The sequence below is a fragment of the Gasterosteus aculeatus genome, chromosome 2 (assembly GCF_964276395.1).
Source record: "Gasterosteus aculeatus chromosome 2, fGasAcu3.hap1.1, whole genome shotgun sequence".
Taxonomy (NCBI): Eukaryota; Metazoa; Chordata; class Actinopteri; order Perciformes; family Gasterosteidae; genus Gasterosteus; species Gasterosteus aculeatus.
The window spans coordinates 17,649,343-17,719,136 of NC_135689.1; the positions used below are offsets into that span (position 1 = coordinate 17,649,343).

General features: G+C 44.2%; 4 protein-coding genes and 1 pseudogene across 7 annotated transcripts; 3 read left to right on the forward strand and 2 right to left on the reverse strand.

Annotated features, from left to right (window-relative positions):
- The first annotated feature begins 1,216 nt into the window (after positions 1-1,216).
- itchb (itchy E3 ubiquitin protein ligase b) lies at positions 1,217-20,460 on the forward strand. Of its 2 annotated transcripts, none has more exons than XM_040192396.2 (24): positions 1,217-1,401; positions 4,234-4,335; positions 5,067-5,208; positions 6,507-6,631; positions 8,172-8,306; positions 8,426-8,471; positions 8,576-8,748; positions 8,848-9,142; positions 10,593-10,688; positions 11,832-12,006; positions 12,486-12,552; positions 12,964-13,048; positions 13,188-13,316; positions 14,192-14,264; positions 15,064-15,135; positions 15,292-15,380; positions 15,611-15,770; positions 15,874-16,007; positions 16,494-16,634; positions 16,746-16,866; positions 17,021-17,125; positions 17,539-17,635; positions 17,917-17,989; positions 18,235-20,460. In XM_040192396.2, exons 2-24 carry the CDS (start codon positions 4,266-4,268, stop codon positions 18,332-18,334), a joined length of 2,703 nt encoding a protein of 900 aa, XP_040048330.2. In that variant the 5' UTR covers positions 1,217-1,401; positions 4,234-4,265; the 3' UTR covers positions 18,335-20,460. The 2 variants fall into 2 exon arrangements, with proteins under 2 accessions (XP_040048330.2, XP_077941695.1); XM_078085569.1 differs by having other exon boundaries at positions 1,247-1,401; positions 8,833-9,142.
- Positions 20,461-21,333: 873 nt separating this feature from the next.
- On the reverse strand, positions 21,334-28,146 carry znf341 (zinc finger protein 341). Of its 2 annotated transcripts, none has more exons than XM_040192395.2 (16): positions 28,002-28,146; positions 27,199-27,309; positions 26,842-27,032; positions 26,428-26,577; positions 25,933-26,274; positions 25,665-25,848; positions 25,377-25,467; positions 25,176-25,266; positions 24,407-24,599; positions 23,961-24,211; positions 23,664-23,872; positions 23,476-23,572; positions 23,237-23,369; positions 22,805-22,916; positions 22,520-22,590; positions 21,334-22,229 (listed from the first exon to the last, which is right to left on the reverse strand). In XM_040192395.2, the coding sequence occupies exons 1-16, from the start codon at positions 28,030-28,032 to the stop codon at positions 21,610-21,612; spliced, it is 2,877 nt and encodes a 958-aa protein (XP_040048329.2). In that variant the 5' UTR covers positions 28,033-28,146; the 3' UTR covers positions 21,334-21,609. The 2 variants fall into 2 exon arrangements, with proteins under 2 accessions (XP_040048329.2, XP_040048328.2); XM_040192394.2 differs by having other exon boundaries at positions 25,377-25,470.
- A 291-nt stretch (positions 28,147-28,437) lies between these two features.
- Positions 28,438-35,603, forward strand: e2f1 (E2F transcription factor 1). Its single transcript, XM_040192397.2, has 7 exons — positions 28,438-30,007; positions 30,191-30,290; positions 30,623-30,842; positions 30,960-31,112; positions 31,228-31,342; positions 31,508-31,793; positions 32,140-35,603. The coding sequence occupies exons 1-7, from the start codon at positions 29,756-29,758 to the stop codon at positions 32,379-32,381; spliced, it is 1,368 nt and encodes a 455-aa protein (XP_040048331.2). The 5' UTR covers positions 28,438-29,755; the 3' UTR covers positions 32,382-35,603.
- Positions 35,604-35,786: 183 nt separating this feature from the next.
- LOC120828969 (protein-glutamine gamma-glutamyltransferase 5-like) lies at positions 35,787-43,001 on the forward strand. The gene is made up of 15 exons (XM_078085574.1): positions 35,787-36,282; positions 37,012-37,203; positions 37,825-38,061; positions 38,160-38,278; positions 38,365-38,493; positions 38,636-38,813; positions 39,571-39,706; positions 39,837-39,940; positions 40,048-40,287; positions 40,419-40,460; positions 40,568-40,600; positions 40,911-41,126; positions 41,235-41,395; positions 41,750-41,889; positions 42,700-43,001. The coding sequence occupies exons 1-15, from the start codon at positions 36,249-36,251 to the stop codon at positions 42,854-42,856; spliced, it is 2,118 nt and encodes a 705-aa protein (XP_077941700.1). The 5' UTR covers positions 35,787-36,248; the 3' UTR covers positions 42,857-43,001.
- A 1,234-nt stretch (positions 43,002-44,235) lies between these two features.
- LOC120828795 (NACHT, LRR and PYD domains-containing protein 3-like) lies at positions 44,236-60,125 on the reverse strand (annotated as a pseudogene). Its single transcript, XR_013451596.1, has 14 exons — positions 60,032-60,125; positions 59,794-59,915; positions 56,483-56,570; positions 56,061-56,336; positions 55,627-55,662; positions 53,625-55,407; positions 53,355-53,528; positions 52,888-53,061; positions 51,013-51,183; positions 50,530-50,571; positions 50,262-50,433; positions 47,607-47,780; positions 45,258-45,304; positions 44,236-45,144 (listed from the first exon to the last, which is right to left on the reverse strand). The product of XR_013451596.1 is annotated as an NACHT, LRR and PYD domains-containing protein 3-like (transcript).
- Between the last annotated feature and the right edge of the window lie 9,669 nt (positions 60,126-69,794).

Below are 69,794 nucleotides of genomic sequence, written 5' to 3' on the forward strand. Positions count from 1 at the left end.
TATGTTGTAAGATGTAAGAATGTCAAATATTATCAAAAACAAATACAAAATTCCAGAAGTTATAATAAGAATACAAGAAAAAAAGGAGGAGAAAGAAGAAGAACAACAACAACAATAGATGACGAGTATGAAGGACAATAGTATTTAAGAATAACAACAACTATAATATTACAAATATGAATACAAATATGAATAGTACAATCAGTATTATTATTATAATAACAACAACAACATGGGAAAGCAGCCGCTGTACTTTAAACCGAAAAGCTAAACAAAGTTATATCACTTGATCGTGGTGTCTAATGGGACTTTGATGTCTTTGTTTTGATGTTCTTGAACTTTTTTTGTTGATCTGATATTACTCTTATTGATCTTTTTTATTGATTGTAGCTGTCAAACTCCCAATTGAAAAAAGAACCACGATTGATGTGTTTATCTGCAGCAGTAACCAGCAAGGTGTGGTGACCCACAAGTAACGCTGGAACACATTCACCACGGGACTGTACATTTAAGGGAAAGTGTTTTGCTGTGAGGTTTTAACGTGCGTGTCCGCGGTTGTTCTCACGTGTTGATATGTTTTATTGAAGTGGAGAGTAAAGCTGACTCAACGCATCTCCGTCTCCTGTCTTGTCACTTTTCACCCTCCACAAAGGGTTATTTTGCTGTGAAGTACAACCATGCCATCTACTGTTAGTTGGGGGCAGTTGGACAGCATTGTCCAACAATAATATAATAAGAAAAATACCGAATAAAAATGCCATTCGCATCATCCATGTGTTTTAACACGTTTGATAGAAAATCATGTCATTCGAGGATTATAGTATTTACTTTTTCTAAAATATAAATCAGCAATAATTTATTTACATCCGTATATATTATATGCATTATTTATGATAGTATATTTCTAAAGATAGTAGACTCATAGGAATGATTGACGATCTTTTATTCTCCATAAATTACAAATTATATTTTCCCTTATACGGCAAATATTTATTTTATGTTTTAGTCTGGCTAAAACCAAAATAAATATTCTGCTGTGTTGCTCGTTCACTTAAAGACTACAACGACGTCAATGCGTCCATTGCACTTGAATTAAATACCTTACACGTGAGATCCATCAAGATTCTCAGCATACTTCGACGGGGAGCCCCAAATGCGTCATCTCGTTTACCGACCGACCATTTGTCCATACTGTCCCAACTCTGGTCCAATCACCGCACACAGGGTTAGTAGCACGCGCCCCACCTTGTTTCGATCACGTGACGCGAGTTTATGAAGATGGTGGAAGTTTATTCTTCCTTGAAGTGAAGCGCCGACTGGAGCTAAACATCCCGCAGACCGAAGGCTAGGAGTTCCCCGCGGCTTTCCCAGTTTGGTTTTATAACCTTCTTTCGGATTTGGGTAAGCGATTACATGGCTCTCCGCTGGTATTTATCCTTAGTTTCCATAGCCGTTAGACTTTGGGATTTGAAGCCAGCCATGATGATGACACCAGCTAGCAGGCTAGCAGCTAGCCCGGCTGGGATGGCAGTAGCCTGTCCAAACAGGTGACAGGCTGACATTCAACATGTAAAACTCCCGGGAACCCACCGCGGCCCTAAATATAACGTTACACACCGTTTGCCGTCCGCGGCGCTCGCTGACCTGGACACACCGCCCCTCGCTGTACGGCTAGCCGAATTAGCGTTAGCTCGCTATCCACTCCTAGTTGGATTATGTTCACGTTATGTCATTTGTACCAAATTTCTGGTAGTTTATCAAACCAGAAAGGGAAGTTTTGCGGCTCAACGTTGATGATTACGGAGGGTAAATGGGTAAATGGTGTCAATGACTAATGAACATCCCCGGCGACGACTAAGTTATTCCACTTGCATTGAGGTGTGTTGGAGTAGTTTCGGTTAATACGTGTTCCAGTATGGAGAGAAGAGCTCTGCCGTGTTTGTACTGGTGTCGCACTCGTTGAGGTTACACTCTACACTAAGCGCACACACACAAAACGTAATGGAAGGACATTACAGCAGCCACACCTCCGTTTAGTACATTCTAGACGAAAACACCTGCGAACAGAAGCAGGAACAGAAACCAGACGCGTCTTCGCTCGCGCCGAGTGAACCAGGTGAAAGCGACGCGCTGCTGATACGATCACGACAAGTCAACCAGGAAAGAAGTAGAACAGACGATTCTGTTGTCGCCGTTATTAGGCGTCAGAAACTCGTCTGCCGCTGCTCTTGTTGTTAACATGCTAAATGTTTAGTGATCTAGTTACTGCTGTTTTGCTGGTCCGCCCTGTTGTTTAAAATTATTTTATCGTTATTAATCCATGACAACATCTACAGCATCTCTTGCCCTGCTGCTGGATGAAAGGGGGGGCCCTTTCATCCAAAAGCTATTTTGTGATCAAATCAGGCTTAATTCATGACGTAATATGCTGTTGTTTTGGTGACCTTAATTGGAAAAGTGTTCTTGTACTTCTGTATGTGTGCAGAATATTAACTACCGTTTCCTTGTGGTATCATAAACATGGACCTGTTATTATCTTGTGTATAGCAGGTCATCGTCAAGGTCTGTTTGGGGTAATTTAGCCAAGACCAGTTTGAGATATTTCCAGGAAGTGATATTGCTCAAAGTGCACAGTTTACGTGCACAACATCCAATTAGCAACAATGCCCAGTGCCCTACATAAAAGGACATTTTGCAATTTCAACTCAAATTCAATTTTAAGATGACATCAATATCCTTACTATTATCCTTACTATTCAATGGTCTGTGGATGACATTATTCAGCTGGCTAAAAAAAATAAATCCAAGCCGGGCCATTGTACGGTTTAATATTCAACAAATACACATGTCTTCAAAATGCAGCCGGCCAGCTCGCGAGGCAGCCAAGTCCGCAGTTGCAATGAATTATTGACGGGGCCTGAAGCAGTAGCCCGAGTGAAAGTTTACCAAGGAGCTGCTCTCTTTCTGCTGCTCTGCCACATGCGTACTGGATTAACTGAGGAACATGCAATATTCAGTGACGCAGTGACCACATCCGGGGGAAAGATCACAGGACCTGATTCCCTTTTAGGGCTCAAGGCTTTTCTCTGCATTTTTAAAAGAATGTTTCTAAAACATTAATAGCACAGCATAACGCTATAACTAACCATGCATTCGCTTCACAATTGTATACTTTTTGTTTGCAGCCATGTGTGTTTTGGCTTTCCGGTTCATAGACACAAGATGCATGTTGGAGTCCTTCTGAAAGTCTAAATTTCCCTGCTGGGTGGTTTATACAGGCAGTATTTCACAGGTTGCTTCCTTGACCTTTGTCTCCTTTTATTACCTTCTGCAATGATGCAGCGGCTCGTGTGTTTCAATGGCTTTTCATCTGAAAGGAAACTCTAATAGTGTGGCCGGCTTGTTCCACTTCTTATTTTGAGTGCTGCCTGTTCTTATCTTGTCGTACTCATTGCAAATGTAAACAGTTGATGTGAAAACTGTTATAGTGTTGGGAATGGATTCCAGGAGGGGAATTTGCAAATGTAGCCTCCACATATATTACGTTAGCTGCTCCAGGTGAAGACATCACTTGGAGGGAACTCTTGTGCGCCGTACAGCATTTGTCCTCCAAAGGAATACAACTCATTTCCTGTAGCTGAGGGCTCCATGCGATGTCATTGCGGTCCTGTGAGCTTTGTTTGCAATATACTTGCACGTATATGTGGTCATTCATATGCAACAAAAAACGGAAGAGGGCTTTTTGTTGGCTGGTTCCTCTGTGTGGAATTTAGGTAAAACGTGCAGTTGAGCTATTTCATGGTACTGTTAGACCACTGTGTTAGTACAGATATCTGCTCCCTTTGTGTGTGAAGGATAAATACATATTTTTGACTTCCTTTTAAGGGCTTAAGTAGACTATTTGTTTGGATCAAAACATGTTTGGATTTTTGTAAATGATGTCGTCCAACTTCAAAAGTCAAGATACATTTTGACTCTTGTACCGTGTAATGCTACGGATAAGTGGTATAGAGGACTGACAGAGTTTCCAATGCTATGAACTCTGCTATACTGTATTTATATGAAAAAATAGCATTTGAATGCTGATTTAAAATGCAAATGTCAGCATTAGGAAAGAAGCTTCAAAATATTTGGTGCAGCTGTTTCAGTCTTTGCAAGTCCTTTACAATGCAGGGTAACAGTACAGATCTCATCTGCGTGCCCCATTCTAATGATGTGTTGTCTGTGCTGCAGCCCCCCCCCCCCCCTCCCACTAGCCCTATGTCATGGCAAGTGGAGTCACCAAGACGAGCACTCCCAACGGTTACCCCATGAAGGCTCAGCTACAAATCGTCGGTAAGTGTTCAAAGCTCTTCCCCTTTTCTCACTTTACCGTTGTTACCAACGCTATTTTAGTTGAAAGATAGCAATCAGAGGTATTTCTTTTAACAGAAAACTTGGAAAAGCACATGTGCAAATCATGTAATTAATGATGGCCAAAATTCTATTTACCCAGTTCAGTTTCAGTGTCCTGCGATTGTGTACTTGTGTACTCACACTGCCATGAATGAGTAGGACGGAGATATTATGTTATGTTATGTCACCTGGCCCTATTCTACTCGGCCGCGATAAAGGCAGTGTGGTTCCATGAAGTACCACCACCTACTAAGGAACCATTTCATCTATTTGATGGTTGTACATGTTTGTCGTCAGGTTCTTGGGTTCTGGGATATTAAAGGGTCCTTAATCCATGTTTGAGGTATTGGACACGGTGGCATGGTATAAATTAGAAGAAAAAAAAACACCTGCCATGCTCTGGGTGTGAGCTATTGGCTAATATATTATACATATTAAACGTTAAAAACATCCGTAAATTCAAGTTCATTAGAGATAAAGAATGTTTTTTCTTTAGATTCCTCAAAGAAGCAGAAATTGTGCCTACAGGAACCATTTTTTGAAGGTTATTTGAGGCACCTTTGTGGGTTATTTAAAGAACCACTTATGGAAAGTTGCCGAGTTATTGTTTTTCCATTTGTCCCCTTCTTCCTCCACCAACATGCCGTCACTGACCGCTTGCCCTGTTCCAGTGCTCTCAGCAAAACTCAAAGAGAACAGGAAGAACTGGTTCGGTCCCAGTCCCTACGTTGAAGTGACCGTCGACGGCCAGTCCAAGAAGACAGAGAAGTGCAACAACACCCACAGCCCCAAATGGAAGCAGCCGCTCACTGTGTAAGTCAAACTCTTGCTTGGATTTCCAGCCGCAACTTTCACGTGATCGTGTTCATGATGTTTGCAATTTTGTTTTTTCTGTCGCAACTCATCAAAAGAGTTTTTTACGGCCAGCCAGACTCGTGTAGAAAATGAGACTGTTGTGCTGTCTGCATGCTGGGATGTGCCAAATAGGACACCCGGAGGGAATGGCAATATTTGATGGTTTACAGTCAACATCTCAGCGGCCATTTAGTCAGCTTGGATAGACATCTTACTCTACTTATTGTTTTAGCCTATTGTGTTAAATGGTGTTCCAAACAACTGTTCAAACAAAATCGTCATTTGTTTTGTTTGGTTCCTGACATTTCACTTGTTGAGTTATATAACCACTGTCCTTTCGTTGAGCCGTCGTTGACTCCTCACAAGCAGCACATCGGGTTCCGATGGAAAATCTATTTTATTAGTTGTAAGAACTTTCACTTGCTCATCAGCAGGAATTTGCTTAGAATCTCGTAAAGGAAACATAAAGGCCAACAGGGCATCTCCAACACTTACTGGGAAAATGTCCCACAGTGGTGAGAGCGCGTGCCCTGACTCCTTTCTAAACGTGTGCTGCACATTTAGCACCCCGTGTGACTCCCTGCAGTCCAGCATATTCTCCTGCACACACACACACACACACACACACACACACACCATATATACTCTTGCTTTGAGCCTGTCTTGGATCTTCCGCTGAGCGCAGTGACCTTCTTGATATTGAGCTCTGTCTCTTGCACCAACAGGAGGGGGTTATTATGTAACAGGTGATTACTATGGGATTTCATCGGACTTGTGGCCGCAGGTGTGTGTGTGTGTGTGTGTGTGTGTGTGTGTGTGTGTGTGTGTTATTTTTCCTGCTGTTGCGAGCTGACCTGTCACAGTGATGGTTATGGACACTCGTTGTCCCTGAATAGCCTGTGGACGTCATTGTCTGTGGGCTGCTTTCACAACGCTGCTCACACAGCCACGGTGGCTCACGGCTGGTCGACTCCTCGCCACTTTCACTTCTTTTTTTTCATCCGCTGAAGGACTGAGAAATCTGAAAGGGCCTTCTTTTTTTCTTCGTGTGGCTACGAATGTCAGTTTCAGTTTCGCGGGACATGTCATCTAAGTGAAACGCTTGTAAAACACACACACGTCAGGCGGCTGGAGCTGGGACACGAATTCTGCCGGGAACACTGAGGAAACGCCGGGGAAGCCGGGGGCCCGCGGACATCTGATCCTCAGTGGAATCCCGTCATCCGAGTGTATCAATGCTTCCTTTGTTTCGACAGGATTGTGACTCCGTTCAGCAAGCTGGTGTTTCGCGTGTGGAGCCACCAGACCCTGAAGTCCGACGTGCTGCTCGGCATGGCCACGCTGGACGTCAGTGACACGCTCAAGTCCAACGACATGAAAAGTGGGTGTATGATGTGTACACACACACACACACACACACACACACACAGCTGTTCTACTTGTTTTCCTTCCTGGCCTTTCATTGTTGTGTTTAAAGGTGAGTCATTCATTGGTCAGAGTTTCCGCAGACAACAATCATTCAGTTGAAAGCATTTCCAACGGCGTGTATTTTGTAATGTGCTTCTGCAGTATAATCCGGGTGTCATGTATCTAACAAATACATACCTTAGTTAAATGCTTAGTTATAAGGCTTTGGACTGTCTCAGAAGAGAGTGCGTTCGCAAGACTTGAGTATAATGAATATTTTGGGTGTGAAGAATTTTTTTTAAGATTCATTTGTATAAAATCAAGGTTAAAAAGTGTTCTACCATGCTAGCTGACTCCTGGGTGAGCTTGGCCCAGTGTCAAACCCACTCACAAGATCGATGTCACAGACCAAAGCTGGACTGCAGGCGAGCTCTGTTGGGGCGCAGAGGAAGGGACGTGGTCAAGACGTCACCATGAAATGGAGAATGTGGATCAGGATTCCAAACCATAGTCCCTAGTCAGGGTTTCCCCAAGGTTTACAACTGTGGGGGGACACTGACACAGACACATTTTTCACCACGCTCTCTCTCTGCAGGCGGAACTTAGTATAATAATATAAGGCTTTTTTTTATAGGATACGTCACCTTAATGACTTCGGTTGTGATTTGGTGCTGTATAGGAAATGAAACAACATTAACTTGACTTAAAGGGGGGTGGGGTGCCCCCTGATATAATGGTAGGGGAAACACTGCATGTGAAACATTTAGACTGTAATCCAAGCAATCTTCATTGGCTTGTGACGTAGCGTGTAGGGTCTTTTTTTAAGTTGAATGAAGCTGTTGGACTCCACTTAACATTCCTCAGAGGCCGCTACTATTAGTCGTCCCGTTTTGGCTCTGGTAGATTTGTAAATATTAAATGTTGTTACTTTGGTTTGACTGTAATGAATCCCAAATAACATGTTGAACATGTTTTATACTAACCCATAGCCTTAGCCTTATTCTACTAACCCATTGCATTAGCATTTCATTCCACTTTATTTTATTATTTTATTACTTGTGCACTGTTGTCTTGTCTGTCTACTGTCGTGCACTAACCGCCAAGACAAATTCCTTGTATGTTTGACATATTTTGGCTAATAAATGTTTCCTCATTCCAAATAAGCACTGATCACCATATCTGTAGTTTATGAACCACTTCTAGGTGTGAACGAGCATGAACGGGACCAGCTGATCTAACGCTGTTGTCTTGTTCCTCACATTTAATCACAGCATTGATCAGAATTCTAACAGATCTCTTTCCACACAAGCACGAGACCACTGGTATTATTACTGAAAATATACAATAATTATCTTTTCTCTGATTCTTAAGTGAGGAGCACAGAAGAAAGACAACTGATCCTTTGAAGATACTGTTTTATGAGAGTAAACACATTATTTTAGACGTGCCAGTTCGACAAGTTCAAACGCAGAGTTCCTCCTAACAGCGCTGGAACATTTCTGTTGTCAATGCAGTCGCTGAGGTGGTGCAGACCTTACAGCTGTGTGCGGACAGAGACCAGTCGGACGTGGTGGGAGACCTCTCCGTCTGCCTGGATGGCATGACCGTCGACTCTGAGGCGTTCGCCGCGGCCGCGGCCGACCATCACAGTGAGTCGCCGGAGGGCCACGAGGCGGGGGGGGGGGGTTAGTCGGTGGCCTGTTTGATGTGTCATTTCAATAGACGGCAAATACAGCGTTATTTTATTTCTGCGTGTTTTTTGTTTCAGGTACATCAAATGGGAATTCACAACCCAACGGGGATCCTGCTGTAAGGTACAGCGGCCATGCTCATCCTCAGTCCAGTTCATCTAGCTTTTCGTATTTCTGTTTTTTCCACTTGCCCGATCTTCTTTTCTTCTCCATCTTCTTGTTCACAGGCGGAGTCGAGACAGCTCCCCGGCGGTGGACGGCGTAGAGCAGAGGTCTTCTCCCAGCGGCCGGAGGTCGGTGAGCAGCTCGGGGTCGCCCTCGGTGTCATCGAGGCCTCTCCGGCCACCCAGGCCCTCCAGACCTCCACCTCCGACCCCACGCAGACCCGCCTCTTCGCCAGGTCAGACATTTGCTGAAGCCGTGATAAAGAGTAGCGTTTTGCCGTGTCTCCCCTTAGTCTGAGGATGTGCGGTTTAATTTTCAGCGATTCTTTCTTTAGCGTCTTCCAGCAACAGCTCCGCGCCGGCTGACGGCAGCGATGGCCAGTCGGGTTCTGACACACCGGTGCGAACGAGGGCCACGGCAGCCCCGGAATCGAGTCCATCGGCAGGCTCCGACAGGACCTCCACGCCGCCCTCCGGGGCCGCGGCAAACAGACCGCCAGCGAGCAGACCGCCGCCCAGCAGCGCCCCCACGGCCACTGCGGCTCCCGCCGCCCCAGCTGCCCCAGCCGCCCCCGCCGCCCCAGCAGCTCCAAGGGTTCCTGCCGTCAACGCAGGGCCGCTGCCCCCCGGGTTAGCTCTTTTTTTGCAACCCTTGCAGAAGAACGGAGGTTTTGTTTTACTTAGCGGTATTCTCTGATCTCCCAATGCCATAGTAATATTCTAGTACGCAATCCAAACAACATATGTTGTGCGATGTGTTATGAGTTCAGACAAAAAACAGAACATAGGTAGAAGAGCAAGTTACAAAAACAGAAAGAAATAAGCTCGATGAAACTCAGGATCAGCGTGTCAAGGTTGACACCACCATTTACACCACCCCAACAGTTCTACTGCAATGAGGCAAAGTTAGATCCTACAGCCCCGTTTGGCTGAATGGAGCTATGTGTACATTAAAGGTTGGCAGCTGGTGTTTGGCATCATCAGGCCAGTATTCCACAATAACCCCTTTTTCTAAATTCAAGTGCTGTGAGAGAGAACTAGACTTCTGCACCTCCTCTCGCCTCATATTTCAGCCTTCAGAAAACTAACCCACGACGTGAACCGGAGCGCACCTCCTGTCTGATGGTGGAATTCTGAGCCAACGGCAAAATATAGAGCAGGAAAGGTGGTTATTCCAGCATTGTTAACTACTGACAATACTGGAAAGCCACTTACAAACGTACAAAAGTGAAGACCGACTTTACAAAAGAAGAGATTCCAATATTATCGACAAAGCGTCTCGGATATGGAGGCAATGTGTTTTCCCAATGGTTAAGACCCCAGCGGGTTGTGTGCGGCTAGGTCAGCAGCTCAAGGTCAACCATCACGTTCTCTCTTTCTCTGAAGCGCTTCTTTTCTAAAGAAAACAGGAAGCTGCCAGAGAAGCGTTGCCAATTGTTCAGCCTTTCTCCAGGAATCTGCCAACCCACTTACACTCAAATATTCTGCTGGGATATTATAGAACTTTTGCGGCACCTAAAATAAAAGAGCCTCCCGGGGAAGTTCACTAGAAAGACATTAAAGTACGCTAGCTCAAGCAGGTTGTTGCACAGCCAGCAATGAAACAATCGGCACACAAGTTACGCTGCGGTTGGACGGTGAGGATTGTGGCGTTTCTGGTTGGTTTGGTTTTAGATGTTTAAGATCCATCTATCTTCACCGAAAAGAACAGATACCAAAAGAAAAAAACTGTATATGGGACCAAGCACAAGAGACAAATGTGAGGTGGAGAAATGTTTTGAAACATGTGACCTTGTTTTTCTGTAGAAAACCACACAGGTGAGTCAGAACTTGATGTGGTTTGAATGACTCACAGGGACGTCGTCGCGGTCCTTTTCTTTCTGTCTCTTTATTTCCATTCCGACTGTAATGCCTTGAATACTCCTTGAGCCTGACACCCTGACCCTCACCGGCTATTCTTCTGCCTTTTGTAGAAGGGTGACTCACGCTGTTTTGAATCCCCACATCCCCTAAATGGCCTAAATGGGGGAGGTGCACCATCACCCAACTTTCTCAATGTCATCGTCGTTGTTTCACCTAGATGGGAGCAGCGGGTGGATCCGAACGGAAGGTTGTATTTTGTCGATCACGTGGAAAAGAGAACATCGTGGGAGCGCCCTGAACCACTGCCCCCTGGGTAAAAAATCCCTCCCCCTTTAAATTATATATATATATATATATATATATATATATATATATATATATTACTTGTTTTCAGTTTATTGAAATTCCATTTCCAGTACAAGGTTATTTAAATGTACTGTTGCAGTAGCAGCTCTCCACTGCACCTGTATTCCACCAACTCAGACATTTTCCACGTAACTCGTCTAACGAGTAGATCGTGTTAGCCAAACATCAGCATCAGGATGATGATGATGGACCCAAGCTTGCTAGTTTATGAACAGGAGCAGTTTTTCCACATCACGCATCTTTCTACTTTGTACTTTGAGAATGTACTGCGGTTGCCCTTACAAAGTATGCAACTTACCACCTTCGCATAACGTGGCACTTTGAGCTTTGACCTCTTGCTGATGTGTCTGAATTGTGGGTCGTAATACTTGATGGGATTTGACATTCTGTGTGAGGAAGTACTAAATCTTTTTCTGTCATACTTAGAAGTACGGTAGTATGTGTATGAAACGCTGCCTTCAAATACCCAAACTTCCATAAAGAATACTAGGATGTTCTCTTCAATCTGGTCACATTTTGAGAATGAAAGCGAGCCGGTTTCTCTGACTATTCTGACCCACAGTACTTTGAGCAGCAGATGTATTATTAGCAAAGGGTCAAAGTTCAATACGGCACGTTATAAATAAGGAACTTCTCTTGGTTGAATGCAACAGTAGGCACCATGTAAAGACAGCTGCTGTAGGTACTTACCAGTAAAAAGAAAGTATGACACCTTTCAAATTCTGCACTTTTTCCAAGGACAACCTTTTTGTTTAAAAATGACATTGAAGGCCAACATAGTGGTTTACACGAGAATGACTATATCTGTTCTCTAGTGATATTTACTTGAGATTGAGGTACAAACCCTGCTGACTGTGTTGGTTTCAAAAGACCCATCACCACCGCCATTTCATTAGAAATATAAAATGACTCATTTACACAAACTTTATTTACGTAAATTTAACCAAACTATTTTGATTTGCCCCCTCCACTAGTACATTAATGTGGATCCATAGCGGCCAAATTCAACCCGTCCACAAAAACAAGCCCCTATTTAGTGTCCCTGAGATAGAATATATTGACCGTCTTCCCTCTCTTAATTTGCCCTTAGCTGGGAGCGCCGCGTCGACCAGGTGGGGCGGGTCTACTTTGTTGATCACATGACGCGAACCACCACGTGGCAGCGCCCCACAATGGAGACGGTGCGTAACTACGAGCAGTGGCAGCACCAGCGCAGCCAGCTACAGGGAGCCATGCAGCAGTTCAACCAGAGGTTCATATTTGGGGTGAGACTTCCTCTTTGTTTATTTTCTAAACATATATCAGAGCACAGTTTCATCCCCCCACTACACATTTGTATGAGACCTTCTGTCTTAGAAGTGTTCACTGGGAAACCTGATTAACTTGAACTTGGTAGCAGCCTGGAGACGGCAATGCGTCGCCTTCATGGGTGCACAGGATTTAGTGTTTGCAAGTTACAACTCTTTGCATAATGCTGATGTTTCTGTACTCTGGTACTGTTCTCAATGCACAAAACACGGTTAAGACGGAGTTAAAGTAGTGACATGTCTGTTTCAACTTGTTTGTGACATTACCGTCTTAAAGATTTAAAAAAAGTTGTATTGTTCAAGGCAATATTTGTCTTTAAATCTGATCCTTTGTTAAAAGTAACTCCACACTTCCCTCACATCACACAACACTGTCGATGTCCGTTTTGATCTGTTTTTGTGATCAATACTAATTTCTCTGATTCTCTGCTGTGTAGCAAGACCCGGTGTCTGCCACTCAGAATAAGGAGTTTGATCCTCTTGGGCCTCTGCCACATGGATGGGGTAAGATCTTCCACAAGGTTCTGAGACTGAATAGTGTAGATTTGGATTGTCAAAGTACTTTGACATCGTTCAATTATTTTAAGAACTTCAGATGCTTGTTTAAGCGAAGTATGTTTGAAATATGAACCCAAACGCTGGATTCCCTTTACACCGGTTGGCCCACTAATTATGAAAACATCGTACACAACTCCACGTAAACCAGAGTGTGATGTCATGTAAAAAGTTTTAATATAACACCTTTAATAATCTAATAAATTGGGAAATTGTTGTATATTGTTTAAGGCCACTGCAGGTGGTCTGTGGGAAACCCAGTATCCCTCCCACCCCTCAAATGAACACGTTAAATACATTTCAAAGGAAGTTCTTGTGTCAAAATGAGTGCAAGTTAAATATTCTCTCTTGTCTTTTCAGAGAAGAGAACGGACTCGACTGGAAGAGTTTATTTTGTACATCACCCAACGCGAGCAACACAGTGGGAGGACCCCCGAACGCAGGGGTCAGTTTGCCACATCGGCTCTTTCAGATAACCGCGGATGCAGCACCACGCGCTCGGCTGACGTGGCTTCGTTTGCCGTATCATTTGAGCTTCTCCTGACGCAATTTCATCACTAAGCGTTGATCCACTGTCTTCTCAGTTTGCTGAATGACAAGCCACTCCCAGAGGGCTGGGAGATGAGGTTCACCGTGGACGGTATTCCGTACTTTGTGGACCACAACAGGAGAGCGACCACCTACATCGACCCTCGCACTGGGAAGTCCTCACTGTACGTCCACCATTTAGTTTTCTACCTCCTCAAAGAGCTCAGCGCTTGAGAATCGCATAACGCTGTTGATGGATCTCTCGACCCAATTGGATCGATCACTGAAAGCACAACTCCTCTTAGTACCTTAATGTTTTTGCAACCGTAACTACGATGGATCTTAGATGGAATTTTCTCTTGGTGGTTAAAAAAAAACTAAAGTTTAATACTTGTAGTTTACCAGAAGCTTATTTCATTTTATCTTCACTACATTTTAACTGTCGGTAACTTTCCCGCTGCATGCCAGAAATACTTCACTGATGAGACAAGGGAGCCTGGTATGCAGCTGGTGTTAAGAAACAAGAAGGTTTTACGTTATGCTAATTGGGTGTCATTTCTTTCATATTTCCATCATGTATTTGACACTTGATAAATAGACATAAACGAGCTCGCTCTGTTTACCCAGATCCCTAAATGAGTCACTGAACACGTCCCGCCTCTGTTGAGTCATGATAATTGCTGTTGAGAATAATTTAACTCCCGAGTGAGGCCTTTGCTCAGGTGCAGGGAAAACCAGTTTGGCGAATGGGAATGATAATGTGACCATACAGACCGACAGGAGCTTAAAGGAGACGTCGGCTCATTTTCAAGTGCATACTTGTTTTACGTGTTTTTCTGGAAAGAAAAACGTTTACATGCTTCAATGTTTAAAAATCCCTTGAATATATGTTTTTTCACCCTCTGTCTGAAAAGCTTCATCATTTGTCCCCCTGTTTTTACTCTTAATTTTTCAAATATATTTTTGTCCATTTGAGTGGCATAAACAAAGTAAGATTACAGTAGATACTGCTTAAAGGTGTTGAAACACATTAAGAGTCTCTGCTTCTTTACCATTCCAGGGAAAACGGACCCCAGATCACCTACGTTCGAGACTTCAAAGCCAAAGTACAGTACTTCAGATTCTGGTGCCAGGTAAGAGAACGTAGCGACGGTCTCCTTGAGTGCATGCCTGTCTTCCAGCGTTATCAATCGGATCGAGTTCCACGAGCATAAGCAAAGTGCAGATTTAAGTTCAGTTCCTACTGGACGTAGTGAAGCGGCCACGCGGGTACTACAAAATGAGGTAATCTCAGCACCTCTGGGTTTGTGTAACTGTGCGCGACTGCGTAACTGTTCGCTGAGGAAAGCACCGTTTAAATATCTCGGGATTCTACAAAGAAGGCCAACATGTTTCAAAAATCTACACTTCCGTGAATATTTGGCAGCCATGTCGAATTGTTTCCAGGATGTTTAACCTCCCTCTCTTTAAAACTTATTGAACACCTGCCTTTTCTTTAACGGGGCTTGGGCTCTACTGCCGTACAGTAATCTTATCATGAATATGAGATGTGATGGTACAGATCGTTACAATCCCTTCTCTGCATGTGAAATAGTGTATTTTTACGGAGTATCTCTGGGAAACACCTTTTGATCCTTCACCGCTCATTTAGTTTGTGCTCCCGCTGGTGTTCCGTATAGTAAAAACTCCACCGTTCATACTCTGAGCTTCTTGCTGCGCAGGCTCACACGGCGGCACCGAGCTCGAGTACAAACAGCAGCTATTATTTGCCGTTATATGTTTCATTGAAGGTTGACGTTGTTTCATTCAATGCCTCGATGCAGTCACATCATGGTGCGTGTAAACTGTGCAGTAACATCGGTCGCATGTCATGTCACAGCTGAAAGCACACACAATGACTAAATGCCTCTGGCGCTTTCCCCTTATATTCAGCAACTGGCAATGCCTCAACACATCAAGATCACGGTAACCAGGAAAACCCTGTTTGAGGACTCCTTCCAGCAGGTACAGCCGCCCTCACACAACACCGATATTTACCTACCTTGTTCTTTCATTTTTTCTCGACCGTTCCACTTAAGCAATGATAAACCGATGTGATTCTAAAATTTGCTTCAGTGATGAAGCTTCGATGTATCTACCGACACAATGTTTCCAATTTAGATAATGAGCTTCAATGCTCAAGACCTGCGAAGGAGGCTATGGATCATCTTCCCAGGAGAAGAAGGTCTCGACTACGGAGGCGTTGCCAGGTAAGTTAAAAGAAATGTATAAAACCATTTTTCATACATTTTGTGTTTTATTTGCTTTGGTTCCTCGTCAATTATTATTTGGATCCTCCATAACTTTGTAAATCAACCGGCAATGTTTCTCTTACCAACAGCAAAAGTCTCCTTGGGCGGATTATTTGTTTCCTTTTTTTTAACAGGATGTCTCTGAAACGTGTCTCATTTCCTCATTTCTGTGGTGCGCTGTCTTGCAGGGAGTGGTTCTTCCTGTTGTCTCATGAAGTTTTGAACCCCATGTACTGCCTGTTTGAATACGCCGGGAAAGATAACTACTGTCTCCAGATCAACCCTGCATCCTACATCAACCCCGACCACCTCAAGTACTTCAAGTTCATAGGACGCTTCATTGCCATGGTTCGTCTTAAACTCTCTCTTTTTTATGTCCCGTGTTATTAGCTGGCATGCTTTGCGCTGTGCAACCAGTGAGCGGTCCTTGTGTGTGTTTCTGTCCCTTCAGGCTCTTTTCCACGGAAAGTTTATCGACACTGGCTTCTCACTCCCATTTTACAAGCGCATCCTGAACAAGCCGCTGGCCCTCAAAGACCTGGAGTCAATAGACCCTGAGTTCTACAACTCCCTCATGTGGATCAAGTGAGTCCAGAGAGCCACGCGGACAGCACGGTGTTGCTGTGTGTCTCGGGTTTCCAAATTGAGCAGATAATCCTTTATTAGTTCCATTGCAGTGGAAATTGCAATATTCTGTTAAAAATACTGACTTTCAGTAAGTGCTTAAAATAAATCTGATAACTTGGATGGGAGAAGGATGCATATTTTGTTTGGGCAAATTGTCCCCATTTTTTAGACATCTGCCTTTCATTGATGCTTGGCAGATTATTTTGCCACAGGGGTCACTTTGAGAATCACTGCATTAGAGAGAGGTTAAAAAAAACACACATTTTTAATTCAATCGGACTCACCAACAAAACTTGAGTTGCGAGTGTGGTGAAAGTATTCTTTAAGCCCCGAGTCTCTGACTGCTCGAGCAGATCTTCAAAGTCGGGCAGCTTGTTTAATTTTTTGGTGTCAAGCGGGCGCTGTCGTAGCGGTTGTGTCCTAATCCTCCGTGCCGCTCTTCAGGGACAACAACATCGAGGAGTGTGGGCTGGAGCTGTTCTTCTCCGTTGATAAAGAGATCCTGGGAGAAGTGTCCACCCATGAGCTGAAACCTGATGGAGGAGAGCTCCAGGTCACCGAGGAGAACAAGGAGGAGTACATCAGGTGCGTTGTTGATAGGGTTTTCATTCACTCTCCGGCCAGACTGCAGCACGTGGTGTTACTGTACTATTGCGCTGTGAGTTTGATGAGCTTTGCCTGCGTCTGCCCCTGCAGACTGGTAGCGGAGTGGAGGATGTCCAGAGGAGTGGAGGAGCAGACACAGGCTTTCTTTGAAGGCTTCAACGAGGTCCTCCCTCAGCAGTACCTGCAGTACTTTGATGCTAAAGAGCTTGAGGTACGGATGACGCGTTTTAGGACAGGGATCTGTCTGACATCTGCACATCTCATGCTGTTAAATGATCTCAATCTGATTGAGAGCTGGTGAAATATGTATATGTGTATATAATAAGCTGAATCCTTGGATATTAATATCTTTTTCCCTGTCGCAGGTGATGCTGTGTGGGATGCAGGAGATCGACCTTGTAGACTGGCAGAGAAGCACCATCTACAGACACTACGCTCGAAACAGCAAACAGATTGTCTGGTTCTGGCAGGTCTGTGTCCGTCTGAAGCCGTCACCTATTAAACCCTTTACTGTAACGGACAGAGACATTAAGGAAATGAGATTACTTAAAAGGTCCAACATAATTTACTATGTTGTGTGCCTAAATACATATAGATAAAGACTCATAACTATCACTATCGGCTTATGTATTTTTACGTTGACAGTGTAAAGCCGTTGTCGTGGTACTTGTTTGTGGATCTCGACCAAGCGAGAAGTAACCCAATGAACCTGTTGAATTCACATTTAGTTTTTTGCATGTAACTCCATAAAGAACTACCTGCCCCCACCTTTTGTCAATTTAATGACTATTTATTATTGATGTATAAAAAGGGAAAAAAACCTCCAAATCCTATTCATGATGCTCTTGAAAGAAATTAAAAAATGACAACCTTTGTTCTGCAGTTCATCAAGGAGATGGACAATGAGAAGAGGATGAGGCTGCTGCAGTTTGTCACTGGTACCTGTCGTCTGCCCGTCGGAGGCTTTGCCGACCTTATGGGTAATTTTTATCTATTTATAACCATAACCGGTTTAAGTCCACATTTAACTGAAATGTGCATCTAGACCAGAGTGTCAATAAAGCTTCAAGGAGACACACACACACACACACACACACGTGTCTTTCGTTGCTGTCTTCTGTTTTTAATTACTAGAAGAGAACATTTTTGACAGAAGTTTTTAACCGGGTTTAAGCTGTGTATTTGTGCGATCCGATGGATTTTCTTCCAGCCTCTTGTAACTGTTGAATCCCTCCGACTGACCCTGTGCTCCACTTTGCAGGAAGCAACGGCCCCCAGAAGTTCTGTATTGAGAAGGTGGGAAAAGAAAACTGGCTCCCCAGAAGTCACACGTGGTGAGTTCACGCAAGCTACACCTAAACATGAACATGAAACCGAGCTGCTAAAGTGTTCATTGCTACTCGGCTAAGCTTCGGTCTGACCAGCATGTTCCTACAGGCAGCAAGGGTTTATGGGTATTGGGAGAATGTAGTTCTTTGTAGGACATACTGTATATAATGACACCCCCCCCCCCCCCCCCCCCCCCCCCCCCCCCCGCCTTAAAGACGTTGTGCTGTGATTGACCGGTTCTATTTCACAGCTTCAACAGACTGGACTTGCCGCCCTACAAGAGCTACGAGCAAATGAAGGAGAAGCTGATGTTTGCCATAGAGGAGACCGAGGGCTTCGGACAGGAGTGAGCGGAACCAGCAGAGTTTTGGAAAGCGGGTACAGGAGCGCGAAAGAAGAAAGGCCACCAGTGCTCAACGGGAAGGGTCACGTTAGTGTCTTTGACCTGATTTCCTTCTCATGGAGTTACTCTGCAGGGATTATGGGATTAAAAAAAAAAACATTTTCGACCATTCACCATTCTCGCTCTAAGATTTTAGATTCATCAGCTTTTTAGCATCATCCACATCACCCCCCCCCCCTCCTCCTCCCTCAAATCTCTTTCATCGGCTTCTCTACTCTTGGCTGAAGATGACTTTATTTTTATTCTTTGGTAAACGATTGCTGCGCAGTAGTAATTTACAGTGGGCCCCCCAAATAAATGCTTAAATAACAGACAATCTTGGATATATATAAGATATTTGGGCAACATGCCTGATGTATACATAGAGAGACAAGCCCTTCTTCTGTTTCTGGATCTGAAGTGTTTGAAATGTGCATCTCTCGTTGATTTTCAAAGTATATTGTCTCCATTATTTATAGTGGCGGGGACTTAAACAGACCCTAGTTTTATAGGGACAGAGTTCATAAACTGTGATGGAACCAGACTTCTTGAATTGGGGTATTCTGGGAGTAAAGTTATTCCTCTTTATATAAGCTTCAAATACTCTTTCATGGGTGGTCTTGTAAAAAAAAACAAGTATTTTTAAGATGTCTTCAGTGTATTGAGTAGTTAAAAAGAAAAAGGAAACACCAAAATGCAATTCAAACCAAAAAAACACTTTAAATACATACTTTGCAGAACTCTCAAAGAAATGGCAAGTAGCAAATGTAGCATTTAAAGGAAGGCGATAGTTTAACCTGATTTTTAACAACGAAACGAATGAAGAAAAATAACATTTTTAGAAAGCCCTTTTTTATACTTAAAGCAGCAGTGTTTAGGATTTAGCAGCATCTAGTGGTGAGGTTTGCAGACTCCCCTCTCGCCCCTTACTCCCCTGAAACGTGCATTGTCATATGTAGAGCCTGTGATTGGTGGTTCCCTCATGGGCCGCTGAGGATGTCCCTGAATCCTACACACTGGACATTTTTTAAAGGAACGGTTTTGGAGTATTTTCTCTCCATGACCGTTCTCAATCTCTTCTGATTCATTCATTTCCTTTTTACAAAGATTCTGCTTCAAAATAATGTCTGAAACGCAGTGAAAATATGCACATGGCTATCTTTTCAATTTTGAGCATGTGTTCATGATTCAAGATTCATCCTGATGGAAGCCAAAAACACCCGCTGGCGTGGTTGCTCACTTTGAAGAATCCTTTTAAGTTGGATAATTACACACCGAAGCGACCGGTGTGGTTACTGAGGAACATGCAGGAGTTGTTGACCTGACAAAGCACAGCACTTTAAAAACAACAACTATCCCTCCACTGTCTTTTCCTCAGCTTGTGGGGCAACTAGTCCTAGTTGTTGGTAACTCTCGGCTCTTTGTTTTCCACATGCGGGGTGACACTTTGGTCATTAGCCCTCAGGTTGCCTTATTTTCCTCCTCCTGACTAACCATGAGATTTTTGACCATGTGGGCTTCATGGTCAAATAGAATCCCGTGGACTCTGGTCCTGCTCAGTCCTTCTCGGCGCCGCTGTGGAGAAGTAAGACCAAGACGAGTTCGATAAGTTGTTTTTAAGAAACTGCACCGCTGTGTGAAAGCTGAAAGACTTTAGCCGATGACACGCGGCCTTTTTTGATGGTTAATTGTGACTTCAGCTTGGAAAGCAACTACTGAGACAACATTAGTGTAACATAATGAATGTATCTTGATTAAAAGTTCATAGGTAAAGTTGCCTATTTACCTTTTCCGAGGCGTATTGTTTTAATCTTTGTTCTGGGTCAATCACAAATTTAAACTCCCTGGAACATAGAAGAAATGTGTGAATGTCATAACTCACCGCTTGTTTCCCAGAATACAAATAAACCACTGTCACTCTCCTGTATATGAAAACAACTTGTAAATGGTGTCAATAACACATTTTCTTTTGTAAAAGAAAGTTTTAAGAGGTTTATGGTAACACTATATTTTCTTTTTCCTGTTTAATGACTGATGTACATGAAAGATATGTAATATAGAAATTGTCATCTTAATAAATTAAATCAAAACTGTTTGTCTTGAGTTAATACAATAGTCATTTATTTCTCATCCAGTATGTTTAAATTATTTAGGTGTTTCTTTAAGTTATTTCTTTTGAAAATGTAATTAAAAGGAATTTCTTTTTTTTTAATCTCTTATCAACAATCATAAGCCAGAAACTGGTTGAAAACCCAAAAGCAATTCCGTGAGCGCTAGAGAACACATAAGTATCCAGAAATTAGTATTCGCCTCCAATAACTAGAGATAATATTGGCTGAATAGGACAAATCCCAACGTGTATTGTGTTGATGTTGAGCTAAAGGCAGTTGTATACAACTTGGGTCAATCGACTGAATCAAGCCAATAGGCTGAGTGAGAGGGCTCATAGACGTCAGTTATGTGTGTTGGGTAAAATAAAAGTGTGATCCAACCCCACTATGTTATTTTTATCCAAAAGTAGGCTGGTGGTACGCCCCGTCGACATAAAGGACACGTGAAGTTAGACAATCGCAGTTAGTCTGATTAGTGGGTGCTGGAAGCTTATTATAACTAAAGTGGAAAAGAAGAATTCCCTCAGGCCTACGTAAAGACACGTGGAAAACAGCTGGAGATAAAACAACTTCAAAAGGTCAGTCGGTCGTCTCTGAGCCTTCAGTTATTACCAAATGTCGCTTTTTCCAGCAGCTTGAAATAGTCTGGTGAGATCTCTCACGTGATGGATGGGTGAAGCACGTGTCCCCGTCTGTTACTAAATGTACTTTGGGACATGGTCCTTTTCATTGTGCCTCCACCATGTGGTCCTGGATCTATAAGAAAAGTAAAGAAAGCTGAGCAAAAGTGGGTCTAACAACAAACTGAAAGTTAAAGAGAGAGTACTTAAAATAATGTACTTTTTGCTCGGTAGAATAAGAGAAAATGTTTCTATTTTATTGAAATGACTTTATTTGAAACCACAGTGGCTTAAATTGCACAATAATTGGACACGTGTACATGGAAAAGTTCCACTGGTTCATTTGGCAATATAGATATACCAAGTAACCAACCGGCCTGCGTACTTTACAGTAAAGTGGAGAAGTGCATTTTAATTTAACGTTTCAATATAAAACAAATAAGAATAATTTCCCAGACTTTAAAAAGAATGGATAGCTTAGTTTGTTTGGTCCACGTCCAACATGCGTCCATCTACAAACACTGCTGCTGCAAACAGTGTTGGTCATTGCTCTGAATCTGATCCAGTGCCATGGCACCATGTTCCACCCTGTCAACCTCTTCTTCCTCCTCCTCCTCGTCTTCATCATCATCATCATCATCATCCTCCTCCTCGTCTTCATCTTCCTCTTCCTCCTCCTCCTGTCCTTCAATGCCGCTGATAGTCATCGCAGCCCGACAACCCTCGTCGTTCCTCCTCTCCTCTTCTTCCTCTTCCTCCTCCTGCTCGCGTCTTTGCGCCGACTCGTGGCCGTCCTTTGAGCCGCCGCCGTTCGCTCCGTCATCACCGCCCGCCATGCTCTCCGTTCTCAGGAACCCGCTTCTTCTCCCGCCGTCCTCTCCATCCTTCTCCGCGGCCACTGGCATTCCCGTGGCCTCGTCTCCCTCCGACTCTGCGGCGCCTCCTTCGCCCGCCGTGCCGCTTCCCGCTGCGGGGCATTTGTGGTCTCTGTAGTAGCTCTGCCTGGTGAAGCCCTTGTTGCAGGTGGAGCATCTGAAGCGGTAGTTGTCCGTGTGGGACTGCTGATGCTCGAGCATGTGGGCCCTGCGGCTGAACGCCTTCTGACAAAAGAGACACTTGTAGGGTTTGATACCTGGAGGGAAGAGAATCAATGATGTCATTCTGATAATCAGGAAGGGTTTACGTGGCGTCACTTTGTTCTTCATGTATGAAACTGCAAACAGAAGATTCATTGATGCAAACGATTCACTCTCATTAATGCTGCTCTAGATTTCTACGCCTTTTAACCCGATCTAGTAGCCTCGCAAACGAGCCTTTAGGATTTAAAGTTCCACTTTCTTTACACATACATCGTGTGGTAAAAGATGTTTTTAGTATTATTCCGTCATCTTTGTTTCGTGATGACTGGTAACGTTCACTCACCAGAATGGGACAGAATGTGGGCCTTGAGTTTGTCTGGCCTGTTGAACTCTTTGTTGCAGCCCACATGCGTCCTGATGACAAAGGTGTACAGACAAACAGCCTTAAACGAAATGAAATAACTTCGAAGAAGAGTTAAGACAGTTTGAAAGACAAGAATCAAAAGACAAGAACGACAGCAAAAAGCAGAATGAGCATAAAAAAAAAGCTTGAATGATGAAAAGAAAGAATCAAGTACGATTAAGAGAAATGAAATAATAGTTTTTGTTTCCCATCAGAGAGCCTCACCTAAAGGGACACTTGTATTTCTTGAAGGGCTCGTGGATGAGCATATGTCGCTTCACTTTGTCCTTCCTGTTGAACATCGCCTCACACAGCGAGCACTTGTATGGCTTTTCACCTAGGAGACGAGATCGCCATCAAACTCACACCTTTACTCATATTGATGACTTCTAAACGATGGGGTATGTATGCGGGCACCGACGTAACTGAACTGTTGAAGTGCTGAAACGTCTCATTTTTAGCCAGATGCATCAACTCGTTTTATCAGTAATTCGAGTAGAACTGGGTTGTTGAAGTAAAAGTAGGGCTACTCTAAGTACCTCAAACTTCAACGGCTTATTACAGCAGGAATATCAACCCATCAGCCCAATGGCTTAATGTTCCCATGCTAATAATTGTCAGGAGGGACAAAGAATGCTTTCTGAAGGTCTCCCAGACCTGAGTGGATGCGTGTGTGCAGTTTGAGGTAGTGCTCGGTCTTGAAGGCTTTCTTGCAGATCTGACACTTGAACCTCCCTCCCACGCCGTGAGTGGGGAGGTGGCGTCGAAAGTACCTCTCGCACGGGAAAACCTGGCGGCCAGCGGGAGAACAGGTCAGGCGCTGCGCGGAGGACTCGCGATGCCACATGAAATATGAAAAGCCCTGCAGGTGCACGTTAAGCGCCGGAGGCTGCTACCTTTTGACAGTGTGGGCAGGGGAAGCTGTGCGAGGCCGTCAGAAGATGCTGTTCCAGTGCCTCCTGGGTAGAATATCTGCTTTGGCACTTGACGCACCTGAGGCGAAACGCGACAGAGGAAAAAGGATTACATTGCTTCTATTCTGCTATAATGAATAATGAACGAAGCTGCGAGTGATCCAACCCACCTGTAGATGCTGGTTTCCTTGCGTGCGCTCTGTTGCGGGCAGAAGCAGTGGGAGTACTGGTGGACTCCCAGTTCGAACAGCGAGGGGAACACCTTGCTGCAGAGGTGGCAGCGGTAGGTCAGCTGCTCCTGGTGCGTCCTGATGTGCTCCAGGAACTGATCCAGCTTCTGGAAGGTCTGCGAGCAGGACTTCAACACACACTTGTAGACCTGCGGGGGAAGTGAGCGTCACGGAAGGAAGGAAATCCTCAAAACCCAGACGAAAAAAGGTAAGCAGACATGAGGAGTCTGCACTCACCTGCTCCCCTTTGTGCTGGGTCAGGTGAGACTTGAGCTGGAAGTAGGTCTTAAACTTGCTGGCACAGAACTGGCACTGGTAGGAGCTGTCTATCACCACGATTTGTTTGGTTTGAGTCTGGCACTGCTGGTCCTGGTTGGACGGCACCTGCGCGTGTGCCTGGGGTGGCCCGTCCTGCGTGGCCTCCTCTCGGCCGTGCTCCGGGTGGGCCGGAACCTCAGCCGCACTCTCCTCCAACTGCGCCGGAGCTTCTGTAATCAGGCATCGTAACTCGCCGTCAGCTGCTGGTCGGATGCTACATAGGTGGCTGTCATCGCTTTTATAATTAGATCCAGCAATCACATGGGGCCTGAAGGCAGCATTTATTTTAGGCTGGTGTACCTAATAATCCCACATCTGGGTGTAAGTGTTCATGCAGTCATATCAATATTGTAAACAGACGTTACCTGTGTGAACCACCTCTTCCTCTGTTTGTGTTTGACAGTTCTGCTGCTGTGACGCCTCCTCCACCTCGGCTTCACCTCGCTGCTGCTGCTGCTGCTCCCCGACCCCCCCCTCCTCCTCATTGGACGACACTGGTATCACCTTTACTGTGATTGGCAATCTGGACACGGTGCTGGCCGCACCCATAGGCCACACCTTGGAGATAAAGAGTTCTTACTATGCATCATCATCTGCATTCTGCATCATCAATACATTTTACCCTCATGATAATCAACTATTTTATACCGCATCTTTCATCCAGAACGTCTCTGTCCAATCATAGATTGGCAACCGTAACTAGCTAGGACTTTACAGCCTTTGTGTTTATCCATGTGTACATGTGAGTTCGGAGAGCGGCCTTTCCTTTTTTCAGCTTTCAAAAAAGAAAAGATAATCCATAAATTGTAGAGCCTTACTTTCAAAACTAAGGAGCATGTCATGTGATGCTAAAAGGAAAGCAACATTTTAATGGCATTTCCACTCTGTACTATTTTCCAACGTGATGTCCTGGATGCCACTGTGTAGGAGATTGTGCTAAAACTCTTACATACAACTTTGGAGTTTACGCACCACAATGTGTTGCCACAAGATCATTCATGGTGCCATCAAGTGCATTTAGAGCACATTTGTCCTTTTTAATCATGCGGCTTGTGTGCTTTGCTGTGTTATAAATGAACTCTTGGAGCTATTGTTAGCTTGATCAGAAAGCCTGAGCCTGAGTTTGTTCAGTACCTTGTGTGTTTGCATGTGTTTCTTCACGTTGGACTTCTGGGCAAAAGCTCGGCCACAGACGATGCACTGAAACGGTTTCTCTCCTGTGTGACTGTAAGAAATAAAGAATGAGTTAGTGGAAGGGAAGCGAGCGCCTTGTTTCCTGGGTGATAATCTTTACTTTGGGTGTGACTGGTCTACTCATGCTGACCGGTAGCTCACCTTCTAATGTGCTGCTGAAGATCAAAGTTTTTTGAGAAGATTTTATCACAGAAATTACACTTGAGCTTTGGAACTTTTCCTTTCAGCTGCTCTGCTGAGAAATTGAGTAAATGAATAGTTGTCATACAATCACCTTTGTACATTTCATATCCAGGGTCAGTATGCCGCCACGAGCGCTTTCATTAATCAATTATTACTTAAACTGACACACTATGCATAGATGTGTTTGATTTAGTGGTGCACGCTGCGACAGCAGCAGTGTCTCTGTCATTTGTACCCCTCACACACCTGTGGCTCCATCACAGCTCTTTTTGCTGCTCCTGGATCGCTTGGGGATGATGACCTTTTCGAAGTCGGCCAGCTCAGTCAGGTTGGCGGTGATGCTGCAAGTCTTCGTTTTGGCGCCCTGCTTCCCGGGGCTGTAGACGGGAGGGGTCGTGTATGACTGGCTCTCCACGCACTGACTAGGCACCTGAGGGACACACAGCGGGCTCAGGACTCCGTCTTGGGACCGCAAAGTTTGGAATTAAGTGGCGCGTCACGTTTTTTCACTCACATGTACGGGATGGAAAGGCTGGAGCCCCAGGGCATGGATCTCTCCGCCACCGCCTCCGCCCATATGGGGCATAGCGCTGTACACCTGGACCACTGAGTTGCTGTGGCTCGTTGGGACCTGTGAGGAGAGCGGCTGCTGCGAGGGCTGCCCGTCAGGCAGGGGGTGGGCCGGCGTTTGGCTGGAGGGGAGGGGGTGGGAGGACTGTTGCTGCTGCTGCTGTTGTTGCTGCTGCTGTTGTTGCTGCTGCTGCTGCTGCTGCTGCTGGTGATGATGATGGTGGTGATGGTGGTGGTGGTGCTGGTGCAGGTATGATACACCAGCTGTGTGCATGCTCAGGTTACTCTGCAATCCAGAACAGGAAGCAAATAGATTTGATAACAGTGCAGCGATAGTATCTGCACATATTGACATTTTTAGTTGTTTGCTCTGCATCTTCTCCCATATTTGGTGAATTTGGTGACTTCAAATCAAATGCGTCCCGTTGCACCATATTACCTGTATAGGCGTCTGCATGGCGGCCATAGGCTGGTCGATGGAGGTGAGCGCTGAGATAGCCGACATGAGGACGTCGTCGCTGACCAGCACGTTGCCCTGGACCAGAGTGTGTGTCAGAGGCGACGGGGGTACTGTGATGTAGGTGGATACCTGGAAAGTAAGCGTGGAGTGTCATGCAAACATGGTGGTGACACAAACGTGAGAAAACGCATGTCGTTGTGAAAATATATGATTCTCACCCTTTGCTGAATACCGTGGGAAATGAAAAACCAAATAAATGTATGTATGGTTGTAGTCCTCACTGGTAATGAATTTTACGTGCATTCAAATGAATTTATAAGATGTCTTTATTCAGCATGTGACCTACTAACTGATTCCCCACTAAGTTGACATTGCTGGACCCCCAGCGCCCACCTGTCTGTTAGTGGGGGTCTGTGGTCCAGAGCTGATGGAGGGGACCGGTGTGTAGGCGTTGGTGGAGGCCAGGGACACTGTGGACAGGGAGGGGATGCTGGACTGGCACTGCTCCCTCTTGTGTGTCATGAAGGCAGGCAGAGAGTTGAACTGTTTCTTACACTTCCCACACAGGAACACGTCCTCGTCGTCTGTCACCAAGGACAAACACAACACGTTTGAGGCATGACGTAATATACGCAGGAGAAAGGCAAGCGCGGCTACTGTGTACAACCACATGTGATGAATAAATGAATTCATCTAAATATAAATCTTCGATGGTTTGGTTGTAACTCAGCGGTCATTTGCTGTACCTACCCATCGACTGTATGGTAGACGTGCCGGAGACGTTCTGATTGGTGGGGTCAGGAACTCCACCTTGGCCGTCTAGCAGAGACTGGACCGCCAACACCGTCTGGTTGTCCATGCCTGAGGAGGAAGAGGAAGAAGAGGAGGGTGGAGAATCATGCAGTAATTCTCATGCTGCAAACATCCCCATTGTATTCAGGCTGCGTAACGCTAGTTCACTAAAGCGGTGAAAATATGAAGATGGAAGGGAACGTTTTATTGTTAAAGAACTGGAAGGTGAGCAGCTTTATAGCGTGTTCACTCCAGATATTGCAGCTTTACTTATCCTCTAATGACCTTCTGATGTATTTAGGGAATAATGTCCAACAATCTCATAATAATAATGATAAATATTACCTCCGGATAATAATATGGGTCGCTGTAAATGAAATGGCAACAAACACAGACACACTCATAGTAGGTCCACCATAGTAAGATTACAGTGTTCTCATCCCAAAGGGCCTCCTGCAAAAATGTCAAATGCAGTCCGAACAGCAAGAGGGGAACACGTCATCGTGTCGTCTGGCTACAGTGGGACCACATTCGTAAGCGGCCCATGAGGTCTGAGCAATAAGCAATATGTGTGTTTGTTTACAGGCTGTTACTCCTCCCTCTGGGATGTTTTCATTGTTAAATCTAAATTAAACGCTTTGTTATCACAGTATGGTCACTTGTATTGACAATCAAACGACCCTGGTGTGTCGGGGTTGTTTAAAATGCACTCGCACTTTATTGTAGTTGTAATTACGTGGTTAATAACAAATAATGCCTACCTTCAAGTACTTCAAATATTGCTTGCGCCATCTTGCAGCTCCTCTTTCTGCGCAATAGGCGCTCGACTAGCAGGGTCTGTCTGTTGAGGTGCGCCTCGTGCGTTCACAGGAAATACTGAAACTGAATATTTGTTTATTAATTAAATGCTCCATGTGGACTGATGGGGGTAAGTAACGCTTACTGATGGGTGGTTGAGCCATTTCGTGTTTCTAAAAATGTACGAAAAAAAGTATTTTTATCACTACAATATATAATGTATCGCTGAATCAGAATAGGTCATGACACGTTTGAGTTTTGAGTGACGTCAGGCATATTATCTTTAATGGGTAAGATTGTGCGCGACGTGGAGTGTAAGCGATGGTACGTAACGATGAAAAAAAATTAAAGTCCGGTAATATGTTTTTTATTTGTGGCACCTGAATGCACCTTCGTATCGATGAATATGCCCTCGATACAACGACAGACAGCAGTTTGCACCAATCAGCGACCGTCTGTCCCGCCCAACGGAAAGTGCTGCTTTTTGACCAATGGAGCTCTTCGCATTGAACCACGTGCCGGTTTCGCGGCAAAAAAGATTTCGCGCGAAAACTGTCCCAGTCTTGTTTAGATGTAGATCAGCTGGGGACAATAACAACAATAACAGCCGTTAACGGGGTCGCAACTGCGCTTTTATAAATGGACCGCGCCCGTCGCGAGGAACCGACGGACCGGCCGCTGCTTCTTTAGAGGATGAGTTTATATTTCGCCGGTTTATTTGTTACATTTCCAGTTTTGTCAAGACTGCTTCCTGCGTGCCGCAACTAAACAAGGGGGTTGAAGAACTGCAGCTAATAATTCAGCTAGCATGCTAATCCGCCTTTTATGTCCATATGCTATGATATCGGGTAATATTCCGCCGAGCTCACTGCCGCATCATCACGTGGACTCTTAAGAAACGCGTTTGGACTTATTGATGATGTATTTTGCATCGTGGACGTTTGAGTCCGGTAGCTCCTGGAATGCTGCTAAAAAGTTGTAATAGCCATTTACCAGACCCCCGCCTGACGTGTGGTGATAAATAACAATGCTTTAATGACTTTGTTCTTAATGAACAGCTAGTTTGTCGGCCGCGCGTGTTTGTTTGTTAACTTGTGTCGGTCGCGGGACACGAGCTAGCCGCGCTAGCAGGCTCGGCGCGGCCAGGCCTCGCGGATCTACTGTATCGTCACTGACAGGACAGATGAAAACAAAAGATTAGCCTGCTAGCTCGCTAACTGCCCCCCGCCCCCCCACACTCTCCCCCCACTCCTCCCCCCCGGGGCGTTTATAGCAGCCACGGCTCTTTCTCTGCTAACATGTCAGCTGCTGGTCCCCGGAGGTCGTAGCCGGAATGTTTAGATGTTCAACAACAATCGTTTATTTGCCAAATTTGCCGTCTGGCAGAACCTCCCGTGTGGCCTTTTCCCCACCAGCCCCATATTGGTTTTTCAGCAGTTAGCTTACCCGAGGTTATTACTTATGTTTAACTAAACGTAGTAATAAGTAGCTTGAAACAAAAAGGAATAAGACGCAAAATAAGGCAAGGAGAACTTTAATAGAAAGAAATGTTCGGCCTGCCTGTAATCGCCTTGGAACAAACTTTCAAAAGGTTCCATCGCTGCTCGTTAAATCCCCGGACCACAGCCAATCCAAGTGGGTGTTGAAAAACCAAACTGCAGCCTCCTCGCTCGCCCCTGAAGCCCAGTGGAGCGGTGACCCCCGGCGACCCTGCACCATGTCAGAGACTCTGATAACGGGCCAGACATCGGAGGATCTGTTGGTCGACTTTGAGACTTTGCTGAACTCCGGCAGCATCGACCTGAGCCAGAACCACCAGATAGTGATCATCACCAGCCCCGGCAGTGAGGGGCTCCACCCGGCCTCCGCCCCCACCAGCACGGGGGAGATCCTGCTGTTTGCCACGCCGCAGGGCTCCGTCGACGTGGGGGTCCAGGACAAGAGACGGCCGGCTCTGGGGAGACCTCCGGTGAGGAGGAGGGGGGGGGGGGGGGGGGGTCAGATGGCCGTGGGTATATTATGTTGAATTGTTTCCACGAGCACACTAATATCCACGTGACAAAGCGCTTTAAGCGCGTCCACCTGTTGCCTTTTCTTCTTCAGCTGTTCTTAGTGCTTAATAAGTGCGTCATTACAACCATTTGTCATTCAGGTAAAGAGGAAGTTGGACCTGGACAGCGACCATCAGTACGTCAGCACAACTCGACCGTCCATAGGCCAAGCACCACCCTCCACGCCTGCTCCTCCCAGAGGTACACACACACACACACACACACACACACACACACACACACACACACACTCTCTCTCTCACTATTATATCTGTTGGGCCGTTCGAGTTCGAGTACAGATTTATAGCTTCACTACATGTTAAAAGCTGGACCGGGTCCAGTGGTTTAAACACTGTTGTGTTTTCACTAGAATCTATAAATTCATGTCTTGTGTGTGCGCGTTTTTCAATTGGATAATTACTAGATTTGTTAAAAGATAACTCATTAAAGGCTTATAATGTTGATTCTTTATCTAGATAAAAACGAGCGCGAAGAAAATGTTTTTGTTTTTTTTGAAACCCCTTTCTTTCCAGTTCCCCGAACTGCGACGGAAAAGTCCCGCTACGACACCTCCTTGAACCTGACCACCAAGCGCTTTCTCAACCTGCTTTCCCAGTCGGCCGACGGCGTGGTGGATCTCAACTGGGCCTCGCAGGTCTTGGATGTCCAGAAGAGACGCATCTACGACATAACCAACGTCCTGGAGGGAATTCAGCTCATCTCCAAGAAGTCCAAGAACAACATCCAGTGGCTGTGAGTGTGCTACCTCAGTTTGCTGCATGAACCAGTAACACCAAATCACTTCCATTGTAACAACATGGCCGCTACATTGTGCACGTCTTCATTTTTACACGCTGTCTTCCCCTGCAGGGGGAATCGAGTTGATGCGGCGTTGGTTTCCCGCCAAAAGGACTTGCACGGAGAGGTGTGTGACCTCAAGGACGCCGAAGAGCAGCTGGACCAGCTCATTTCCAAATGCAACCTGCAGCTCCGACTGCTCACAGAGGACACGCAGAACAAGAAATATCCTTTTCACACACTTTAAGTGGTGATTTTAATTTATATTTAGACCCTGTTGCGGTCTTGGAATAATCCCGCATGCTGCTGTGTTGTGTTCCTTCACCGGTGCGTTCATCACATTGGGATACGTGCGCTGCCAGGACTTAAAGAAGTCCTTTGATTCCCCGGACCAGCTGGTCATGGTGATCAGGGCGCCACCGGAGACCCAGATGCAGGTTTCAGAGCCCAGCAAGGTAACGGGCCAACATTTCGCCTATTGGTCATCCAAAAAGCACTTTGGCAGTAACTGGACTTTGTTTAAAACCTTTTTGAATAAAAAACAAAATTGTACAATGTCGTGTTATGCTAAAGTTCATTAACGTGCAGTAAATGTTTCAAAATGTTCCTTCGTCTCCCAGAGTTACCAGGTGTCGCTGAAGAGCACCCGGGGTCCCATCGACGTCTTCCTCTGCCCAGAGGAAAGCTCCGGCGTCTGCAGCCCAGTGACCGGCGGTAGTCCCTCCAAACCCGACCCATTGCTGGTCCCGCCTCCTGCGCGACCCACGGACCAATCGCAAGCCAGAAACTCTACAGCAGCGCAAGACGAGACTTTGTTGTCACCGGCGTCACCGGCGTCCACGTCGTCCACGGCGACGGCGGCCTCGCAGCACGACCCCTCGTCACTGGTGTTAGGCGGCGACGCAGGTGAGCGTCTCTACACAAATTTGGGTTGTGCGATTATTGCATCAACAATATTTGCGATAAACAATATTATTTTCAATTTTTAAAAATGTTACTTCTTTTTTTTATGCCACTGATTACATAATGACAATATAATAGCATAGCAATACAGGTATGCTCTTTCAAAGAACAAAGAGCGTTTCATTTGTCAGAATAGTTAAATTTAAGAAAAAATACCGAAATAAGTGCGAGGGACACGGAGCGAGAAGTTGGGTTCAAGAAAATGTGTGTTTTTCTACACAGCTGATTTGGATTTAGGTATTGATCAAAAGAATGTTACTACTTTTTTTTTTTTACTCTCTTGCCACAGAATCGCTGCTGGGAGGCGACCCCTTCTCCGGCCTCGGCGAAATGCCCGATTTCAACCTCTCGCCCATCTCCTCCTCGGACTTCCTGAACGCCGACGGAATTCCTCTCCCACTGGACGGTTTCATCAACCTGTCCCCCCCCCACAGTCACGACTACCACTTTGGACTAGAGGACCACGAAGGCATCAGTGAACTGTTCAACTGCGACTTTGACGACCTGTCGCAAGTACTGGGCGACGCTTAGATGGAGGGGGGGCTCTCAATCTAACACTCGTCCTGTTACCTGGGGCGTCTAGAAGGGGGCTCGACGTCCACATTTCTTTGGCAAAATATCTGTCAAAACTCCAAACCTGATGTTTTAGTTGTGCGGCGTGGGGGGAAAAATGATTTGTGGGTAAATTCCTGTTCTCCCCCAAATACGACCCTGATTCCAAAATCTCTATATTCTAACTTATCTTTGGCCATCTGACTAGACAAATAATTTAGCTTCAGTACTGCTATTTAAATTATTTATGTGAATGTTATTTTGATCATTTGTTTGTGTGTTTATTGCTAATGTTGAATCCAGGTAGGACTCGTAGGCTGGTTTTCTTCCCACACAATAGTTTACATGCGACATCCGGTCGACGCGTCTCTGTCCGAAGGCGAAGAGGTTTGGATCCCGCGGGACGCTTCAGAGCGGCGGCCTTGAAAGCACAGACGTTTCTCCGTGGATAAATACCAGAGGTGTCAAGTAACGAAGTACAAATGCTTCGTTGCCTTACTTAAGTAGAAAATTGGGGTATCTATACTTTACTGGAGTATTTATTTTTCAGACGACTTTTACTTCTTCTCGTTACATTTTTTACGCAAATATCAGTACTTTCTACTCCTTACATTTTAAAAATAGCGTCATTACTTCCGTTTCATTTTGGCTTGCTTTCATTCCGGCTTTCGTCGTCGCTCAAAAACACACAAAAAAAAACCCTGTCCAGATAAATTGCGCCATCCGGATAGAAATATTGTGATTGTGGTTGGATGAGAAGTATAAACATTTACCATTCAGACACCCTATTGGTGTTGCAGATCAGAGTGACGGCGGGTGTAAAAAGTGGCGGGTTCCGGGTTCCCCCGGTGGTCGGTGGTAGGATCCTTTTTCATCTTAGTTGGGTATTTAGTGACATGGACCCGCCTCCTTCTCCTCATGCAGATTCCATGTAATGTTAAATGAGTGTCTTCATGACCAGGGGTTTGCCGTAAATGTTTTTTTCTAACTTTATTGAGAATTTGGGACAACACAGCGAAGCAGCGCAGCTTGTACTGGTTTTTGAAACCAGTAGTTTTATACTGAAGTCAAACGCTTGAGTTGATACTTCTACAGAAGTCTTTTTAAACCCTTGTATCTATACTTCTACTTGAGTAATGAATGTGAAGACTTTTGACACCTCTGATAATTACGGACGGAGGCGGGGACTCGAGGTGTCCCGCCTCGTCCTAAGGACTGGTCTCCAGGAACGAATTAACGAGGTAGTGATGAAACAGCTTAATGTTCATCTATAATTTTCCAAACTCACTGATAACTGCTTTTACGGGGTTATATACATATATTTATCTGATTTGCATTATTCTTCAAATAAGCGGTAACCCAAAGGGCTACTGTGACTTTTTCAACGCGTGTGTGATTTATTTTTAAAAGAAGCGCGTTTGAAAGAAGGGTTTGAAGCAAAGGGTCCAGATGAGGTTTCGTTGGCGTGGAGGAGAGCAGGTGGCGATGGTTGTTAGTGACTAACAGCTAACAGGAACGCGTCCTTCTTTATTAGTTAGCTCAGGTGTCCAGAGAGGAGGCGAGTCTTAAATCAGAGTGTAGCTGTGTTCGATGCGTTTGGTTGCGTAGGTTGATGATAGTTTTCGTGCAGGTTTAGATGAGTGTGTTGAAGACACAGCGTGCTTTTAGGAGTTTTTTGTTGTACTTTTAGGGGTCAAAGCAGGAGAAGTTCACCATATGCCTGTAATCTTACTACCCCCCTCCGGCGTGTTCTAAATTATGTACGTTAACATGTGTGTTTGGGTTTTCATTGTTGGAGCGTCAGGGCTTGATGTGTGTGCGTTGTTTGTTGAATTTCCTATTTATATTTTTTTAAAAGCGTTTGTGGTTCATAGAAAAGAATTGTACAGAATTTTGCATTCATTTTGTGGGAGGGAGTGACTCGCACCGATGCGTTTCTGTGGGGAATCCAAACAAATCATGAATTGATAATATGTGTCCTTCAGTGGCGAAAATAACTGTCCTGTAAATACCAGTAGCACCTTTTTTTTAATGTTTTGCCATGTTTGTTTGTTTTCTTTCCTTAGAGAACGTACTCCTACTTCGTTGCACGTGCAACCTTTTCATTGGCCAATGATTCATACAAATAATCAGGAATATATTTAGTCGTTTTGACCGGTCCGACCTACGTGAAACATGATAATTTCAGACTGTCTCTGGTCGGTTTAATGACAGACATCTCCCCGTGTCGCTGATCTGAGGTTGTACGTGTGTTGTCGTGTCATCTTTTTGTGCGTCAAACTGTCGTGAGAATGTGGGAACAACTTATTGCTCCATTTCTCTTGCTCCCTTTCCCATTCGCTGGTCAGATCCAGTGCATAATAAGAGAAGAAATGTTCACCCGGCAGGTGATACGAGCCTCTAAACTGTCAGTTTGTGACCCTCGGATCGTATCATATTTGTGCTCTCTCTCTCTGCGTTTAACTTAATCGAGGTTGAACGGAAGCAGTTCTGTTCTATTTCTCTGCAGCACTTATGCGTCGCCGTGAAACTTAAATTATTAATGAAAACTCAAATCGGGATTTTGTTTGTGCGCAGAAGTGGTGAAAGAATGCACTGTTTTGTTTGTGTGTGTGTGTGTGCGTGCATGTGTGCGTACGGACGCTGTGGAAATAACATTACAGAAAAAACCCTAAAAACTGGGAATCGGGCTGCTTAGAGTTCCTCATTAAATATATACGCCATTTGATCTTTGTGTGTTTTCCCACTTAACTGCTTCAGTGGGCCCCTTTTGTTTCAGATGCAGTCTTTTCAAACTAGAGAAATGTCTTTAGACAACAAATGATCTAAAAGTAACAAATAAATCACCGTTGGCTTCTGGTTTCACTCGCGACACGAACAGGTGTCTCCCTCTGCAGTCTTTGCGTACTTCCTGGTTGATGGTTGAAGGGGTTACATGCGTCCATAACTGACCTTCTTTATGTGTCACTGCTGGATGCAAAAAAGTAAGTGCAATCAATTCTTGAGTGTTTCAGTCGCTGTTCCAAGTGCTTTTAAGGGAAATTAGGTTCTCCTGCAATTTAAAAATCAAAGTTATTTTGTGGTTTATTTTGGAGATTTTATATGACTACATATTGGGTAAAAAAATGTTTTTACTTAATTAATTGTCCCTGATATGCCCTTTTTGTATAACAATTTTTTGGAATAAAAATTAAAAATGAACTATTTGGATTTGTTCCATTTGAGCCCCTTTTGTCCCTGTATTGCACAAAACTGAATCCAACCCCCAAAACACAGCATAAGATAATCTGTGTAGTTTTCACTTTTATAATATGGGAAGTTTTTTAAATATAATTAAGAATTTTCCAATGCGACCGGCCAGTAATTGCACTGCGTCACACATTCTTCTAGAGAAAGGTGTGTTTGGCCTCTTTGCTCAGAACAGGTGCGGCACGACAACAGCTATTTAGGTTGTTTTTTACAGATGTGCACATAATGTTTTAAGTGAGCACGATTGGACAATGAATTGAAACAACTAAAGAGACACAATCCACTACGCTCGCACGCAAAATATAAGGTGGTGCACATTATAAACATTATGTAGCGCTTCAGTCAGTAAGTATTACCGGTCTGGACTGACGGTTGTTTATTCATGGTTGTTTTCTGTTCACTTCGGATTAGCAGAAGTAAACACATGACACCAATCACGAGTGTTGATAATTGGTTTAAAGCACTTTCTCCCCCCCCCCTACTGTCGGACAATGGTGGGTGGCCACGTAGAAGAAGGGACTGGGCGATGTGTTTTAGTGGAAAGGTGGAGCCTGCTGGTTCTAACTTCGGCTGCTTGCCACTCCTCGCTGTCAGACCATGGATTGCATTCAACAGACTACACACGCTTGGGGTGAGTTCACTCTGCAAAGGATGCTTACCGCAAGGAAGAAACACTTTGGAGTTTCTTTAACGTGCTTGTTTGGTTGTTTTGCTGCCATTTCTTGGGAATATAAAATGCTACTTGTATGTATCTTAACTTTGCAAGACTCTGATCAATCCCAATCAAGTATTATTTCAACAGAAGTCCTTTATCTTTCTGACAATCTATTGTACAGTCATCTGTATGTTTGTTTTCAATACTTTGTCAAAACAAGTGGCTGACATCACACATATTTTAGTCACTGAGGTGCAACTAGATGTTGAAAGACGGGCTGCAATGCAGAGTACGTGAAGACAGACTATGTGGACAGTCTCACAAAGGTATGCGTCTGGTCCAAATAGTTTGAACAACAATGTAAAAGAAAAGAGATGCCTGCTGGCTACTTTTATGACTTCATTTCCAAAACTGCCTGCCTGGAACTGCTAGTTCCAAAAGAACTAAGAAAAGGGATCATATAATAGCTTCTCTGCACTGTCTCCTTGTTAAAAAAATCAATAGAACAGAAGATAGTGCATGTGTACACACTGAAGCGAGGCACATTTTTGAGCGATTTTGAGCTATAAAAAATTAAATGAATTGAAATTATTTCTTCAGCGCCCCCTCCACTTCTCCATTTCTAACCCATCCTAGGAGTGAACGAGGGTCTTTATTCTTAAGATTAATTTGGTATTTGTAACCGGTCATCTCGTCTTTTCACAGGCTTTAAGAGCAACTGCCAACTGGGGTTTGTCAACTTCGAGACTCATGAGAACCATATTTCCCATGAGACAGAGGGCCTCAGCAACAAGCACCTGGTGGTGCGCAGAGGGAAACCTTTCAAACTGACTCTGCTGTTTCGCAGCCAGATGTGGAATCCTCGCAACGAGAACCTGGTCCTGGAGGTTTGCCTCGGTACATGATTGAAGATTAAAGATGTGATTGTGTTCTCATTTAAAGCGAAACCCTGAAAGCAGCCTCTCTCAATTCCACACGGCTTAAATATATGTACTCAGCGGGCTCGGGGCCGGCGCCAACCGTTTGGTCTCCCATGTGTAAGTGGTCCTGCATCTGACCTGCAGGGTCTGACTGAACGTGAGTTACCACAGCTAACTAACCGAAGGTCTGTATCCGAGCAATCTCCCAGCGGCCAGGAGGAGGAGGATGAATAGGAGGCTTTCTCTCGTTTCTGCCACTTTGGATTCAATAAACAAACAATTACGGAAGCGGACCCGAGACAAATAAACAGAGTTTACCTTCTCGAGATGGTATTTTGCCGCAGTAGCGAACTGTAAATGGGAGTTTAAATAAATGCCGTCTCCCTTGGTTTTTCCATAGAAAACAGCCCACGAGCTGTTAAAGGAGAAAGGCAGGGGTTAAAGGAACGCTAAAACCTGCTCTCTGATGAATGAGGAAGATTGCCAGAAGCTAGCAGAGTCATCTTTCTAGGAATGAACACGGTGCAACCTTTCACACAGTGTCCGGTTCTCTTCATAGATCCGTGATCACACCAACTCTTTTGTTGTCCCCACACAGGTAATCTGTCTGCGAGGATCCCGGTCCAGTTCTCTAAGGAGAAATACAACCCCGACAGCTGGTCAGCCAAAATATACCCAGGCGGCTTGCACCCTGAGTCGGTTGAGGTCCACGTCTGCTCCCCTGTTCTGTCCTCCGTGGCTCTGCATCGCCTCCTGTTGCACCTGGAGACCCGACAGACTAGAAGGAGCTACTCAGTTGGAGATTTTGTGCTGCTCTGCAACCCTTGGCTGAAAGGTGGGTCAAACCGGAGAGATGCCGCCTGATCAATACTCCTCCCAGGTCTCTTTATTGCGGTTGCCCTGTTCATTCCCACCGCTGATATTGCCTTTCAGATGATCCAGTGTACATGCCAATGGATGTCCAAATACAAGAGTACATCAGGAGCGATTACGGGCTGCTGTACATGGGCACCTGTGGAAACATTGGTCGGCGGCCCTGGTCGTTTGGTCAGGTACGCAAGGCTCGGAGTGCGGTATCTATAGTCGCAGTGTTGTCTTGCAGGTAAACTGACACGTGACTCTGTTTCCACGTGTGCAGTATGAGCCTGGGGTACTTGAGGCGTGTCTGAAGCTCCTGGAGGTCAGTCCGCAGCACTTCATGGACAAAGACGAGGACTACATGCGCCGAGCGGACCCCGTCTACCTCAGCAGAGTGATATGCGCCATGGTGAGAGACATCACTTGCTTTGTTGCCTCTCGTGCCAACTATTATCAACGACACGGCTGTGGAAAACGTTTAAGAGCACCTTCCCCTTTCACAGTGAGGACAGAGAGAAAGCTCGCGTGATGTGTCTCCTCCCCTCTCCAAGGTGAACCGAAATGATGACATGGGTATTTTGGATGGGAAGTGGCAGGGCGGCTACAGCGGTGGGGTCAATCCCACGGAGTGGAGCGGCAGCGCCGACATCCTGCACCAATGGGTCTCGTCTAACTGCCAAGCCGTGCGCTACGGACAGTGCTGGGTCTTTGCAGGCGTCCTCTGCACAGGTACGTTGGATCATTAGGGAAAGTCCACGGGGGACGTTTGAGTGTGACTGAGCTGTCTCCGACGGCTCATCGACGTTGAATCGGGTCACAATGCTATGAGAGGTTTTTACAGTATCCCCGATGGGATAATAGTGATTGTGCATTGGTTTGTTTATTGATCGGTTTCATCCCATTCATTATTTTCTCATTCTTTCAATCATTTCTGTTAATTAGTTCCAAAGGGCAATGTTTGGGCTTTAGAGGTGGAGGGATTTAACCCCCGTCTGCTGTTGTTCTGTGAGCAGCTGTCAGCCGATAGATGGACACTGTAAAAACACTCGTCCATAACCTCCTCTACGAAAACAGATGGAAACACACGTTAAATTCTGTATCTATTTTGGACCACATCCTGAGTGAATCTACCAAGGACATAAGAGACTATTTCATTCATATTAACTAATATTAATCCCGTCCAAATCCAATCTCGCTTGTTGAGTAATATTTGCCTGATTTTGTCAGTGATCCCTTCAGCTCAATTTTTTCTGTGTGTGTGATTCTTATTAAGCTGAATATTGTTTTATGAACGAATGAACTCTCAATTCTACGGTAAAATGCATGAAAAGCCAACTAAAACTTAAACGACTAGATACAATTAGAGCGGAACTGACCTTTGAAATATTATCATCAAGTAGTTTCATCAACACTATTCTGCCAATAAAGCTGATTTCAGAATCCTGGTCCGTCTGCAGGTAAAGACTGACTCTCTTTTTGTTCACAGTGATGCGAGTGTTGGGGATTCCCTGCAGGGTGGTCACAGTGTTCAACGCAGCCCACGACGGCGACGCCAACCTCACAATAGAAGAATTTTACTCGACCACAGGGGAAAAGCTCAACCTGTCAAAGGACAGCATTTGGTGGGTGTCTGTTACCCCCAAACCAGAAACATACCAGTCGGTCAGGAGGACAGTTTCCATTGAAACAAATAGTATTTCCACAAATGATGTCCATGTTGTGTAAATGTCAACGTGTGTGTGCTCCTCGCAGGAACTTCCACGTGTGGGTGGAGTGCTGGATGACGAGAGGGGACCTCGGCGCGGAGTTCGACGGCTGGCAGGTGGTGGACCCGACCCCCCAAGAGAGGAGTGCAGGTGGGTCGCTGTACCTTCAGACGACGTGTCACATCCACCCCCGGGACTGACTCACAGGCTGACGGGATTCCTTTGTGATTGGCAAACGCTCTCTCCCTCTCTCTCAGGGGTCTTCTGCTGTGGCCCTTGCCCGGTGGCCGCCGTTCGGGAGCGCCGCTACGACGCGCGCTACGACGCGCCGTTCATCTACGCCTCCGTCGACGCGGACGTCGTGCGGGTGATCCTGCGCGAGGGCAGGGAGGTGGGCAGGGAGGTGGACACGGAGTCAGTGGGACAGCTGATCTACACCAAGAGCCTCTATTCAGACGCGCCGGAGAATCTGACCGGGACGTATAAGGGCAGGAGGAGTAAGAGCAGAAGCAGCGTTGTGTGTGTGTGTGTGTGTGTGTGTGTGATGCTCGTAGAAGTCGTGCGTTTACAGTTTGCGTTCTCTACATATTTAAGACAGCTTTCCTCCACATTTTCTTTCCTATTGCAGGGAAGCAACCAGGAGTCAGTATGACGCGCTACAGTGCCGGAGGTCAGTGGTTGTGATAAAGTGTCCCCCTCCACCCTGTGGAGGGCATTTGTTTCCACCCTAAAGCTTTGATGCCGTCATCACTAATTCCCTCTCCTCCCCCCATACAGTGAGGTGTTCCGCCCGATCCCTGCAAACAGACCGTAAGCATTCACCTCTACTCCCACTGTTACAAATGCAACACGCCACAGGTACTGCAGCAGTTTGCCACCAACATAAGCAGGGCTTTGTGTTCACATATGTTCAACACTAGTGTGTCGCAGTAGAAGATGCATGGAAATGGATAAATCCAGCAAAACTTCCTCAATCGTGCAGAAGTTGTTGTTCTGTTTTGCCTCGATGGAGAAATGATGGATTTAGCGGATTGTGTCGCCCTGTTGTACTAAAAACGCACCTGCCGATAAGTCATAATATGCTGAGTTAATGTTCAGTTTGTGCTGATCTTGTCTGCAGAATCACAGCAGTCATCGGAGTTGGCGGTGTCCCTGAGCGTCGATGGGCTGCCGTCAGCGGGTGAGAACATCTCATTGTGTGTGACTGTCACCAACCAGTCGAGCAGACCGAGGCTCCTGACGGAGCACCTCAACGCTCAGCTGAAGGCCTTCAACAGCCACCCGGAGAGGAGCTTCTGGAAAACCCACAAAGAAGTGCGCGTACGGCCGGGTGAAGGTGAGGAGAACATCCCTTAGCACCACTGTTGGATTTGATACCATTTCCTTTATTACGCGCATACACGAGGGATTGTTATGAACTTTTGTTTATGTGTGTTCTCTGCAGTTCTGACGCTTCACCACAGCATCCCTCCGGCCGAGTACGAGGCGTTCCTGGCCGGCGATGACATTGTGAACGTGGCGGTGGTGATCAAGGACGAGAAGACGAAGGAGAGAGTCCTGGCTGCGCAGGAGTTCAACATCAGCTCACCACAGATCAGCGTAGAGGTACGGCAGCATCCGGCCCCCCAGCTCACAAATACCTTCCTAATCGGTATCTCCTGATGAAGTTGTATAAACAACGTTATATTCATAAGCAGAATAAAACCTATATAATATAATAAACCGCGCCGTACTACCTGGGCGTGAAGGACAAAGGCCATGTGCTCGCCAAACAACAAATTCTTAACTTGGATCCTCATTGGCAACCAGCATAAATGCTTTCTCCAAAAATAAATAAGAACATGAGAAACATGAAAACTGATTTAAAACGATCCTTTGTTATCTTCAAATGAATGACCTCCACTCATTTTGTTTTCCAAGTAACCAGGATTTAATTGTCTGTGTGTGGCTTCCCCACAGATTGAGGGAGGGGACAGCATCCAGATGAAGAAGGAGTACACCGCCCGGGTGTCCTTCATCAACCCTTTTACCAAAGTCCTGAGTGGAGCTGTGCTCACTGTGAAGGGATCTGGCTTGTTACAAGGCAGACACCAAGAGAGGTAGGTCTGTTTAGAGTTGGAAGAGAAGCAAAAACACTGAATCATGATTCTCAAGTGATACTGTTGCCTGCATGGCATGAAAAGACAGCGTGCTGGAATGCCGTCTGGGAATGCTGTCAGGTATGTGTCAGCAGGAAGGTAACCTTTTGCACACAAATGGATCATGCACTGATCGCCTTATCTATTCTGTATGCACATCAATTTACGTCACGTTACACTTTCTTTATTGGCAAAGCCGTTTGCACCAAACAGCTCACTCCTTTATAACAAAAAAAAAAGAGAAAACTGCTATAAACAAGTTGTGATGCTCCAACATCTTAGTCACTCTTCACACATATCCGAAGCTCAAACTATGCTACATGCTATGAGCTCAGACCTTCTGTTTCCTCTGGTTTTCCTGGTTTGTCGACACTGTCAGGCTCAGTAGTTTATGCGTTTACCTTCAAATGGCATTGAAACTCATTCCAATGTTAAAACAGCTCTGTATCACACAAGAATCACCTCCCGCCGCTTTGGCATTTGCTTCTCGGAGGGCAGAGCAGAACATTATTTGTGGGTGCAAGTAAGATCTCTGCACTATTTAATAATTGATAGCATATATAAACAAACACTGCCCACATGCGCACACACACACACACTTTTATTATGACCGTTTGTGCTGTGGCGCATCAATTTTATCGCCGATTGCTCCTTTTAATTATTGACCCAATATTATTATCAACTCAAATAAAACAAAAGTATCTGCAGATTGATTCCCCCTTCTCTCTTTCTCACCTAATTTCCTTCTGTCTTTTTCTCTCTTTCTCACAGACGGCTTCTCCTGCAGCCAGGCGAGAAGCTGGTGAAGACGGTGACCATCGCAGCCTCATCGGCCGGCACTAAACTGCTCATGGCCACTTTCTCGCAAAGCAGCAGCGCCGGAGTCGTTTCCAGGAGCTTCCACAAAGTCTACGTCACGGCCGCATGAGTCCTTCCTCCCAAAAAGCACCAAGCATGCTTGTTTTACTCTCTGGAACCAAATATATTGTCTTGTCTCCTCTGGACCCTGAATCTGAGATAAAGTTGGATTGATTTGATTATTTCAGTTACATGTGAGTGTTGTTGTTTTTGTATTCATAATGCACACAGTGTCTTCAGTATGTTTTCTGAATAGAGAGACCACGTTTCTATTCTAATGTTCCTCATACTGATATACTGAAACGATAAATGTGTGGTTTTGCCCTTTTCAGTGATGCATTGCTTCAGCTCATTTGCACCACTAGATGGCAGCATTGGCGTTTCCATTTGTGTACCTGTTTCCATTTAAAGGTTTTATCAAACTGTTGTAGGCCCCAAAAATAGTTTGTATACTTCAATGTTTCTGTTTCTGTGGTTGTTTGTCCCTGCCTGGCTCCTATGAGTATGTGGTGTGTTCCTGTGAGACCTACATTTGCACTTAGACACAGAAATAGATCTGATTTGAAATCTGAAGAGAGATGAAACATTATTGGAGAAATCCCAGCATGCACTGAGTTGAAACTCTCCAGCGACCCCCTCTGTTGTCCAAAGCAAACAGAGCCTTGTGGTACATGCGAGTCAAAGATGTAGTTACTTAATATAATTTTAATCATTCAAAATGGTAATTCGGCTCAATAGAGCCCTCCACAAATATTGATTCAAGCAGCCCCAGCGCTACGTTTGACCTACACGTTTGAAACTCAGTAGGAACATGTAACATATGTAACCCATACTCTAAATCATAAGGAAGTAGGCCGCTTCTATTTTTGTGTGATGTGCATATCAGGACTAGTGAAAACTTGAGACCGTTGCCCATATTTCTCATCCATATCCTTATCCTGTAGACATTTTGAATTCTAGTCATAGTCCCACCACATGGCAACAGGAAGTTAATATTTTTTCTTTTGTACTCTGCTCCTCGGAAATTAATCAGATCCCTCTCGAATGTTGTCAGAAAAGACCTTAATAATGTTACATTATATTACATTACATGTCATTTAGCTGACGCTTTTATCCAAAGCGACTTACAATAAGTGCATTCAACCATAGGGTACAAACTCAGAAGAACAAGAAATAAGAAAGTGCAATTTTCTCAAATAAACCAGTTAAAGTTAAGTTAAGTTTGCAAAGCGGCATTCCTGATGTCGCTCTTTATGGTTAACGATGACTGACTCCGCTGGACTTCTTGGCTGCGGTTTTGACCGTCCGGCCAGCGCCCCAACATGCGGCGTAGCGAGGACCCGTCCATCGCTCACTGCAAACGATCCTTAAAAGAACATGCTTTTATTAGCATGAATGCTAATGAACAACACACACACAAATAAGGACAGTTGATCATACACACCCATGTATCTTGTATTAGGGGGGCCAGATGACAGACCTTTTTATTAAATGTCTTCTTGAACATTGTGACACATAAAGATTAAACCCCAATTAGGACCCAATTACTAAATGATAATCTTTTGATTCATCCACAGAGGCAACGAGCACAGCGACATTAAAACACACCCCGCTGAGCTCTTTCAGACTTCCCTCTGCAACACCAGAGAGCTGTGGACCCCCCAGAGTCCGGTCCAGCTCAGGTACCCCTCACCTGCTCCACCTGCATCTACACCCACATGAACCAACATCAGCTGTGTGACGTTGTGTACAGACTGAACTATGTGGTGAGCAGAGAGGAAGGTTCTCCACCAGGAGGAGACTCTCCCTCCTGCAGAGAACACAGAGACACTGAGGCACACATACTCAACCAGAACCCGGGGTAAAGAGGTTCAGTGAATGTGGTGTTGAAGGTGTGGAGGTGGATCAGTGTGTCAGAGGAGACTCTGTAGAAGGACAGAGAGCCAGCAGGACAGTCCACATATACTGCTACTCTACCAGAGGTTATGGTGGAGGTGGCGGAAGAGGAGGAGGTGATGCGTGTTACTATGTTATTGTGACAGACAAAGTAACCTCTATTAGAGCATATCAGACTCCAGGACAGATCATTCCATCCAAACAAACAGTCTTCACTGGCTCCTTTCCTCCTGATTCCTCTGTAACTCACTGATACTTCAACGTTTCCTCTCCACTCGACCTCCCAGTAACAGCGACCGGTCAGACCAGTTTTACACAGCAGCTGAAAAACGTCAAATCTGTCTGGATGATCAGAATATGACGGACACTCTTCCTTCCACACACGTTCCACCTTCCTCTTGTTGTCAGACAGTTTGAGTTCTCCGTTTACTGTGTTTGCGTCGATTGTGAGTTCACAGGAATCTGATGAGAGAACAAGACACAATTTTGACACTTTGATGGTGACATCACAAGCGTGAGTGATGTCACAGTGTGAAGATGGTTGGAGATCTGAATCAAATTCAAAGCACACTTACACTTCTTCAGACCTGGTCTCAACCATTGGAGTCCAGCAGGCTCCACCCTGAAATGAGGAGGGGGGTCAGAGCAGCATTGAGACATGGACATTATATCACTCTCATACACACAGCTTTGTTCTTCATGTTCACATGGACCACCTCTTCTACTTCTACTGCACTGGAGCTTCTTCTGCTTGGCCGATGACCAGAGCTAATTACATTCACTTATTCGTCATCTATAATTTTCAGTATTATACTGACCATCATCTTCCATTTCAGACTCAGTTTCCTTCAGCAGTCCATCAGTGAATCAAATGTTTAAACCTGCATCATGTGTTTCTTTGTCCACTTGTGGTTCAGTGACAACAAGCTGTAAACAGAACATGTGACATGTGATCGTCTTCTAAAGTAGTTCTGTCTTACATGGAGCTTAAGCGGTAGTTCCCTTTACACCACGAGTAATCTATGTCTACTTCAGTCGGTCTCCCAGCATCACGCTATCAGCTGATGTTGGCGTGTCCACGTTTAAACAACCAACCAACCAACCAACCAGACGCGACCCTGTGTCTCTAAACCAGTCACATTGCTGCTGTCAGGTGTCATTTCAGCTCGAAATCGGATGCGGAATGTTTGGCTCGTCTGACGAGGTCCAATTCAGATATCGACCGATTTGGGAGAAAGTTAAACCAAGACCAGAGCCGGCTAGCAGCCACAGAGTGGCTGGCTTGGGAGCACTCAGCTGACGAGCAAGAAGCATTCTGGGTAAACTTAAGGGCACGGCGTGGCCCCAGCACCACGCGTCCCTCTCGCCAGGGGTCCTTTTATGTTTCAACTCCTTACGCAAGGTTGGGATGGTTTGATCACCATCATCTCCACCCTACAGGCACTGGGATCACCAGCGAGGCTCGCCTCCAACATCTGGGAAAGTCAGAGCCTGTTCCGTCCACGTGAAGCAACATCGCAGCCCCAGGACTTTGGGCTAACACCCGGTATGACGAGTCACCCCTCAACATCCACGCAGAGCGAAGCAGCGCAGCATTTACCGGCATCTGCAGTCCCTCGTCTTCTACTGATACTGTTGATTCTACTGATAGGCCATGCATATATTAACGTATTGACACGCTCCGGTCAAGCTCCAATCCAGTTATCATTGTCCTGCAATCCACAGAGTGTGATGATAGCATAGCGGCGGGATGTTACACTCCGCAGGACTTATGGCAGCAGATCCACGGTTGAGCGAGTAGCTTTTGGCACATACTGAGACAGTCTTTGCAACGTCTCCTGTGCAAAACACAACGGCAAAAAGGTTGAACATAACAAAATTAACTTCTTACGGAAAGGGTAGGGCCTTATAGCAGAGGACAGACCCTTCTGATTGGACAGACGGACTGTTTGTCTTTTAACAGGAAATGAAAGAGGGCTCTCAAGTGTCACGCATTGAGCGAGACAGTCATGCATTTCGGTCTCTTGTCACGCACTACCGCCACACATCCAATTCCTCACGCCAAGGAATCGGTCTCCGAGCCGTGTTGGCCGTAGCGTCCGCGGTAACCCCCCCGCCCCCCTTTTATTTACTTTTATTTACAACACCTAAAAATAATTGAACAACAAAACAGCGGTAAACAATGGTGAAACACTACTAGGTCACTTATAAGACGCTCGTAAAACATCGCCATCTCTCCGTGACTTTCCGCTGCGGTTCTCCTGCTGCGCTCACTTCCCCCCCTCATCACAGGCTCTCAGTCCCGCCACTGATTTATTGATTGACAGAATATCTAGGAAGCGGCATTTTTCAGCTTTCAGAATCCGATGCAAATAGTTGAGGAGTCACGGTAATTTGAATCCTCCATGTCACTTTCCGTCACCGGCGAAAGGCTTCAGATTAAGAGGGTTAAAAGACAACCCTGTCCAATCGGAAGGGTCCGTCCTCTGCTTCCTGCTATAAGACCCTAACCTTTCCGTAAAAAGTAAATTTTGTGTTTTCCTATTTGCCGTTGTGCGTTCCTATTTGCCGTTGTGTTTTGCACAAACCCGCAGCGTGACGACGTTGACACATATCAACCCACCATGATGCCCGTCAACGTGTCAGGATACACCACTGTCCTCTCTTATAACATGGAAACAAGACATGGCTCCAGTGAAACAAGCCTTTCAGCATCTTCCTTCCTGTCTACTGTTCCTAACTGCTTCAGTCTGCATTGATGGTCTCATGTGGAACACAAACAGTTTGATGAGCTTCTGGTAGTTTCAGGTCAGCTTGGTATGTCTGGGTCATATTAACCAGGCTGACAGTGGGAAAAAGAAAAGGCTTCCAGCTCTAACTTCTACCAGACTGATGGTCTGTGGCTGCAGCAGGCCTCTTCATACCTGAGAGTTTCCAGTCTCCAGTGTGGATCCTCCAGTCCAGCAGAAAGCAGCTTTACTCCTGAGTCTCCTGGATGATTATAGCTCAGGTCCAGCTCTCTCAGATGGGAGGGGTTGGAGCTCAGAGCTGAGGCCAGAGTAGCACAGCCTTCCTCTGTGATCAGACAGCCTGACAGTCTGCAAACATACATGTCACATGATCTGATGGAGCTGTGAGGGCTGGAAGGTCACTGCAGGACTGTTGAGTAGGGCTGTCAAAATTGGTTAAAAATGACGGTTGAATATTTGTTTTAAAAAAACACATATATTCGAATATATTTGAATATCTGGTTGCGCATTAGGCACGTCAATAACAGGACAAATTAATACAACGAGACACAACTACTTGTATAGGTAATTTAATTAAGTTAATTAACATATTTAACAACATATCACCTACACAAAAATAAGTAAATTAACTAATGGCCAAGACCGCCGATCTCTGGTCTCGTTCTCTGCACAAAGCGATTTTTAATGAACGACAACAATAATGAAAAGCTGAGTGCTGATCAAGAGTTTTGTGCAAGCAATTTAACGTCGCGATTCTTGTCCCAAATATAAGACTAATATTGAGACTGAAAGTTTTACAGTACCGACATTGAACGCTCCGAGCGAGCTGTGCTGTACACACACAACTTTTCCTTGGCGTGAAACGGCAAATAATCAAACCAGTGCATGAAGCTGTTGTAGCCTACTTTATTCATGCAATATAGTCAGTACAGGCGCCGCCCCCCCCCCCGCAAAGCAGAGACACAGGTGTGTTTTTTTGTTTGTTTTTTACATTTGAATATTCATTTTCACATTTGCATAGTTATACCTATAGCTATATGGCTATTAGCTATATTGCTATATGGCTATTAGCTATATAGCTATAGGAATTCATTCGAATATAGAATATTTGTTGACAGCCCTACTGTTGAGTACAGAGTGGTCACATCAACATTGTTACTGACTGGTTTCCAGTCACAACCAGACACGCACTAATGTCTGTCAACTTCAGAGGTGTCAAAAGTATTCACATTCATTACTCAAGTAGAAGTACAGATACTAGGGTTTGAAAAGACTCCTGTAGAAGTTGAACTCAAGCTTTTTACTTAAGTAAAAGTATAAAAGTACTGGTTTCAAAACTACTTAAAGTATAAAAGTAATGTAAGAAATTCCATTAAGGACAAACTCTTAATGCGTAACCTCGCTCACACAACACGTCAGTCCGTTACAATGTGATCAGAAGGTGCCTGCAGATCACGTGACCTGCCGTTGGGATGGTGGAAACATGGCGACATTCAGAGACACAACAAAACAACAGATGTATCTAACTTAAACAGATAAAACCACAACCCATTTTACAGTGACACAAGTCACACAGGTAGACTGCAGTGTCTCCCCCAGGTTTACTACGTCATGTGGGGGAGAGGGGAGGTCTGACTTTTTACAGGGTGGGGGGCGCACCCCTGTTTATAATGATGGGAAACACTGAACTGGCAGCGGTCGGTTATCAAAACATCGGCCAAATAACCAGTTTTTTCAGGCTTCATGAGCAAATACAGAATCCCTTTGTGTTCATTTCCAAAGCCGCATTAAGACACACATCACTTTATTTAAAACGCTGCACTACTTGCAAGTCGCTGTGATGTGTCAGACTCTCAATAAAACATTTACGACAAACCCATGGTCATGAAGATACTCGTTTAACGTTACATGAAATCTGCGTGAGGAAGAGGAGGAGGAAGAGGAGGAGGGTCCATGTCGCTAAATACCAACTTTCCACCGACCACTTTTCCCACCCGGTGTCACTCCGATCTGCAGGCGCATCGCGGAGAAAACCAATTGGGTGTCTGGATGCTAAATGTTTATACTTCTCATCCAAACACAATCAAATGCACTCTGTCCGGCTAGCGCCATTTATCTAGATGGGTTCTTTTTGTGTTTGTGTTTTTGAACTATGACAAGTCGGAAGTAACGAGACTGTTTTTAAAATGTAAGGAGTAGAAGTAAAAATACTACAGTAAAGTATAGATACCCAAAATTTACTGTAACGAAGTATTTGTACTTCGTTACTTGACACCTCTGTCGCTAGCATTACTGATAACTATGATTGATCTCCAATATTTCTAATTGTAACACTGTGTGACGCCTACCAATGTGTTTACACATGTGTGTTAATGTGTTTTGTTTCCATTGACAAACAATATACTTTAAAGTGAACAGTGTATGTTATAGGAATGTGATATCTTGTATTAGAAAGTTTGTATAAAATGTAAATTCCACCCTGTAGCCAGGGTGGCGCTGTATTTTGTTTTAGACAGCTTTAGCTTTACGGCAGTGAAATGATTTGCAACCACAACGTCGCGAGTGACGTTTCCTCATTCTACGGAGCGAGTTGCAATGACCAGACGTGCAAGAGCTGTGGGTTATTTGTGTGTCCTATTTACAGAATCATATAACCTGCCACTTGGTACCAATCCTGGTACCTGTAACAATTATATTGAAAATAAACTCTACAACATATTTATGGAAACATTTGAAAATACATATTTGTTTTAAATCAGGCAAGCAAGAAGAATCTTATGAAGGTCAGAAAGGGCTTGAGGTAAATAAAGACATTAATTGAATCCTGACCTGAGAGTCTCCAGGTCACAGTGTGGACTCTCCAGTCCAGCACAGAGCAGCTTGTCCTGAATCCTCCAGTTCATTGTTACTCAGATCCAGCTCTCTCAGACTAGAGGACTTGGAGCTGAGAACTGAGGAGAGAGCTTCACAACTTGTCTTTGAGCGGTTACAGCCATACAATCTGAACAGACAACAATGAAGAAAATATGAATAATAAGTAGAAGAGATGACAGCATGTTTTAAGTCATGATGTATAAATCTAACTGTCTTTACTTACGGAGCTTCACACCTTTTCCATGAGAGTTTACAGCGACTCAGTCTGAAGAGACAACAAATCAACAAGAAGAAAAAATAGTATTTGTGTTAAAATGAAATTCTGATAAAATACAATCAGTAAGAACAATGAAAGATCTGTGAAGTACTGTAGTTAAGTATTTTGTATTTACTTGTACGGCTGTCTAAAATAACACATTAATTGCATAGATGAATGCAATAATATGCAATATATGATATAATAATATAAATGTTATTATATGACATATGATATCATATATTGTTACAATATTTAATATATTATGTTATTTCATCTTATTATTCCGTCCGGTTGCCGACTCGTCTGAGAATCGGGCCGAATACACCGTCCCGATTCCGGTATACATGTCTGCTGCCACTGGGCCATAATCGACAATAACCGGCGCCCAAACAGGCCCAAACTTGGCGCTACAAAAGAAACGCATCAGCCCGACTCCAGTAATCTGACCTGAGAGTCTCCAGTTTACAGTGTGGACTCTCCAGTCCTGCACACAGCAGCTTCACTCCTGAATGCAGGCTGTTGTTACTCAGATCCAACTCTCTCAGACTAGAGGACTGGCAGCTGAGATGGGAGGACAGAGCTTCACAGCTGTTCTCTGAGAGGTGACAGCCACTCAGTCTGAAGAGACAGCAATCAACAAGAAGAAAAATAACATTTGTGTTCAAATGAAATCCTGATAAAATACCATCAGTAAGAACAAAGGAAGATTAGGGAAAGTATTCATGATTCATTTTGTTCTTCTTTAAACAAGAAGAACAAATTAGTCAATTGTGCTCTACTGTTTACAGGAAGTACTGTAGTATCAGTATCAGTATCACAATGAGGCAGAGATATTTATTGCAGATCGTCACTGTAGAGACACACATTAAAGTCTTCACTCTCTTTCCCACATCAGCTTTTCTCCTTTTCATTCATTAACCATATCAAGCATGACATCACAAATCCTAAAGGTAGAGTCTGAAGAGGTGTGTTTTTAGTTTGCGGCGGAAGATGTGAAGGCCCTCTGCGGTCCTGATGTCATCAGAGAGCTCGTTCCACCATTAAGGAGCCAGGACAGCAAAGAGTTGTGATCTTGTTGAGTGTTTTGCTCTCAGTGAGGGGGGAACAAGCAGTTTTGCAGATGCAAAGAGGAGTGTGCGGGTTGGGATGTAGTGTTTGACCATGTCCTGGATGTAGACTGGACCCGATCCATTCACAGCATGGCATGTGAGTACCACTATTTTGAAGTGGATGCGGGCAGCCACCGGTAGCCAGTGAAGAGAGCGGAGGAGTGGAGTAGTGCGGGAGAATTTCGGAAGGTTAAAGACCAGTCGAGCTGCTGCATTCTGGATGAGCTGCAGAAGTTGAATGGCGGTAGCAGGGAGACCTGCCAGAAGAGTTACAATAGTCGAGGCGGGAGATGACAAGAGCCTGAATCAGTACCTGCGCCGCCTTCTGACCGAGAAGGGGACGAATTCTACTGATGTTGTAGAGCGTGTATCTAAAGGATCGTGTTGTCGCAGTGATGTTGGGAAACAGGGAGAGTTGGCGGTCAAATGTCAGGCCGATGTTCCTAGCAGTCAGAGTGGGGTTTAACACAAAGTTGCCAAAGTTAACAGTCAAGTCCTGTGTAGGAGAATCATTTCCCAGAAAGAGAAGTAGCTCAGTCTTGTCGGGGTTGATTTTCAGATGGGGAGCGGACATCCACTAAGAGATGTCAGTCAGACAGGCAGAGATCCGTGAGTGTGGAGGAGAGAGGAAGGAGAGAATTAGTTGGTTGTCATCGGCATAGCTGTGGTAGGAGAAGCCAAGCGAGCGAATGACAGAGCCGAGAGAGTTGGTGTAGAGAGAGAAGAGGAGAGGACCCAGAATGGAACCCTGAGGAACTCCAGTAGTAAGAGGACAAGGTTCCGACACAGATTCTCTCCAGGTTACTCGGTAGGTGTGGTCATCAAGGTAGGATGAGAGAAGGGAGAGAGCAGAGCCTGAGACACCAAGTTCCTGAAGGGAGGAGATAAGGATCTGGTGTTTACTGTGTCAAATGGAGCAGAAAGGTCCAGAAGGATGAGGACAGAGAGAGGCGGCATTAGCAGTGAGGAGTTGCTCTGAGACAGCAAGGAGAGCAGTCTCTGTGGAATGGCCTGCCTTGAAGCCAGACTGGTGGGGGTCTAGGAGGTTGTTACGGTGGAGATAGGAGGAGAGTTGGTTAAAGATATGTTTATGAAATCTGAAATCTTGATGAACAAATTCATTGATTGAGAAAAAGAGATGCTTCTTACACCGCGTGGAGCTGATATTTAGAGACACATTTAAATAATTGAAGACAAACTAACTTAATCTGACCTGAGAGTCTCCAGGTCACAGTGTGGACTCTCCAGTCCAGCACACAGCAGCTTCGCTCCTGAATTCCACAGGTCGTTGTTACTCAGATCCAGCTCTCTCAGACTAGAGGACTGGGAGCTGAGAACTGAGGACAGAGCTTCACAGCTTTCACCTGAAATGTTACAGCCACTCAGTCTGAAGAGACAACAATCAACAAGTAGAAAAACATTTGTGTTGTCTACAAGGTTATTTCATGGAAACACACATGAATTCACAAAAAGGGCTTTTAGCCAGCAGTCTAGTCTCTGAGATTTGTTTCTCTGGTTCAATAGTTCTGGTTTATTTTCTGATGAAAAATATGTTTATGAAATCTGAAATATTTAATAAACAAATTCATAGATTAAGAAAGAGAGATCCTTTTACACTGCATGGAGCTGATAGTTTAGAGACACATTTAAATCATTGTAGACAAACTAACTTAATCTGACCTGAGAGTCTCCAGGTCACAGTGTGGACTCTCCAGTCCAGCACAAAGCAGCTTCACTCCTGAATCCTGCAGGTTGTTGTTACTCAGATCCAGCTCTCTCAGACTAGAGGACTGGGAGCTGAGAATTGAGGACAGAGCTTCACAGCTTCTTTTTGAGAGTTTACAGCCACCCAGTCTGAAGAGACAACAATAAAAAGAATATGAACAATAAGTAGAAAAGATGACCGCATGTTTTAACTCATGATGTATGAATCAAACTGTCTTTACTTACAGAGCTTTGTTGGAGGCTTTGACCACTGGCAGCAGCCTCAGAAGAGCCTTCTTTGAAGCAGAGTATTTCTTCAGGTCAAACACCTCCAGATCTTTTTCCGATGACAGTAAGATGAAGACCAGAGCTGACCACTGAGCACGAGACAGTTTATCTCTGGAGAGACGTCCTGAACTAAGGGACTGTTGGATCTCCTTCACTAGAGAATCATCATTCAGTTCATTCAGACAGTGGAACAGATTGATGCTTTTCTCTGGAGACACATTCTCATTGATCTTCTCCTTGATGTACTGGACTGTCTCCTGATTGGTCTGTAAGCAACTTCCTGTGTGTTTCAACAGACCTTGTAGGGCAGTCCTATTGGTTTCCAGGGAAAGACCCAGGAGGAAGCGGAGGAACAAGTCCAGGTGTCCATTAGAACTCTCTAAGGCCTTGTCCACAGCACTCTGGTAGAGTTTTAGTTTAGGTTTGGTTCTAAAGACTTTAGGCAATAGGGAGGTTGACAGCAGATTGACACCAGAGTTGATGAAGGTCAGATGGACATGAACAGCAGCCAGAAACTCCTGAACACTCAGATGGACGAAGCAGAACACTGTGCCCTGGTACAGTCCTTTGTTCTTTCTAAAGATCTCAGTGAACACTCCTGAGTACTTTGAGGCTGCTCTGATATCGATGCCACACTCTGTCAGGTCGGATTCATAGAAGATCAGGTTGCCTTTCTGCAGCTGATCAAAGGCCAGTTTTCCCAGAGACTTGACCATCTTCCTGCTCTCTGGACTCCAGTGTGGACCCCTCTCAGCTCCTCCATCGTACTTGTCCTTCTTTACCATGGACTGAACCACCAGAAAGTGGATGTACATCTCAGTTAGGGTCTTGGGTAGCTCTCCTGCCTCTCTGGTCTGCAACCCCTCCTCCAGAACTGTAGCAGTGATCCAGCAGAAGACTGGGATGTGGCACATGATGTGGAGGCTTCGTGAAGTCTTGATGTGAGAGATGATCCTGCTGGCCTGCTCCTTATCTCTGAACCTCTTCATGAAGTACTCCTCCTTCTGGGGGTCAGTGAACCCTCTGACCTCTGTCACCATGCCAATACAGTTGGGAGGTATCTGATTGGCTGCTGCAGGTCGTGTGGTTATCCAGAGGCGAGCAGAGGGAAGCAGCTTCCCCCTGATGAGGTTTGTGAGGAGCACATCCACTGAGGCAGACTCTGTGACATCAGTCAGGATCTCATTGTTGTGGAAGTCCAGAGGAAGTCGACACTCATCCAGACCGTCAAAGATGAACAAAACCTGAAACTTTTCAAACCTACAGATTGCTGCTTCTCTGGTTTCACTGAAGAAGTGATGAACAAATCCCACCAAGCTGTACTTCTCTCTCTGCACATTCAGCTCTGTGAATGTGAATGGAAATATGAACTGTATGTCCTGGTGGTCTATGTCTTCAGCCCAGTCCAGAGTGAACTTCTGTGTTAAGACTGTTTTCCCAATGCCAGCCACTCCCTTAGTCATCAGTGTTCTGATTGGTTTCTTTCTTCCAGCTGAGGCTTTGAAGAGGTCTTTTTGTCTGATGGTTGTTTCTGGTATGTCTGGTTTCCAGGATGCTGTTTCAATCTGTCTGACCTCATGTTCTTTATTGACCTCTGCAGTCCCTCCCTCTGTGATGTAGAGCTCTGTGTAGATGTCATTCAGAAGGGTTGTATTTCCTGCTTTAGCGATCCCCTCAAACACACACTGGAACTTCTCCATCAGGTTGGATTTGAGTTCACGTTGACAGTTGGCGATAATCTCTGAATGAACAAAAAAAAAGAGATGACACAAACCAGATTGTGCTTTAATTAAATTATATAATATATTTTAGGTGTAATAGTTCCCCTGGATTAAGCTATTGGTTGTATTTCGCTGCATGCCTATCTGAAGCTACCTGGAATACTGACAATTGAGAACTACGACCATGGAAATAATTGAAGTGTGCAATTCTTAGACTGTTGTACAAAATGTATCTTCACCTTGACCTCTATCTCCTCCAACAGGTTTTGGTTTGCCTGAAACAAGATGTTTTCTGTGATTACTTTAATAATTTGTAGAGTGACAGTAGCTGGTATATACAGTCAAATTAAAACGTACACTCCTAATTTGGAATAGTACCACTTATTGCGTTATTGAACACCAATTATGAGACTCAATTTCTAGTTCGGTTTTTGATCCCTCCACCCAGGGTGGTGCCCTGCTATTAATAACATTTATTAAGAATGATATTGACGTCAAAAATGTCAATAATGTCATTTAGAGCTCATGCATGTGACCGGATGGGGCAGGAGCTTCAGAAGAGCCCCACCCTCCTGGGATAAGGAGGTTTTATGAAGCATATATCTCATCTTTACTTCCATTGTATCTTTATTATACGTATCCGATGTCTTTGTTCCTCTTTTTAACAACTTACTTGTAGGGGGAATTTGAGGTAATTTGTCGAGCAGATCCATCCTTGGGATCTTTTTCAAAACCTCTCTGGCTACCTGAACAGAGTCTGTGTCGTAGCACCACACCATCAGGTCCACTGTTTGCCTCCTGTCTGCGTTCTCCAGGTCACAGGCTGGGATTTTTCGAAGGTCTTCTGGGCTTGAATTGTTCTCCAGGTACCACTTGAAGTCTTTAAACTCGTCCTCCTTGAGCTCCTTTAACATTTTGATGATGTCCTCTTTGACTTTCTCCATCTGTCCTTTTTAAAGACACCCAAATAAATATCAACAATAGAGAACAATCACTGCTCTGCTCTTAAAAAAGTATGTTGTAAAGATGGAGTTACATCGGTTCATTGGTTTTGATACACAATAAAATAGAATTCTTCTCCCTCTTTCTGAGCACCTCTGATGAAGTCAGCGTCCTCTTGGTGAACACAAGTTGGATGAATCTGTGAATATTGGGGAAATGTGAAGGCGATTCACAGCTTCACCTGCAACAACAGTAATTGTTGCTGTGTCATTTGCATTCTTCAAACAAAATCAATTCATAATCAACTGATCGCTATGCAGGAAGTTAATAAGAAATCCAGGACAGAACTTTGATCTTCTGAAAAAGAAAATTGAACCTGAAAGTTTGGGTTTTGGCCTTGAACATATAGAATACAACAATGTTTTCAAAATGAAAATAACTGAATAAACTGAGTTTTGGGGTCAATTATGTCATTTTGATTCAGTTCTTGAACATTCTTATATTTATATTATAAGTTCTATTTATATTTTCATATTTAAATCTTATATTTTGAAGTGTCAAATATTTTTTATACTTTAAATGTTTTTATACTCATTTTGTATTTTTTCAATTTCAGACTTTTGGCCCCGATATGGCTTAGGGGGCGGGGGCATGAACAGAGAGGGGCATGTCATCATTCCAAAAATGATTAGATTCCAATCAATCCAATGATTTTTATAGTTAACATCTCTGAATTTGGGTATTTTCCTGTTCCAACACTCTAATTGCGCAATCTTGTCACGGTGTGGTTCACTTCCTGTCTTATTTTGTAGTTTTCTGCCACTCGTGTCCCCGGGTAACTTCACTTCCTGCCTTGTCTCGTCATCCCCTGTGTTCGTCTAATAGTTTCCACCTGTGTCCAATCACCTGCACCTCCCTTGTGTATTTAAGCAGTGTGTCTCCTGTGTCACTGGTCGCGTCATTGTCTTTCGTCTTGGATCGCCGTAGTCTCTTGCCTGTGTGCGTTTGCCCCCGGTTCCGGTGTTTTTTGACCCTTGTGACTATTAAAGTCTTTTGTTTCCCGCAAGTCTGCGTTTGAGTCCTGCCTTCCACCCTCAACCCTGACAAATCTCTCATAAACTGGGTTGAGCTGCTCATTTTTTCTCCAAGTGTAAATCTGAATCCATAATAACCCCCAGATTTCTGGCTTTATTTGATGTTTTCAGGGACAGAGAGTGAAGGTGTTGGGTTACTTTAAACCTTTCTTTTTTAGCACCAAATACAATGATCTCAGTTTTGTCTTCATTTAGTTGTAGGAAATTTTGACACATCCAGTCTTTGATTTGCTCAATGCACTGGCACAGAAGATCTATGGGGCGATAGTCGTTTGGTGATAGCGCTACATAAATTTGGGTGTCATCACCGTAGCAATGGTGGTCAATTTTATTTTTTTGCATGATTTGTCCTAGTGGGAGCATGTAGATGTTGAATAAATTCGGACCTAAGATCGAACCTTGGGGGACTCCACACGTTACGTCGGTTGTTTCTGATACAAAGTCACCAATGGAAACAAAATAGTTCCTGTCTTGTAGATATGACCTGAACCAGCTTAAGACTGTGCCTGAGAGCCCCATCCAGTTTTCCAACCTGTCCAAAAGTATTGAGTGGTCGACAGTATCAAATGCAGCACTGAGGTCTAATAGCATTAATATTGAAGTTTTGCCAGAGTCTGTGTTAAGACGGATGCCATTTACAACTTTAATAAGGGCCGTCTCGGTGCTATGAAGAGGTCGAAATTCTGACTGGAAATTGTCGTGGCAGCCAGTTGAAGCCAGGAAGTGATTAAGTTGTTGTAGTCAACACAGACATTGTGTTGCATAAACCCAACTAAGTTATTTTGAAAAGACCGTATTAATGCAACCAGCATGAATTGTAACGTGTTAACAGCACAAATGAAGTTTTTTCATGTATCTTTGGTTAGCTCTCAGTTATTGTGTATTTTGGGGAAAATTAACAATACCGCTCAGTGATCCACATGTCTATCAACGCGTGTCCGCTTACTTGTGTAGTTCAATAGTTATTTTATCTTAACCTAACTTAGGATTTCCTGTGAATACAGAAGTTTGTTTTGGAATTAGATGCAATGATGATGAGGAAAAGAGAATAGTTTTGATATTTCTATTCAGAGTATATGAGAATACAGCCTGATCTCCAAAACCTGTTTTCGTAAAAATGTATACGAAAATCTTGAAGATACAAATTCGTAGTGATACATACTAAATAAATACGGACTGGCAACTGATGACGTCACCCTATTCAAAGTGAATGGGGACCTGCACCCCGTAAACACACCTCGTGAAGTCTAACGATGTAAAGTAAACGTGTTATGATTGCATTTTTAACGAGAAATCAATGTTAAATTGTAAGAATAGAATACTAATCCCGTCAAAAAATCCAACATGGCGGAGAGACGTTCACTCAAGGGGCGTGCTTAACCACCGCCAGTTAGTATGTATTGTTACGAATTTGTATGTCAAATATTTTGTATACATTTTTACGAACAGGTTTTGGAGATCACGTTGGAGAATATGAACTTGAGGGGGAAGAAGTCTAACTGTGTAATGGTAAAATATAATGATGGCTTGTTCCTTGCGAGAAATAAACGGAAAATGCAACTTTGATTCACAAGAGACTTTATAACTGATTCCCAATTGCACGAGAAAAATCTTCCACTACAACTGTTGTCTCAATATCATTGAGACACACGCTGTGTCTCAAGCTTGTGTCTCAATGTCATTGAGACACAGCTTGTGTCTCAAGCTTGTGTCTCAATGTCATTGAGACACAGCTTGTGTCTCGGACCCCTGGTTTTCTTCTTTGTGACAAACAGGAAATGTCCAGTCACAAAGATGTGAAACCCCATATTATTTTTGCAGTATTTCATGTTTCTCTACTTCTGCAGTTCATTAAGTGACAAAAAAATAATCTTTAAAAGTAAAAGAAACTGCTTGCTTTTGCCATTTAAATGGAAATTAATAAATAAATGGTTACCCAAAAAGTTGTTTCCATCTAAGTTTCCAACCACTTACGTTTGAATGCCATGTCTGAAAGGTTGCTGTATTAAATTAAATTATTATCTGTCCCTATACTTGTGACTTATGGAGATTTCACCATGAAAATATTTTTGCATCACCCCACAGGACAAGAGATGCTCCTTCAGCACTGCGATCACAGCAGCGCATTTAAAGCGCAGCATCACCGGCAACAAGAGCCTTAAGCCCCCCATATCTCACAAATACTTCATATCGATGAAAGGTTAACTCAAATTCACAAGTAACGTTAGCTAACAGGACGCAAAGGCAACCGCTCACTGTGACGTAACATTCCCATAAGCTGCTTTTGACGACCTGAAATGTCAGCGCGGACTGTTCAAGAACTCCTTTACTCCGCTTTGAACGTGTATTAACGCGTGAACGCACGCTCACCTCAAGAAGAAAGGCCGCGTTCCTTCCAGTACACGGCTGAAGCCAACGGGTTGACACCGAAGAGATGCGCAACGCCGTCTGTTCAAACGTCCGTCACCGACCGACTGCTGTCAGTCAGTCACCTTCAGGGCCGCGTGGAGGGACACACAAAGATAAAACCATTCAACACCAGAGTCACCAATTAACCTCATTGTCACTGAAAGACTGCTGATTGGAATCCAACCGAACCGATTTCTACCTAATGCTGTAAACACATCCTGCAAATGTAGCGTGTGAATGAGGAGAATCAATAAGGTGTTCGTCGTGGGGCTCTGAGCCAAAGACAGTGAGTCACAAAGTATTGAGACAAACGTGAGATTTTATGACACAACAGCAGACTTTGAGTAACTTCTAACACTCACACTTGTTGAGGATGTTTGCCTGTCTTCTGCAGACTTTATTTTGCAGGTCAATGGAAGCATGTTTGATTCATGTTGACCTAAGAAAGCCTCGCTGTGTTTGCATGACACTAAATATTCTCCACGTCATTGATATGTAGGTCACATGTATTCATGTTCAACTTAATGTTCTCATGCTCACCTCATGTTCAAATAATAGTTTGACAAAAACTCAATTCCTATCACACCTGAGGAAGCAGGAAACATTTATTGCCAAAATATGTCAAACATACAAGGAATTTGTCTTGGCGGTTTTTGTCCTGTCTCCATGTTTGTTTTATTTTGGAAATGAACTCTCCTTTTGTTTCAGGTTCCTTGCCCTTCCTCATGTGTCACCAGTCTGATCCACAGCTCCTCAATTTAGTTTAGAGCCTTTGTGTGATTGCTTGTTTTGTTATTTCCTCTGTGAGAGAGATTTTGTTTTTTCTTTTGTTGACTATTCAGCTGTCTTAGTTTTGCCAGAGCATTTCCTCGTTCATTTCTCTTTGGAGACGTTTTTGTTCCCAGGGACTTCCCTGTTTTTTTTGTTGGAAAATAAAAGCGTCAGCTGAAGCTCAACTCTGTGTCCGAGTCCTCAACAAGAGCTCCACCCGTGACATATTCCATTACATTAAGACACTTTTAATGTAGAAAATAAGTTGAAAAAACATATGAATGAAAAGGATGTAGAAAATAATTAAGTAATATGAAATTAAAATGAGAACATTCAATCAAATATTTGGGAATAAAAGTTTTAAAGACATGGAAACAAAATTAGATTTCAGAGAACTCTTAATAATAAAGAAAACAATCCTCATTAAAGTCATTATAAGATCAGCCAGTGAGGCGAGGACACCAGGATGTGGAGACACCAGTCTCTCTGCAGACAGTGACCCTCTCGGCTCTCCGTAGTTTCACTGGTTGTGTGACTGATGTTATATGGTGTTGAGTTCTGACCCGTCGGCTTTTCATCTGAATCTCAGATTTGTGCTTCTGCAGCAGAATTAATGAGGTAGGTGTGTCTTCACGTGCTGGTGAGACATGTGGAACTCACAGGAGGTCATCTGAATGGGGTCAAAGTGACTGAAAGTCGGACGAAGGCCCTATTGTGTTTCGAAGAATCGTCATTATTTTTTGCGTTAAATCACACGTTTGAGGCCGTATTCATATTCAAAAACTCAAACTTTACGAATTTTAGCGTGTGCATCAGAAGTGCAACATTTTTTTTGATATTCTCGCTATGAAAAAATGGCTCTCTAGCGCTCCCTGCTCCCTCTGGGGGATTTTTACCTAGTTTCACCAATTGACACATTTTGCAAACAGGTACTCTTGGATATGCTCTACAAAAAAGTCAATCATGGTATGCAAATGCGCCTATCTAGATTTTCTGCCATTTTGAATTTTGTGAGACACACATTTTTGCAAACTCCTCCCAGACGCTGGCTTCGATTCTGACAACATTTTTAGGGAGGGATTATTGGCTCAATGCCATCTACTTATACTTTAAGATAAAAACTTGTCGATATCTCACTATTTCTCAAAGGTATGGACCAATGAACTTTGTAAGGGGTGTGGCCTAATAGTTAAATATAACTTAATAACTAAAGAAATTGGCTTGTCCTTACCAAATCTTATCACATTGAGTCCTTGAGCATTCACTATATTTTTCAGAATATTTGAACATTAGGGAGCGCTGCAGTCATTCGCTGAGTTTTTGCTTGTTTTTTCCAATTTACGTCGTATTTTTGATTCATAAATGAGCAAACTCAGAGAGTTTAAACGCGATTAATTTCAGGTCCGGGCAAATTGATTTTGGTCGATTTTGTTGAAAATGTAAAATGTTTATTTCTGGCCAAAATGTGTTATTCATAATGCTAGTGTAGGCCTTGAAGTATTCCCATGCAGGGATTTTCAAAAAATTATAACACCACCTATTGGCAAAGGGAAATGAAAAGTTATAGACTTTGATGCTACTCCTAGCCGTTTAATATGATCGACCTTTAAATGTGTGCATTAAAGCCTTGAGACTTTGATGATAATTCACCATGATTATTGAAAGTTTTTGAAATACTTTGCTGCCATGACAACACTGTCTTCGCATGAAAGTTCAAGCAGATATTTCGGTGCTTTAGCAACTCAAAAACTCTTGAAAACTGTTAGTGTCTCAGGTGATGACGTCACAGCGCTAATGTGGAGTTTTGGCTCAAAAGTGGTACATTGTCTCCATATCGCCCTCTGGCAGTTTTCAACGAAGTAGGCCGAGCGCCCTGTTTGATCTACATGTATCATGATTTTTGGACATATGTATAGCACGGACACTCAAAATAATATAGAAACATTTTTTCTCTTCTAAATGAATGTTAACTCTTTGACTTTAATTGATTAACATGACGCGATCCTTCTCATCAACCAACCTGAGGGGATCGGAGATCCCGATACATTTGAGAAATATGTCTATAATGTTGAAGCCTGCTTATTAAAATATATATGAGTGTGTGTGTGTATATATATATATACACATCCACCGTGCTGTCATCAGCATTATTGGAGGTTGGAGGCCTCAGGTGACTTTAGTTGGAATAAATACTCGACCTGCCCAACCGCGAGACAATAATCCAGTGTGAAGCACTGCCTCTGGCGGTCATCCAGGATTCATAGAACTGTAGTTACATACGTAACTTTCGTAATAACAGGTGACGTCACATATTCGATCATTTATATCGTAGATGTGACGTCACCTCTTACTCCTCCGATGTGTTTTTATAAATAGACTGACTGCGTGGACATACAGATTATATATTGAACAAATTGTACAATACTGTACAGTCAAACAGTCTTCAGCAGTCACGATCTTGGTTTTATTTAGGTTTTGTTTGCTGTTTCATTTTGACTTTCTCTTCCTCTTGTGTCCCTTGTGTCGCTTCACTTGCGGCCCTCGTACATTTTCGCACCTTCGTAAATGTCTGCTCCGCCCACAGAGTCGTTTTCCCAATCACCTTCACTGGACTTCCCTGCTCTTTATTCAAATCACAGTTATTCTTCCTTCTGGTCCCCGTGTATCTCTGTTACCTTTTTGCCGCACCGTGTCAAAGACAAACAGAAAATGCATTTAATGTCTCTAAAAGCTCTAAACAGGATCAATTAAGGATGATCCAACAACCCCACTATGTCACAGGCCCGTGCTATGAGTTACACGCCTCATCTCTCATCAAACAGCCTTGGACAGTTGCAGAAAAGAAAGCACCATAATAAACACGTGGTTAGTGAGGTGATTCAAAAGTCAAGAGTCCAGTACGATGTGTAGGCAGTTGTGTGTATTACCCTTTACTGTTTAATGCCTTTACAGTATGATCCGGCTCATTGTGTCTATACCAAATGTTAATTTACAGCTCTATTTAGAATACACGGGTATACACCGAGTCGTTTCGTCAGATAGCCTCTAAAACCATACTGAGTGAGCTCGGACAAGGGCCCTGCACTTCACCCAGTCGATTATAATGGGCTTACAAGTGAAACGTCACAGACAACCTCCGCTCTTTATTTGGGCATTTCATCTGGGCCTGCTCGAGACGTTCAGAGATTCTTCACACAGGCCCACTTTATGTCTGTGTGGAGCTCGCAGGCGAGGGCCGCTCTGACCTGACGGATTCATGGCTGACGTGCGCGCCGCAACAGCTTGTGATCTCACCTCGGTGTCTGGGAGATTGAAGCCGAGGCGTTGGCAGACGGAGACGATAATCAGACTCCACGCTTGCTGATTTTCAGACAAATTAAACGTCAGGGGAAGGCAGCGAGCGGGACCGCTGGGCTGCTTTGAAAAGCTGAGGCTATCACAAATTATTAATGGCTCCCCGTCATGGCCTTCTTCTCTTCATCCGCTCGCTCTTTCAACCATCTTGCTCCCATTCCGTCCCTCCCTTTCTCTGTGTTCATTGCGCCTCTCCCTTCCTTACCTTGTTATTCGCCCTCAGTCTCTTCCTCTGTCATTTCTCCCCTCCTGTGTGCCAATCACCTCCTCTATTAATCCCTCCTTCCTCCCTTGTATTCAGTCCTTATCTTCCTCCCCTTCCTATCATACCCACCTCCCCCTTTTCTCCTTTCTTTTGTACTTCACTGATTTTCATCCCTCCCATCCAGCTGCTCTTCATTACCTCTAGCCTCCTTTGTCTTGATTATCTTTTCCTCTTTCGCATATCCCTCCTTCCTTTTCATCACTTTACTTCCATCCCTCTCTTCATCTCCTCCTCATTCTCTCCAACCTTTGCTTCCTGTTTTCTCATTGGTTTTTCCTCCGCTTTGATTTGCCGCAGTTCCCGTGTTCTCTTCCCTCCCTCCGTTTGTCATATCTTCAGCGAAACCTCTCATTTCACTGATTATGTTGTAGGCCTATTTTATACACTACATACCCAAACTCTGACCACAAGACAAGATCCTCCTACCCTAAGAACTATGATTCAGGATCTATGTCCAATGCAAACCAGGGGGTCAACCTCCGGTTCTGACCACTAAAGCCATTCTGGACATGCTTATAAACCTGCCTTCTCTTTACTGACCAGCAGGGGGCGACTACTATGTTTTCAAAAAAGATGTTTGATTAGTTGATTTATCCTTCAGTAAACATGAGTCCTTGGTCTCAGTCTCTAGACTCAAGTCTCCTTCACAACAGCATGGTGCTCATTTTGTAATTGATTACACTATTGTCAGATCGGTACGCCGGTCCTTTGCACTCCAAATATGTTCCCCTCTGTTCACTGGCTTAACAATATTAGTGATCAGTGACCGTAAACCAAGATAGCAATGGCAAAATCATCCTTATGACATCTCGGTGCAGGTTTATTTGCTGCTTTTATTTTGTATTTTCCCTTAGTTAACTTCACTTCCTGCCCTGGTGTCGTATTCTCCTGTGATTGTAACTGTCTGCCGTGTCCCTGATTGTTTTCCTCCTGTGTCTTATCATCTGCATCTTCTATTTAAACCACGTGTGTCCCTTGTCACCTTGTCGCTTTCGTCTGGCGGTCTGCTGTTTCCCAGTTTTATGTGTTACTGGTGTTGACCTTTCCCTGTGACACTCACTAGTGTGCACAGATGTTTTCCCGGGCCCTGGGCCTGCTTGCGTCCAGATGTTATCTTGGGCCTGCTTGCGTCCAGGCAACTTGTGTTTTCTTTTAATGAAGTATTTTGGAGGTTAAAGAGACAAGTCTGCAATCTACTAAACCCAAAAGCACAAAACCGGGTCTGACAAAGATGTGCGCCAACTCCCACGCAAATCCACTTGTCTGGAGAATGTGCGCACCTGTAGGGAAACTCTGACCCACGCCTACAAACAGCATGCGGTGAATTGAAGCCACACAGTAGAAATGCAATCTGAGAGGCATCATTACAGGTAAAATTATACCTCTCAAACATTTAATTTCCCTCGACATGACAAGTTACTTTGTATTGACATTTTCTTTATCTTCAAACCAGCAGTATTATTTGCACTTGAACTTTAGTGAGTCATAACCATAGGCATATTGCATTTGTATAACATTGTTCTTAATATTTCATAAGTAATGTTTGCTCTCTTCAAAGCGGAAGGAAGTAACAGACTACCGACACTCTGTCATCTCCAATCCCCTCACCTTCATCTTCATCACCGGCACCTAACAATAGTGTAACTTAACTTAACTTGACTGATTAAGTCCCGAAACTATTATCTACTACTACTACTACTACTACCACCCCATGTCCTTGTACTCAATCGTAATCATAAAAGCGTAAGAAAAGACAGAAATGGAATTAAGGAATCACTGATCAGCAGTCTCATGTTGATGCATCAACAGTCTTATGGTGCTTTGCAATAACCACAAATGGTTGAACGGGGCGTGTAGAGAGAGTGGGATGCGAGGCTGAACCTGCTGCTCAAACTCACAGGTCGATTGAGGAATTAGAAAAGGAAATAGATCACTGGGCAATGTTTTAGAATTTTTGTGGGGTACGTGCATTTCCTCCTCTGGACCACACTTAGTGTGGATCCCACACTGGTTCATCCGCTTCTACCCGTTTGCATCTATAGGCTTTCAGCATATCTGCTCCTGCATCAGACCTCCAGATGTCAGAAGGAGAAACAGATTAAAAAGCGACACCTTTCTGCGTCTTGATCCGCCCCAGTAGCTGGGACAGATCTTGATGCGCTGGGTAAAACAAATCAACGGCTTTACGCCGAGCAGAACAGCAGTCGCTGCTTCCGGGCGAGTAATCCGTCAAGTCGCATCACTGCCGTGGAAAGTCAGTATTACCCGACAGTGTGCACAGTGCTGCTGATCTACTCCTGCCTCTGACTCACCGGTGCCCAAGTGAACTTCCTGCAGCCAGTCGGCAAGAGAGGGGGAGAGAGTTGAGGGAGCAGATTGATAGACGGGTAGTTGACGGATTCCGGCGAACAGATGGAACAGCTGTAAAAGCCTGAAGTGGCCGTCCATCCTCAAACTCATGTGAGCAAAGTGAGACAGCGACTGTAATGAGCCTATTCACCAGATTTAGAGCTGGGGCTTCAGCCCGCGATGGCTCAAATTAACCCCCTCCCCTCCAAGTCAAAAAAAGAGGAATTCCATATTCTACGTGAGTCCAAATGTTATAAGAAAGTACAGACCGCCTCATTACAGACTGTGAAATATGAGTGAATTCTTGTCCAGAGATATTTTCCACAGTCAGGAGATGTTCTATAACTGCTTGTAACACTTTTTGTGCTTTTGCACACACACACACACAAAAACATGAACGTCTACCAGCAAGCCCAGCGAGTTGCCATAAAAGTGTTGCAGATAATTACAATAATGAATCTACTTTCACGTGGTAATGAGTTTGTACCAGAGGACGCTGCTAATGACCTCTTACCTCTCAGGCTCCTCTGTGATGTAGCTCACATCCGCCGGAAGTGCATTGGTCAGCCTGTCAGGGATGCGGGTGGAAGGCAGGACTCAAACGCAGACTTGCGGGAAACAAAAGACTTTAATAGTCACAAGGGTCAAAAAAACACCGGAACCGGGGGCAAACGCACACAGGCAAGAGACTACGGCGATCCAAGACAAAAGACAATGACGCGACAAGTGACACACGGCTTAAATACACAAGGGAGGTGCAGGTGATTGGACACAGGTGGAAACTATTAGACGAACACAGGGGATGACGAGACAAGGCAGGAAGTGAAGTTACCCGGGGACACGAGTGGCAGAAAACTACAAAATAAGACAGGAAGTGAACCACACCGTGACACAGCCGGGGATATCTGCTGGCTGTAGTGTTGCCTAAATGGTTTGTCGGCCACCATCATCGATCGGTACGGGTTCCATTACCGCTGTGAGGGGCAATGTCGTGTGTGTGTGTGTGTGTGTGTGTGTGTGTGTGTGTGGTGTGTGTTTGGCTGTGTGTACTTCCGTTTATTGTACCTGCCTCACTGATGTCGGCAGCCAGATATCACATGACTTGTTATGGACTCCATTGCGAGTGAAAGTGACGGTGTCTACGTGTGCATGAGAGACACAGCAACACAACATTACACAAAACACAACATTCATAGACATTAACATTCAAGTCTGACATTTCACAACAAGTTGAAGACTCGTGAGGGTTACAATCGGGGGGGCGAGGAACCCTTAGGGGCCGCCAGGAGGGCCACGGCAAGTCGGAGAGATGATGAGGGGAGTTGCCAAAAAAAAAAAAGAATGTCGGATTAAACATTTAAATCTTATCTTACATGCTCATCTTTCTATCCCCCCCCCCTCATAAACTGACAGTGTTCACCTGTAACAGTCTCAACCTAGAAAGCTCATAATGGAAAACAAATATTGAATCTAATGGAAAGATTAGAACGATTGATAAGAACAAATTCTGTTGTGTGATTGTGTGTTCAAGACAGCAGAAGGACTTTTAGGGAACAAAACATTTAACACATTTCAGAGTAAAAAGTGTTACAATATTTATATATACAATATTTGTATCACGGTCGATCAGTGCCACATAGCAACAGCTATTGAAAGGGACTCTCAAATGCAATGATAACAATTCCAAAGAAATTAATTTTTTATAATGGCTTGTCAGTGCATCGATAACACAATCGATGACTTTGGGACCTGGGACCCACATGACAAATTCATCCTCATCCTCAGCAAATGCTATATCGACACAATCACATCAGTAATACACAAACTACTCTGTTTACTCATTAGTACAGAGGTCTTCAACATTTTTCAGGCCAAGGTCCCCCAAACTGATGGCGAGATGTAGCAGGGATTCTACGGTGTTTGGTCGCTCTTTAGACGCTCTTTAGACTTGAGAGCTCCTGTGGGAAGCTGAATGTGTGTGTTGCGGACTGAAAGATAACGTCATGTTAACGTGTTTTTAAAGACAATAAATACAATTCTGATTCTGAAGACATTTAAATTTGTTGGAAAAAAATGAAAACCATTACAGAAATATAAACAAAATTGTGTTGTCAACCAAAAGTTTTGCGACTCCTTGGGGTCGCGGACCCCCTGTTGAAGACCTCTGCATTAGTACATTAATCATAGTAAATCTGATGGATGAACGTTTTATGTGACGAGTCTGCTAACTACTAACAAAGGCAGTTTCCTTCTTCATATTGGTTAAAAAAATAATACCGACCGAAATTTTGAAATTAAAAGGTATTTGAAATTGCTTTTCCCTTCAGGCGCACATTTTAAAAAGGCAACGTTTTTATGAAAAAAAAGACCGCAGGTCAAGGGTATTTTTTCATACGGTAGCAAAACTGCAATGTTGTAAAAGAAAATTTGAGATAAGCGTGATTTGCAAACAAGAGGGATGTGTGAATGTGAGGTCATGCAGGCGGAGGAGTGTCTAGCTGTCTCATGGGCTCAAAAGCAAAGAAAAAGAGGAAAAAAATAGTCCCCATAAAAGATGCCAATAAAAGTCAGGGACATTGGATTACAGTCAGCCATTTTGCAACCAGAGTATGTGTCATGCTTTAATGAGTCAGTCAGCCATTTTGGCTTTTGGAGACGTGACTTAATCAGTCAATTAGAGCGGGGCTTGATTAATATGACTGGACCGGGAGCAACCTCAGCCAAGAGAGAAATGGGCCGGCGAAAGAATAATCACCAGCGGAGTGCTGGAGTGCTTCCGCGTGAATTATAATCATCAAAGATTAAAGGGGAAATAAACGCAGATGTTGAAATATAGTGCAGGCTTTCAGCTCCTGAGCAGGATCATCCATGGGCAATTCGTCTGGATGACTGGAGAAGGATAAAAGTTAAAGCCAGTTATTTGCCAATGGAACATTAAGGATACCTCTGAGGGCTCTAAAGAATAGAGTAGTACACTTAAGTACTGGCTAGAAATCTGAAACTCTCTCCTGCTTTACTTTTCAAACTCTTGAGATGCAAGAGTTTTACTTTTTAATAATATGTATTTGATGAGAACCCACGAGGCCATCTTTCAACCACAAATAAATTCAACACCTCAAACATAATAGCGGAACTGTAGCCCCACTTTCTAACAATACGCCATTGCATTGTGCTGGAATTGCAATCACTGCTCTTTTGTGTGAGCTCATTTAAGAAGAATGTT

What these genes read in the sequence shown, in the direction of transcription:
- itchb (XM_078085569.1), top strand. Translation starts at nt 4,266, where the DNA reads ATGGCAAGTGGAGTCACCAAGACGAGCACTCCCAACGGTTACCCCATG. An exon ending in TGGAAGCAGCCGCTCACTGT is followed by an intron (nt 5,209 to 6,506) that starts GTAAGTCAAACT and finishes TTGTTTCGACAG; the next exon opens with GATTGTGACTCCGTTCAGCA. An exon ending in CTCCCCAGAAGTCACACGTG is followed by an intron (nt 17,990 to 18,234) that starts GTGAGTTCACGC and finishes TCTATTTCACAG; the next exon opens with CTTCAACAGACTGGACTTGC.
- znf341 (XM_040192394.2), bottom strand. Translation starts at nt 28,032, where the DNA reads ATGGCGCAAGCAATATTTGAAGTACTTGAAG. An exon ending in GTCTACCATACAGTCGATGG is followed by an intron (nt 27,033 to 27,198) that starts GTAGGTACAGCA and finishes CCTTGGTGACAG; the next exon opens with ACGACGAGGACGTGTTCCTG. An exon ending in CCCAGCACAAAGGGGAGCAG is followed by an intron (nt 23,873 to 23,960) that starts GTGAGTGCAGAC and finishes CTTCCCCCGCAG; the next exon opens with GTCTACAAGTGTGTGTTGAA.
- e2f1 (XM_040192397.2), top strand. Translation starts at nt 29,756, where the DNA reads ATGTCAGAGACTCTGATAACGGGCCAGACATCGGAGGATCTGTTGGTC. An exon ending in CACGCCTGCTCCTCCCAGAG is followed by an intron (nt 30,291 to 30,622) that starts GTACACACACAC and finishes CTTTCTTTCCAG; the next exon opens with TTCCCCGAACTGCGACGGAA. An exon ending in AGGTTTCAGAGCCCAGCAAG is followed by an intron (nt 31,343 to 31,507) that starts GTAACGGGCCAA and finishes TTCGTCTCCCAG; the next exon opens with AGTTACCAGGTGTCGCTGAA.
- LOC120828969 (XM_078085574.1), top strand. Translation starts at nt 36,249, where the DNA reads ATGGATTGCATTCAACAGACTACACACGCTTGGG. An exon ending in GGTCCTGGAGGTTTGCCTCG is followed by an intron (nt 37,204 to 37,824) that starts GTACATGATTGA and finishes GTCCCCACACAG; the next exon opens with GTAATCTGTCTGCGAGGATC. An exon ending in GCGCGTACGGCCGGGTGAAG is followed by an intron (nt 41,127 to 41,234) that starts GTGAGGAGAACA and finishes TGTTCTCTGCAG; the next exon opens with TTCTGACGCTTCACCACAGC.